At 34.8% G+C, this 72,089-nt stretch overlaps 4 protein-coding genes, 1 long non-coding RNA gene and 1 other non-coding gene across 12 annotated transcripts; 2 read left to right on the top strand and 4 right to left on the bottom strand.

The window, feature by feature from the left end:
• Positions 1-7,001: 7,001 nt before the first annotated feature.
• LOC111914796 (uncharacterized) lies at positions 7,002-8,491 on the bottom strand. The gene is made up of 2 exons (XR_002857947.2): positions 8,217-8,491; positions 7,002-7,656 (listed from the first exon to the last, which is right to left on the bottom strand). It is a non-coding gene; the product is annotated as an uncharacterized LOC111914796 (long non-coding RNA).
• Positions 8,492-8,555: 64 nt separating this feature from the next.
• Positions 8,556-10,415, top strand: LOC111914797 (uncharacterized). Its single transcript, XM_023910503.1, has 2 exons — positions 8,556-8,562; positions 9,484-10,415. The coding sequence occupies exons 1-2, from the start codon at positions 8,556-8,558 to the stop codon at positions 10,413-10,415; spliced, it is 939 nt and encodes a 312-aa protein (XP_023766271.1).
• A 4,451-nt stretch (positions 10,416-14,866) lies between these two features.
• Positions 14,867-26,787, bottom strand: LOC111914798 (uncharacterized). 3 transcript variants are annotated; one of them, XM_052768229.1, is made up of 8 exons: positions 26,597-26,787; positions 23,190-25,917; positions 22,504-23,043; positions 20,992-21,639; positions 17,773-18,477; positions 15,333-16,106; positions 15,151-15,224; positions 14,867-15,055 (listed from the first exon to the last, which is right to left on the bottom strand). In XM_052768229.1, the coding sequence occupies exons 2-7, from the start codon at positions 25,887-25,889 to the stop codon at positions 15,210-15,212; spliced, it is 5,382 nt and encodes a 1,793-aa protein (XP_052624189.1). In that variant the 5' UTR covers positions 25,890-25,917; positions 26,597-26,787; the 3' UTR covers positions 14,867-15,055; positions 15,151-15,209. The 3 variants fall into 3 exon arrangements, with proteins under 3 accessions (XP_052624189.1, XP_052624190.1, XP_023766273.2); XM_052768230.1 differs by having other exon boundaries at positions 15,333-16,103; positions 26,597-26,786; XM_023910505.3 differs by having other exon boundaries at positions 14,867-15,224.
• Positions 26,788-32,140: 5,353 nt separating this feature from the next.
• LOC111914799 (uncharacterized) lies at positions 32,141-45,878 on the bottom strand. Of its 5 annotated transcripts, none has more exons than XR_008230088.1 (8): positions 45,736-45,878; positions 42,338-45,065; positions 41,723-42,262; positions 40,537-41,178; positions 36,625-37,320; positions 34,186-34,965; positions 34,004-34,077; positions 32,141-33,350 (listed from the first exon to the last, which is right to left on the bottom strand). XR_008230088.1 is itself a non-coding variant. In XM_023910507.3 (7 exons), exons 2-7 carry the CDS (start codon positions 45,035-45,037, stop codon positions 34,063-34,065), a joined length of 5,373 nt encoding a protein of 1,790 aa, XP_023766275.3. In that variant the 5' UTR covers positions 45,038-45,065; positions 45,736-45,878; the 3' UTR covers positions 33,720-34,062. The 5 variants fall into 5 exon arrangements, 2 of the variants coding, with proteins under 2 accessions (XP_023766275.3, XP_052624191.1); XR_008230087.1 differs by having other exon boundaries at positions 32,141-33,345; XR_008230086.1 differs by lacking the exon at positions 32,141-33,350 and adding an exon at positions 33,720-33,908.
• A 2,517-nt stretch (positions 45,879-48,395) lies between these two features.
• Positions 48,396-48,498, top strand: LOC111914804 (U6 spliceosomal RNA). The gene has a single exon (XR_002857950.1). It is a non-coding gene; the product is annotated as a U6 spliceosomal RNA (small nuclear RNA).
• Positions 48,499-60,392: 11,894 nt separating this feature from the next.
• Positions 60,393-65,145, bottom strand: LOC128132141 (uncharacterized). The gene is made up of 2 exons (XM_052768205.1): positions 62,616-65,145; positions 60,393-60,935 (listed from the first exon to the last, which is right to left on the bottom strand). The coding sequence occupies exons 1-2, from the start codon at positions 62,619-62,621 to the stop codon at positions 60,393-60,395; spliced, it is 549 nt and encodes a 182-aa protein (XP_052624165.1). The 5' UTR covers positions 62,622-65,145.
• Between the last annotated feature and the right edge of the window lie 6,944 nt (positions 65,146-72,089).

The raw sequence follows: 72,089 nt of genomic DNA, 5'->3' as shown, positions 1-72,089 counted from the left end.
AACAAGTTACAAATTATAATAGCATATTTACGTATTAAAATAAAGTATAAATCATGCATATGTATATATCATTAGAATGGTATTGACGATGCGGTCATTATAAGACTAATGTTGAGTTCTTTCGACATTAGTTTAGTACATATATCATTAAATCCATTTAAAATAGTATTATAGAGGGGTGTTTAGTTGTTTATATAACTAAAAGGTCATTAAGTAATTATGGAGGGTAGTTTTTGTAAATTCAATTACTATAAATAAGAGGCTTGGGCTCTCATATTTCTTGCACCATTCTCTTGATTCAAGATTCTTTCTCTCCTTATCCCCCAAGCATTTCGGTCCCTCGTGATTCGACTTCTCTTTCTGTAGTTTTAGTATAGTAAGGTGAGCGCTGAAGCGCTGCACGAATCTTTCTTAGAAAGATTCAGCGACGAAGTTCTGCCCCTGCAGAGCCCGACTCCTAGCTAAAATCCCCTTGTAAGTAAGTTATGCTTACCCTATTTTAAATATAGTTTATATTTAAAATTAGTATTGTTATTATAAATTTATGATAAATATTTGAGCTATTATTATTACTTATATAAATGTCGTTATAATATCTTTTTAACTACTCACGGTACGGGGAATCTGGTTTAAAGGGCCGCATAGGGTTGTTGGATTTCAGAAGTGTTATACGCCAAAATGGTCATGCCCTCCGGTGTTTTATGTTTGGCCCATGTCTGTACATAGTGGTTGGAAAGTATTGTTTAAATGCTTATATAATAATAATAATAATAATAATAATAATAATAATAATAATAATAATAGTAATAATAATAATAATAATAATAATAATAAGACTAATAATTAGTCACGGTAAATATTAGACTAAAATCTAGTGGTAATAATACTAGGTTTCGTCGAAGGAAATTATTTTAAAGTAAACGAAGCGTTGTCCGAGTACCGAGTCACCACCTTCTCAGGTGAGTGCATAGTTACTTTCATCTTACACATAGATATGAAGTATTTTATGTAAACTACGTGCTATGTGTGCATATTATCTGAATACTTGTTGTCTATGCTTGATGAACGTTTTTTATACATGTTTTAAATGATTTGAACTGTATACGTATTTTGAATATACAAGTATGTTGGGTATGAGATGGGTAGATGAATGATGAGAGATAAAAGATGATGTGAGTAAACATTGGCAGCTATAGACTTAGTGCCTAACAAACAACATCGGCAGCTATGGACTTAGTGCCTATTGGACAAACACTGGTAGCTATGGACTTAGTACCTGTTAGGAATTGGTAGCTATGGACTTAGTACCTATTAGATAAACACTGGTAGCTACGGATTTAGTACCCAAAAGCTATGGAATTAGTGCTTTACGAACGAGCATTGGCAGCTATGGATTTAGTGTCACTCCTATAACCCTGGAAGCAAGGGACTTCAGAATAAACGAATGCAGGATAGATGAATCTTAGGATAGATCCTTAAGAGTAAAGAAGATAATGAGGATGGGTAATTAGGTTGATTGCTTGATTGTTTAAACATAATAATTATATTATTGTGGGTTGAAAACCCTATGTACTCACCAGGTTTCCCAACCTGACCCACTCAGTTTATTTATATCACAGGTGTTGTTACGCTGTCACATTACACTGGGAGATTAAGGAGATGTAAATCACTAGTGATAATGAATGTAAGTTCTGTTTATGCTTACATTTCTGTATTGACGAAGACATCCCAAATGTTTTAAAATGAATAAAAATACTTTTCTTCAGAAATGCTTTGATAACGTATTTATCATGTTTTACTGGGAACAAATTCCGCAACATTTTTATCAAAAGAGGTACTCTGATTTTTATAAAGCATAAACAAAATCGGTCTTTTCTGGCCGTGAAAATGGGGATGTCACATATCACCTTTAGTTTTGAACAATGCGTTAGTGATTCATTGGTATATTTAGATCCTGTAAGTGTTCCATGCTATAGGATCTTAGTATGTTCGGTCTGTTATAGTATCTTAGTATCTTCTTTCTGTTATCGTGTATTGTATCTTCCTCCCTGTTTCAATTTATTGTGTGTTCTCTTATGTTATCATGTATTGTATCTAGTATGAACTGACTCTCTAAACTATACCCTTTATAGTTTACTAATGTTTTACTTGAACTGTTATTGAAAAGACTCATTTTAACACTAAGTTATGCTCGTACTTTAAAACGGGGTTTTGTTAAACTAAAAAGTAACATAACTTTAAAAGAGCTTTTGAAATGTTTTGATTACTTACAAAGGACATAAGTAATCCTTTAAAAGATGCTTAACAAACAATCACACAATTATAAATTGTGTTCAACTTGTATCCCCCCTAAAAACATTTAAAACAGTTTAAAAGATTTATTATGGGGTATGATCTCACCTGATGTGGGTGAATCAAACGAATACGCGTGTAAGGATGAGAAGCTCCACGAATGATGTCCCGAGACTTAACAAGTCCTAAATGACATATATTGGCATGAGTATAGGGTTTAGAAGCAACTATATGAAAGGAAACACCTTCCGGGACTAGGAAACACTTTGACTATGTGTTGGAATCACATGTGATTGACCTAAAGGGTGTGGAATGGCACTAACAAGAGTTTACTACAATGGGTTTACGACCGTAAACTCATGGTCAAACATGCATAAGTGTTTGTTTGAAGGTTAGGGAAGCTTGAGGGACTTTTGCTCAACACAAGGATGAGAAAGACCAACTTATTGGAGAGTGTTGAGGTGTTTACGGCCCAAGGGAGTTTACTCCTGGCTGTAAACTCTCTAAATGCTCATATTTAGGGTCTTAAAGGTAAGGAGTCTCAAGGGTTCAAGTGTTCTACGGTTAAGGAAGAGCATAGATGTGTTTAAGGTCCAAAACTTGCCAAATCATGGAGTTTACGGCCAAGGAAGATCTTGGGCTGTAACTCATGATCTTTATGGGAAAAGGCATGTTTCAAGGTTGTAATTCAAGGCCTCTTACTAGATATGAAGTGGAGGGAAGAGTACTTACGATATAGAGGCTTGAAATGGTCGATCTTGGCCAAGAACACTAGTGTGTGTTCTTGGTGTTCTTGGTGAAACTTGAAGATCTAAGAAAACATGGTTTTCATAGATGAAATCATGTATTGATACTAGATAATGAGGTGTATCAACAAATCAAGGAAGAATATTTACCACTTTTGAAGATCTAAGATGAAATGTTGGATGATACTTGAGAGAGAATGGAGAAAACTCGGCCAAAGAAGGAAAGAATGAGAAAAATGGCCAAGACTTATATATATATATATATATATATATATATATATATATATATATATATATATATATAAGTGTGACTTTTCGGCCTGGGTTGAGTTTACAGCCGTAAAATCCATTTTTACGGCCATAAACTCCACATGTTGGAGTTTAGGGCTTGAATCTTGTACTGTGGATTACTAGATACTTTCTAACACTTATTCCTTAAGTGTACTAGGCTTAGAACGCTCAAACAGGCTCCAAATTGTGCTAAATGATAGCAGGAGTGAGTCTGTCACTGAGTTAAGTTAACTGATTGAGCTTTCAAAGCAAAAAATTTCAGGTTGTCACAGTACCTGTCTACTAGTTTCCTGAGAATACAAGTTATTTTGAAATAGTTGATCAGCAATTAAGCTGGTGAGTTCATAATGTTTTAGTGATGTAAGTAAATTGTAGAAAGCTTAGTAACTTGTAGTAAATTGTAAATTTTGTTTAGAAAAGTTCGTCTGTTCCACCAGAAAATCCTATATTTCCTGCTTTGATGAAAGATAAGTAAAAATGACTCTACAATCCTTTCTATGAGTACTAAATGGATACAAGTTATATAAAACTCAGAGTAAACAAACAATCGATTGTGTGTATATGCCCTAAGCCCACAACTAAACAATGAACAGGAAATGAGGTGGATGACACACATCCCATTGGTTGCTAGATCCTTGTTGTATATAATCTTGGCGTATTCGCTTGGTACTCATGGAGTTAACTGTAATAGTTCCTTTATATTTGATGAAAAGATTCTTTAAGAAAACCCTTATTTATTATAATAAAAATAGTAACCAAAGTGGTTCTTTCTATAATCACTTAGTTTATACTAGCTATATATAATCTAATATCGAATAGATAGTTAATTGTGTGGATCTGCCCTAAGCCCATAACCAAACAAGGAACAGGGAATAAGGCGGAAGCTACACATCTAACTACCTATCGAGTATTAATTATATATAACCCTAATGTATAAACTAAGGTATTATAGAGTTAACCACCTAAGGTCCTTTAAGTTATGTTGGTTTAATAAAATGGATTAAACCCTTTACTGGTAAGTTTCTAGTTTTGTCTACCAATTGTTCTATTTGAAAAGTATGTTTTGTACTAGAAAACGGTGTATAGAATTTGTATCCTATGACCTGACCCATACCTGGTACCCCTTATGATGACTTAATGTATATGGAACATATATATATATATATATATATATATATATATATGTAACTAAGATCGAATGAATAATAGACTGAGTGAATCCGCTCTAAGCCCACAACCAAATAAGGAACAGGAAATGAAGCGGAATGCACACATCCTATTACCTGTCAGATCCTATTAATATATATTCCTTGATGTATACATTAAGGAATCATAAGGTTACCATTATGGTCCCTTTCAACTGAATGTACTAGACCCGACTGTTCTGTTTGTCACTTTGAAAAGATGTGAGTTTTCCCTAGTTTATAACTATCTTAACTCGAAAATAGTTTGGATTAACTTTCAAGTGGAACTGTCACAATATGAAAGTAATGGGAAAATGTAAGTACACAGTTTCCTTTTAAATTGACATTCTGACGTACTGATTTCCTTAAAACATGTTTGTTTTATTAAGGTCATAATGTGAAGGCTAGTACCTATACTATACGCTCTCCCTGTCAAGAGATTCTGGGAACCAAACGCGACTTCAGCAAACCAGTTGCTAGGCCGTGTAATCCACATTAAAGTTATGTGATCATGTATACCCAATTTAACTATCACCTTTTGTTTAGAACAAGAGTTAGTGATTCATTGGTATAATTAGATCCTGTAGTTGTTCCATGCTATAACATCTTAGTATGTTTGTTCTGTTATAGTATCTTAGTATGTTCTTTCTGTTATAGTATCTTTGCATGAACTGAACCCCTAAACTATACCCTTTATAGTTTACTAGTATTTTACTTGAACTGTTATTGAAAAGACTCATTTATATACTAAGTTATGCTTGTACTTTAAAAATGGAGTTTTGGTAAACTAAAAAGTAACATGACTTTAAAAGAGTTTTTGAAAATGTTTTGATCACTTATAAAAGACAAGCAATCTTTTGAAAGATGTTTAAAACAACCATTTACACAAATATCATTGTGTTCAACTTGCATTCCCCCCCCCCCCCCCCCACCCTTAAAAGCATTTAAAACAATTAAAAGATTCATTACGGGGTATGAACTCACCTGATGTAGGTGATTCAAACGAATATGCACCTAAGGATGAGAAGTTCCACGAATGAAGTTCCGAGACTTAACAAGTCCTAAATGACATATAGTGGCATATATTGACATAAATATAGTGTTTAGAAGCAACCAAATGCAAGGAAACACCTCACGGGACTAGGAAACACTTTGACCAAGTGTTGGAATCACATGTGATTCACTAAAAGGAGGTGTACAACCAATATGAAGAGTGTATGGCCATGGGTGTACGGCCAGGGAGTGTACGGTCGTACACTCATGGTAAAAAGTGCACAAAAACCTTTTCCAAGGGTATAAATGCTTGTGGGACAACTGGTCTTCAAGTGTTTATGCTAGGAATGCACTTTGAAGCCCCTTTAAGGGTGTTTTGAGGAGTGTACGGCCACACATGTGTGTACGTCCGTACACACCTCATGTTCATGAATTATGGGCATTTTTAAGGTGTTAATCTAGTGTTCTAAACAAGATTCAAGCACTGGAAAAGATTACTTACGATTTGGAGGATCAAAAGGGTTCACAATCACCAAGAACAAGTGTGTGTTCTTGGTGAGATTTGAAGATCTAGTCAAAAGAGATGTTTTCATGGATGAATCAAGAGATGATTATAATACTAGGAAGCATATAAAGAAATATGGAAGAATCACTTACCACTTTTGAAGATCTAGATGAAAAACGGGATGATAGTTGAGAGAAAACTCGACATTCTTGACTTGGAAACTGAAGAATGGCTTAGAAATGAAGGGATAACATACTTAGGGAGGGGTGTACGGCCCAACATGGGTGTACGGCCGTACACTCATGTGTACGACCATACACTCCCTCAAATGGAGTGTATGGCTTGTTTGTTGGTTTAGAAGTATACACGACCCAATCCTATACTCAAGGCTTGAATGTACTGAGCTTTGAAACTTTGAACAGACTCTAAACAAGGCTAAATGATAGCAGAAACGAGTCTGACACTCAGTTGAGTTGACTGGCTGGGCTTTACAAGGCAAGAAATTTCGGGTTGTCACAGTTCGTTCCATGATGATTCAAGTCACTCTTCCCATCTCCTTCTGGGGGTATAACTTAGAGATAGCCACACAAATCCTCAATCTTGTCCCTACTAAAATGGTTTCCAACACACCTCATTAGATGTGGACAGGGAAAGTTTCCTCTTTAGCACATATCAAAATTGTGAAGCTTTCGTTAGACGAGAGACTCATGACAAGCTAGAAGCTAGAACTCAGAAGTGTATTTTCATTGGCTATCCACAAAAGTCTTTTGGATATTTTTCAAGGTTGCAAAAATCGTTTGACGGTATCTCGGCAGTGGACTAGGGTTAAGTGATTAATTGGCTAGGCGGGAATTAATCGGGGACCATTAATTATTAAGAAAATTATTCAAAAATTAATAAATCTAAATTTAATCCTAATAATATAAGTAAATAATCATAAAAGTTTAATAAGTACAACAAATTATCATCCAAAAGCCCAAAACAAACATAAAAGGTTAATAATAAGTTCAATAAACACACCAAATCTTAATCCAAAAAGTTCATAATAAGTTTAAATAGAACAAAAATAAAACATATTATCTCATAATCCTCTCCACAAACTTCCATTATTTGAACCCCATCCGACTCATATTCGTCTTCTTCTAACACTTACTCTTCACTCTAGGACTTAAAATCTTTATCAGAAATTTCCCTCGTTCTTGGACTTTCTCGAGGTGCTTGATTATCAACAGTTCCTAGATCTTCATTAACCATTTTGGGGTCTACTTCATCTACATCAACAATCCATTCTTGAGCCGAGAGTGAATCATTTGCTAACAACACCTCCATATTTCTATCTTTTCGCTTTTGTTTTCTTTTTCCATTAAATTAGCATTGAATTGAACATAAATAAGATTGTTCAATTTGCTTGCCTCCAATCTATTCCGTTTTTTTGTATGTACCTAGAATTGTAAACACAACAAAGAGTTGAAATGTGCTTAATATTTAAATTTTATAAAATATAAATTTAATACTTTATATTACTAATCCCTTCAAACTTGTTCCAATTCCTTTCACAACCTGATGAACTACTAATCAAAGAAAGAATCCTCATTACAATCTTTCAAATGAGGAGTTGTGGCACCAAATAGTCCCCACCAACTAGCTACAATTTTTTAAACAAAGACACACTATTAATAGATAAATATCAAAATTATAAAATACTAAAATAGATAACTAAAAGTAAAATGAATTACGCGGATCAAAATCGACATCATTCACCCTATAATTTTTAATTGCAAGATCGCAATCAAATCTATCAACTTTTTTCTTGTATTTTGGCAAGCAGTGGCGGACCCTCATAAGGGCCAGAAGAGGCCATCACCCCCCCCTACTTTTGGTTGTCCTAATTTATGTATATACACATTCAAGTTGAAAAAAATACCACAGAATTGCCTCTTTGCCCCCTGGTTTCCAAATCATTAGGAAACTGTTAACTAAATTTTTGGAAGATAATAACAAAATCAAAAGAATCCTTGTTTTTTAGGAATTTATAAAATAAGGATTAAGGAAACTTAATATCTATTAAAAATTATAAAAACCCCAAAATCTAATCAAATTTACAACAATTTAACCTAGGTTTAAGCTTAAGAAATTAAACTGAAAAAGTGAACAAAGAATCCAAAGTTTATCCTGGCCGTCGAAAAGCTACTTCTCAAAACCCACCGGAGAACGCTGCCTGTTAAGACTTAAGATCGTTGTTGTCTTGTACTCTTTTCCGGTGGCCGCCACATTTGTACCGTAGGCTCTCTCACCTCCTTGCTAGTCGTCGGAGCCAAGACTGCTGAAATTTAACCTCCGTCAACCGCCGTTCACTTGAGTGTTTGGACGACTGTTGCTTTCCATAAGGTTTTTCTTCTTCTTCTTCTTCATGACTTCCTTGCTTCCCATTTTCTTAAGTAGTTTTATGTTTCTCTATCTCTACGTTTCTCCATATATTTATTTATTGCTTTTAGTTGGTCAAAAAGTAGAAATTGAATAAAATATAAATAAATTGAATAAAATATGAATGGTACTGTGATTACCACATATACACACTAGCGTCTGACAATAATATTTATATTCATTTATTGATTACTTTATTTGTTGCATTGGAAGAAGATATACATATATAATATTTATCATATATGATATATTTGTATATGTAATTATCTATATTTATTAACCGAATATATACATATATAATATTTATCATACATTTGTATATGTAATTATCTATATTTGTTGTTAACGATTTTGTGTGTTTATATTTCTTGTTATGCTATGATCATATATTCATATGAAACTAATTACATTTATATGCACTTTATATTATTTTTTGAAAATAAAAAACTTCATTTGTTTATTTGCTATTTTATATTGCCATTTATTAATTGTTAGTAAATTTGATTGTGTAGTTTATATGAATATGAAAAAACAATCTACTATTGATGAATTTTTCAAAAGAAAACACTCAAGTTCTACTCAAGATTCCAAAAACCCACTGGAGATTGTTTTGGATGAAGATACCCCTACGCCCAATGTTCCAATTATTGAGAATCGCTTTAAAAAAATCGTGTTGAAAATAATGAAATTGATCTTAGTACACTAGAACGAGATCCTGGTTTGCATAAGCAAATTTATGATTATCCAGTAAATCAACGAGATACTATTATACGAGCATATATTAATTATGGTCCCTTTCAACAAACACTTTCTGTATATCCAAAATCTGGTCCACAAACCCATAAACGTAGTTTTCAAGCTTCTTGGTTTAATTTATATCATTGGCTTGAATATTCAGAGAGCTTAGATGTTGCATTTTGTTTTCCATGTTTTGTATTCAATAAGCCTTCTGGAATGGGACACTACGACCAATGAGCATTTACTATAGATGGATTTCAGAACTGGAAGAAAGTTGGTGGAAAAAATTGTGCCTTTTTGCATCACACAGGGATTGAGTGCACATCTTTTCACAATGTTGCACAAAAATCATGTGATGATTTGTTAAATGAGGCGCATGATATACAAAATGTATTTGAGACATTTACAGAAGAAGAACGTACAAATAATAGATTGAGATTGAAGGCTACTATTTATACAGTCTGTTTGTGTGCCTTTCAAGGAATTGCATATAGAGGTCATGATGAAGGATCAGATTCCATAAACAAAGGAAATTTTCGTGAAATCTTGAAGGGAATTGGCTATTTTAACATAGAGATGGAAGAATTGTTCCGTACTGCTCCTAAACATGCATTATATACATCACCATCAATTCAAAAAGAGATTCTAAACCTTATATCAACTAGGGTGAGGAGGATGATTTGTGAGGAGATTAATGGTGGAAAATTTTGTTTAGTTGTTGATGAAGCACGCGACCAGTCTAATAAAGAACAAATGTCAATTGTTTTGAGATTTTTTAATAAAGATGGCTTTATTATGGAGCATTTCTTTGGGCTTGTTCATGTACCCGACACTACATCACAAACTCTTAAAAATGCAATTTATTCTGTATTATCACGTAATAATCTTGATCTTAAGTCAATCCGTGGTCAAGGGTATGATGGTGCAAGCAATATGCGAGGTCATTTCAAGGGTTTGCAAGCATTGATTTCAACTGACTGTCCATATGCGTATTATGTTCATTGTTTTGCCCATCGATTACAATTAGCCTTAATGGCTGCTTCACAAGGAGTTGTTGCATTAAAAAAGTTTTTTACTCGATTATCTTTTGTTATCAATGTTGTTGGTGCTTCCTCCAAGCGTACCGACCAACTTAGAGATGCACAAGCTGAGGAAATTGCATATAAGACTTATGTTGATGAGTTAGAGACAGGTAAAGGTCTTAATCAAATTGCTACATTACAACGAGCTGGTGATACTTGATGGAGTTCTCACCTCAAATCAGTTTTGAGCTTAATCAAAATGTTTAGTCCAACTTGTGAGGTTTTACTTAAAATTATTAAGGATGGAACTGGTCCAATCAAAGGCGATGCAGATTTAACATATGAGTCTATTACTACATTTGAGTTCATTTTTGTTCTTCATCTCGAGCAAGAAATAATGGAGATCACTGATTTACTTTGTAAAGCTTTACAAAGACAATCTCAAGATATTTGTAATGCATTGAGGCTAGTTGCATCCACCAAATTGTTATTGCAAAAAATGAAAGATGAAAGATGGGATGGTTTTTTGTCTCTTGTTATGTCGTTTTGTCAAGAACGCAACATTGATATCCCTGATATGACTTCTCCATACTTTACTAGAGGCACGTAATGAGCTTAGTGATGATACACTAGAACATCATTACCGAGTGAATATATTTTTTATAAAATTATGTTGACTTGCGTTGACCGATTTGGGCGCCTAGACCCGCCTAGTCCCGTCTTTGACAGACTTTGACTACGTCTGATTATATAGTCCGATTAGCTATAAACATCGATGGTAGTGGACCGCCAAGCGCCTAGGCGTCGATTAATCGGCCGCCTAGGCCGATATTTGCAACACTGATACTTGTTCTACAAACCTAGTGAGAACGTGGTCTTTGAAGCACAAAGATGAGTCTTTTGAGAGAGAGAGAGAGAGAGAGCTCATATGCAAAGAGAACAGTGGGAGCACAACTGACCTTGAAGAGATTCAAGAGTCAACCAATGAAGGAACCTTAGAAGATACTAACACTCAACCAGAGGAAGAAATTCCAGTTGAGCCAACTGACAATTCATTAAATCTTAATCGTTCTACTAGAGTTGGTGTGCCACCAATGTTCTATAGTTTTCATATAATGTCATATGGTGATAAGTTTATTGGTGATCAAACACTAGTAAACTTGGATGAGCCAACTAACTATAAGGAAGTAAACTTGGATGAGCCAACTAACTACAAGGAAGCAATGACAGGCCCTTAGGCTTTAAAGTGAAAATAGGCAATGAACATGGAGATCAAGTCCATGTATGACAACCAAGTTTGGAATTTTGTTGATTAAGAACCTGGTCGAAAAAACAGTTGGTTGCAAATAGATATTCAAGAAGAAGACCGACGTGGATGGAAATGTGCACACATTCAAGGCACGACCGGTTGCGAAGGGCTTTACGCAAACCCTAGGGATTGACTATGATGAGATCTTCCCACCAGTGGCCATGATAAAATCTATTAGGATAATACTCGCTATAGCTGCCTTTCATGATTATGAAATTTGTGAGATGGATATCAAAACAAATTTCCTTAATGAGAAGTTGGCTGAAGATGTTTACATGCGTCAACCAGAGGGTTTTGTTGATGCAAAGTTTCCCAATAGAATGTGTAAGCTTCTATCAATCCATCTATGGATTGAAACAAGCATCTTGCAGTTGAAATCTTTGCTTACATGAGAAAGTCAAAGAGTTTGGTTTCTCTAGAAGTGAGAATGAGTCATGCGTATATGTCAAATCTAGTGGGAGTATAGTAACCTTTCTAGTATTGTATGTTGATAACATACTACTTATAGAAAACAAGATTCCAACATTGCAAGAAGTGAAATCTTGGCTTAGAAAGTGTTTTGCTATGAAGGATCTAGGAGAGTCATCCTATATTCTCGAGATAAGAAATTTGAGAGATATAAAGAAAAGACTAACTGGATTTAGTACATACTTGGACAAGGTACTAAAATGATTTTGATGATATTAGGTCGATTAACATGGCCTAGACAGCTCTGGCGCGCCAGCCTTGCCTGGCGCTCTTGCCAGCCCTGCCTGATGCTCTTGACGCTCGCTTGTCAGCACTACCTGACGCTCCTTTTCCAGCACTGCCTGGCCCTATCCTTCCGGCCATGCCTAGCGCGCCTCAACAACTATAAGGTCATGCCGCTACTTAATGGCGTGGCATACGCCAAGACCAATAAGTAGCCGCTTCGCGACCCACCCAAAAACCCAAACTAACTCAACTTAAAGAAGATCAAGAGACAACTCACAAACCAAAACGGGTGTTACACAAAACTAACAAGTTAACATATGTATTTTGTAAATAATAATAATAATAATAATAATAATAATAATAATAATAATAATAATAAAGAGTAAACATAGACAAATTAAAATTAAGATTACCTTTTTAATTTATTTTTCGTAAAAGTATTATATAAATCACTTTCGCTTATTTTACCTTTTTAATCCATCAAAACAACCATTTTAACCTCAAAGAGTGAACCAAATCATTTGCTAAAAAAACGCCAAATTCCCTTCACCCTTTGGCACTCCCTGACGACGCTCACCTCCCATGACGCCCATCAATATTCACAATCGTGGAACCTTTCATAATTCCCACAGTCACCGACCTCTTCTTGCGCCACTGTAACCACAGGCACCACCCGCGCCCTCAGCACTGTCTCAAGGCTTCGACCATCGACATTGAAACTCTCAAAGAGGATTATCCGAGTTATTATATTATCACAGGTAAACAATATTCGTATATATTTGCAATTCCTTTGAGAAGTTCAAATTTGGTATCATATTTGGTGTTACCCTATTTTGAGGGCACTAGTTGGGTTCTGTGAGGAAGGTGGTCATTTGGGATTGTATAGTTGGCTTAAATTAGTTAGGATTTATAGGGAATCTTAGGGGTTTCTCCTACTGCGTTTGACATCATCTGTGTTGTAGAAAGGCCGAAAAGGAATGCACTCTCCGTGTTCGATGAAATATGTAGTTTGGGATGTATTTTCAAGCCATTTTGAACATTTTTCTGATTTTTAATTCTTTCTTCAGAGTTTACAAGATGCATAATTGGATTTTTAGTGCTGATAAGTTGGGACCTGTTATGGGTATATATAGGTATAAACACTTTTTACTTATGCTACTTAGTAATTAGTTTATAGTTTATACTATCTATTATCATTAATTCTCATCTTATATATAGATGGAGTTCACCAGGCATGTCTGTTACATTTGGACTTTACTCTACACCACAACTTTTCCAATACAACTTTGCTTTCACTATATAACTGTATTCTTGAGAAGTGTTGTTTACTTGTTTTGATGGTTAGGAATATGATTTTATTTTCATCTGTCTATTAGGATTCTATTTGTAATAGGAACCATATGCTTATAAGAAAAGTGAGTGAATTACATTTTTAACCATATGGTTTAACATGTTTAAGCCACGTAAATTGATTGCACATGTTAGTCAATTTATGCAACAAAATAATCTTTTAGACATAATATGCATTATTCAACTATGTTTCATTCTAGGACCAGTTTATGCACCAATTTTTTATTTTTTTTTAAACAAATTCTGCAACAGTGTTTCACTTTCATTACAAATTTATACGACTGACATAAAGTATGCAACATTGATCATTATGCAACTTCAAATAAATGACCAAAGGTTTGAAGATGCTGAAGAAATGGAAATATAATGTGTTTTTCATAAAATATTTCTAACTAAGCCCGCCACCACATAAAATCAACTTAACAGGTAATGTCTTTTAATCCAACTAAACCAGCCACCACATAAAAAAAAAAAAAATCATGTTATCATATGGTACAATGGTATGTCAACAAAAACATGCACAAAGTGATAAATTAAACAATGAATGAAAATATAATGTTTTTTCTTCAAATAATTTCTACTTAAGTGGCATTTTCAAAATCTGAGCGTGATATATTTGGTTTTTTCTCTATTTTTGTTGATTTATACTTTTAACACTGAATTCCATAAACATATGAATTCCACAAACAACCAACCAATATCAAACTAAATTTGATTATAAATGGCAACTCCAATATCAACCTAAATTTGATTATAAAAAAAAATGTTAAACCTCAGATGCATCAAAAATCAGATAATATGCATAAGTGTTCTGTTTCTCAAATAGGTTTAAAATAATCAATGGATGGCTCATAGTCATGGGCATAATTGTAACTTATCTAGGTTTAGTGAACAATTGTTAACTCAAAATCATCATGAGATAGATTCATTGAAGGTGGCGATGGAAACCGGCACTGAACATACGATATTTGTAACCAAATTTTATTCTTTTTATTTCAGAGATTAAAAAACAAAGCTTTTATATGGGTGACACTGATGCACTCAACTTACAAGAGAGAAATGGAGTCGCTTCCTCAAGATTTAAGTGCTCATATACAAAACAAACATTAATACACTTGACTTAAAAGAGGAGCCAAAAATTTATGGGTCTTTTTTCATTGAAGAATTTTATCAAACACTGGGTGTTCATAAAAATTAAGAGCACATATCTGTTGAATTAAGAGAAGTTTTATGTTCTAGCAAATTAGCTTCATTTTTTTTTCTTTCTTACCTGGTGTGAGCTAAGAAAGTTTCATGTATGATGGATTATCATTCTATGCACCTTCAACCACTGAATTTATTTACTATTTAAAATAGTGGAACATGTACAGACCAATTAATAAAAACTTGTGTAATTATTGCTAAGTTGGTCACAGCTTAATTAAATACAAGAAGTGGACACATCATAGATAAGATTACTTGAAAATAGAAGTTCAATAACCCGAATTGAAAGAGTAGTAAGCAAGCAACTGTGACAAAAAGTCAATTCAATGATCAGATAACTAAGGTGGAGAAACATGTACATGATTGGGAAGAAGGAAATAAGTGTACAATGTAATCTTACCTGTGCTATATAGCTAACTTCAAAACGAACCAAACCGCACGTGTGAATTTGATGTTGCTCTAGAACTCCCATCCCTGTAGGAGAGGAGATTACAATAAGTTGTAAATTCGAGAGTAAAGTAAACGTTTTGTTCGATCAAACATATTAATCTGTTAATAATAACCAAAGGAGACACCACGTACCTCTTGTTGTTTGGTCTTTATAAAAGAGTTTGGGTCTTCCGTTGCATGACACAATCCAAAAGTTGTATCTATTAACTTCAGCTCTGGAGTAGTTGATTGCCCATTTGTGAAAACTGTTATTTTTGGACAATCTTTGATTTCCAAAGCATCTAATATTGGCCATAGAAAAGCCTCCTTCCCCAGGCAAAATCCCTTGAGATTTGGAAGTTTGAAAAGTGTTATGGATTTCAGACAAGGGAACACAACCTCAGTAGTCGGTCTGGTTTCGGAATCTTCAACTTGCTTCACAATCACATCCATACTCTCACAGTCGCTTATGTGTAGCTCTTGGAGCTGCAATAGACTACCAACCATGCAACTACTGAAAACCTGTCCAAGAAGTGGACATCTTTTAATTGAGACCTTTGTAACGTTTGGAAAGTTCAACACTATCCACCGATTGCTCTTCCACATATGCTTCAGATTATCTATTCCACTCAAAGTCACCTCTTTTAGCTTCTCAAATACCACAACAGATTGTGTTTCAATATCCACATCTTCATTTGTCCCTTCTGCTACTTCAAATACCTCCTCTATTACAGATCCATAGCCATGGGTAATAGAAAGCTTTTCAAGATTCTTCAGATTAAGCAACTCCTTGTATGGAAAAATTATGCGGCTTTTCAACAATTTGTCACTCCTTTGTGCATCTACTTCAACTAAATTTGAAAAAGACCACGGGCATTGAACTAGCTTTATCAAATCTGGAGTAGAGCACATAGGGAGTTGAGTCTGCTAAGAAAAATCAAACATAGATAGATCATCACAAACACGACAATTACTAAAGAAAAATACATTAATATTACAAACATAATAAGGATTGCAAGTTATGTTATTCTTCAATGAGCCAACATATATTTCCAATCAACAACCTAGTTTATGACACTGCTTACATTATATTTTGTGAAGATGAGCACTATGAAGAAAATTTCAGCTTTATATATTGCATTTGCTCAAATAATTTAGATTGTTATCGATGATTGTCGAGTCTTTTTAAATATAACTAAAAATTATAGTTTGTGGTTGAGTGGGTGGGGGGGGGGGGGGGGGGGGGGGGGGGGGGATAAAATAAAAAGTAAAAGTTAAGTGTTTTGGCTACTTCAAAAAGGGTAATTTTTCATGTACTGAATATTTACATCAAATTTTTGTAGGAAAAAAGATAATTATGTTATTGTATTTTTTATTGCATTGTCAAATACAACAAATGATATATGGATGATATACTTACACCTTTACAATCATCTCAGTTATACTATTTTCGTCAATTTTAGGTAATAAACGCTAAAATAAATGTTTACCTTGTAAAAGATGAGAGAGAAAAGAAGAACTTGATTAAGTAACAACTAGCATTACAATATTTATAAAATATGTTAGATAATTGAATTAAATTGGATGAAAACGATATAAATGATTTAATTACAATATATACTTCCATACAAAAATCTATTTGTTAACAGATAAGAGTGAAAATATGTAAAATAAGGCAATGCTTTAATTTCCATCTATTTTGTGTTTTCTTTTCTTAACCGAATGAAGATGTTAGATCTAAGTTCCTAATTAATGATTTATGTCAGGTACCAAACGATCACATTCTATGAAATTTACAAATGATTTGAATAAGAATGAACTTGCCAAGTATCATTTGTAATACACAAGAAAATAATTTTTTATGTTCATATATTTGATATAAATTCTTAAGTCTTGTATTTTTAAGGAACGTAACTATTTTGTGAATTTTAGAAGCACTTTTTCTTAGGTGCTTATTTTGTTATTCCTTTAATTGAATACTTGCCCAAACTCAGAGCCACTAGTTAGATTGTTTGTTTTTCTACAAACCCATCAATTTTTTTGTCAAATTAAAATACGTTTTAGCGAAAACTGCAAATTTGGTCCCTGTATTTGTTGAGTTTTGTGATTACAATAGGGACAGTGTAAAGAAGAAGGGGTTGTTGATCTGATTCTGATCAAACGGAAACTAGTATTGTATATGTTCAAAAATCTTTCGACATGGAAAAAACCACCCTCAATGAATGCGTCAATTGGCCTTTTGTCTTTACTTCATCTAACTTGATTAAAATATTAAATTGCTAACTTATGAATTAGTGAATATAACATCTTTTATAACATAAGAGACCACTTATAATAAAAAAAATTGCATATTTTCATAACTTTTTATAGATACAAAAGATGGGAAGTGGTTATATATGTATCTTCATTTGGTTTTGTTTTGTGTTTCTTCCGGAATACACATATGAACCGACCTGGAAAAACCCCCCATAGTGTAAGCAAATACTATGTTTTGCATATGAACCATCTAAATTTGTAAGCAAATAATATGTTGAACATCATAAAACAACATGCTGATCATCTGGTTAAATGATGAAGTAAAGTAACAACATACCTCTTGTGTAACATTGGTCAAATTGAAGTTGAGGCCACATTCAAGACTATGCTTGCCTAATCCTGTATGTATGTAGTTGAGCTTCGGAGTCATGGAGTGACCAGATGTGAAATTCATCATTTGTGGGCAGCCATAAATCTCAACCTTTTCCAATGCTTTCCACCTGAACTCATTCGTCCCCAAGAAGAAACCCTTGAGATCTGGTAAATCTACAAGTGTAAGGGACTTGAGACGTGGGAAGACTATAATAGATTTAGATTTTTCTGTGTGCTCTGTGTCTTCCTTCACAATCACTTGCATTGCCTTGCATTCAGCTACCATCAGTTCTTTGAGTTGCTTGAGGCTTTCAAGTGTGGAACTTGTGAAGATATATTCCAATACTTCACAGTCATAGATTTCCAATATCGTTAGGTTGGGCAATTCAAGCAAAGTCATATCTGCGGACCTTGGGATGGTGATTGCAGTACAAGTATCATCACTTCCATCACCAACATTCGTAGTACTATCAACACCATCTTTGTTTATTTCTTTACTTTCAAATATCTCCACCATTGACTTACATTCTAATATTGTCAGCTTTTCAAGCTTATGCAGTTGTCCCACTACATTGGATGGAAACACTCTTGATAGGGCAGGACAATTCCATATATGTATGTGTTTGGAGTATTGGCATAAGAACCAAGAAGCAACACCGACTTGAGAACACTACAACAACACATGAAAAATCAATGGAGCTGATTGAATTAACAAAGCTTAGCTGTTTGCTATGTACATGCACTCTACAATCTAATGCAATATTTGTTTCTAGAAATGTGGTTACAAACAAAAGTCCTTCCCACAACTAAGGTACTTCAGTAACGTCGACAATGTAAGTTGAACTACAAAAGGGCAATATACAGAAAAATCACAATATCTCGGCCATTTTTTGCAGTTTAACAATTCCATTTCAGTTTTAGCTCATCAAACCTACCCAAGTTTGAAATTTCTTTCTATATCGATAAATTTGACCTACTATAGCAGGTTAAAGTGGGTCATAATTGAAAAGGTTGTCAAAGTTTAGTCCACTTAATTTCACTATAGTCACTCAACTTTGACAAAATTTTCTATTGTGACCACTTTAACCTGCTATAGTAGGTCAAAGTGGTCAGCATAGAATATTTCTCCAAACTTGGGTGGATTTCATAAGGCAAGCAAAAGTAGAGTGCCATGATTTATGAAGAGAAAATAAATGGCATTGGACTTTTCACAAATTCCAGGTCAACACAAGTGTGACACCTCAGCAGAAACTTTTATGAGGTTCTGGTGGTGACAGACAGAATCAACAACATGAAGAAAGTGGAAGGATCATAAGAAGCATACTTCTGAAAGACACAGAATTGGCATAAGGATAGAAAACCACCTAGGCCACAAAATCTGGACCTACATGTGAAAGATTCAAACGGTTTACAAGACAAAGTTCATGTTGGATTTTATGGTGAAAAAATGAATTAAGAGAAACCAGATCGTGGTGTTTGGACACTCCATTAAGGAAGAAGGTTTGTCAAATGACCAAAATACCCTTGTTATATATAACCAAATAACTAAAAACAAGAAATCAGTTGTAAGCTATGCTTTATATTGTTGGCAAGAGAGAACAAGTAGATGGTGGATGAAAGAAAAGGTACACTAAATCAATCATAAAAGTGGCCTTATACAGGCTTATACGAGATTATGAACAGCTAGAAAAAAGGAAATAGAAACAAGAAAAAACAAAACTGCCAGGGTGCTGATTAACACAACTAATTAGCAACTAATTATTCAAATTAAAACTCGAAACTGAAGAGACTTTGAAGTACTTTGATTAGCAATTAATCAACATATATATATTTCACACGTGTCTGCAGGAACACATGTATAAAACACATACAAGTATACAAAATATTGTAACTATGAACTTTACTTGTCTGTATTGAAGAAAGGATAAATGCAAGAAATAGCAACGCATTTCCATTTATTCTTTTATTAAAGCATCCTACTTTCATTTCTTTCTATTACAGCAACGGAAATCCTTTGTATTTAGATGACACTGCTATAATTGGGTGGGTTTCTTAATAGAAAAAAGTGAAAGTAGGATGATTTGATAAGCAAATCGATGAAAGTAAATTGTTATTTCTAGCATTTTAGCCTTTAATAAATGACCCAAGACCAGCATATAGGTACTTTCAAAATCCACCCATTTATAGCCACATATAATTGGGTATAGTGGTTTTTTCGTATATGGCCCAATTCAAAATTAGTATAGTGCCATGATTTATGAAGAGAAAACAAATATCATTGGACTCTATAACCCATTACCCCCTCAATGTGAGAAAATGAAAACATAACTTTACTTCTAAATTTATTAATCGGAAATGAGTTTGCAATCAATATGCTTAGGTTTCCGCAGTTGCACTGATTACATGCATCATCTTCTTCATGTTTTAAATAATTTTACTATCATGAACGGTTAATATATTCTACATGCATCATCTTCTTCATGTTAATTTATTATACATCAATGAATTTTCATTAATTGTATATCGTAAAAAAAATCTATCTTAATTCTAATATTTAAATAGACCCAAAGCATTTTTAGAACAAAGATTTTTTCAAGGGAGCCCTTTTCAGTAAAAAGTTGGTTAATTATACTAGATAAATTAAGATCTAGAGATATTTCCAAAATTGACAATACTGACATTTGACTCTATGATAGTTCAATGTATTAAAGTTAATATTTTAAATAGGAAACTTTTCTGGTACAAAAGAAGTTGTAAACAGGACTATTGCCACCTAGATACAATTATGTAAAGTTTCATATTCTTTTGTTCGATGTCAGCAAAATAGATATTTCGTTTAAACAGCAAACCGAATTTTACTAAGCCAAACTAGCATGCTAGGAAACAAAAAAAAAATGCATCAATAAAATCATTTTTTTTTCTATTTTTCATAAGACTTATATACATCCATCAATCAATTTTTTTCCCCCTCACAATCCGGTCTTATTATAAATCAACTTAAGGACCTACGCAAATGAAAAAACTATTAAATACTATGATGTAGTTATTTATTTTTGTCTTTCCAGCTTCAGAAGAATTAGCTTAGGGAGTTATATAAAGCAGCTAATGGAGAATAGAATATTAAAAATAAATAAAACAAATAACTGAATATGTAAAGGATTCGCTTAAAGGAAATCAAATATACCTTGAACTGATCATGGATGGAAGTAGTTGTGATTTTAGTACCGCCATCGATACTCTTTAGGCTTGGGAGATTCCACAGGTTGAGAAGATCAAGAAGAGGGAAGGAGGAGATGGTGTTTGTGTGAGTAGAAGATATTATTTCTTCATTTTCATCATTAATATCTCTATTTGAAACAACTTCTTCAATGCCATCACAAAACCATATCTCCACCCTCTTTAAGTTGGGAAGAAGTTTGCCCATGAGAGGTGAAAATAAGTACTTTATGCTATGGCAGTCACTCATGAATATTTGTGTGAGGTTGTGGAATGAGTAGGATTGTGATTGGTTTTGAGGAATTACAAGTTTCTTCCAATTGCACTTCCACACATCACTCATCCTCTCCATATTTATTAAATATAAAGACTTGAGGTGGGGAAGTAGTAGTGGTGGTGGTTGATGATTATATTTATGCAGACTTGTTGTGAAATCTGTGGTGCTGTTGCTGTTACTGGAACTCTCTATCTCAAACACCACTTCAACATCCTTACAGCCACTTACAACAAGTGTTTGAAGGTGATTAACGTGAAAAGGTTTGGGATGAATTGAGGATTCAATGTCAGGGATATTACCATACACCTTTGAAATCTCTGTCTTTGATATAACATTAATCTGCACATATCTCAACAACAAATATAATTAGAAATAAATATGTAAAATACACACACTTACACAATGATATTTTTCACACTAAATTACAAAATTGGTCCCTGTGTTTATCTGTTTTTTTTTGTTTAGGTCCATTAAATTGTTTACGAATTTTGGTCCCCATTAACTTGCTTATAAATATGCTAATAATAAAAGCGTAGTAGTGATATAGATAATTTGTCCATGTTTTTGAATTCCGAGTTTTAACTTTGTTTTTATCACATGTTGAAGTGTAAAGATTTATAAATAATTTGACAGGATACATATCTTCACGCAGGTTAATAATCGTATTGCACTTTAAAGTGTGAACATGCTAGACCACCACTCATGTTCACATATTCAAGGAGGGGCAAGAAGGGAAATAATAAACCAATTCTTACTTATTCACAAAGAGGCAAGAAAGGATTTAAACCATGAATAAGCAATTGTAGGCAGCAAGGGTAATTATGTAAATTAACTATTTCAGTTATGTCTTTATATTGTAAGAGATCAGTTAGGAGAGATATCTTATCAATTATTTTAGAGATTACTCTCTTTGGGAGATCCTGGCTTCTAAAACTGCCAGATTTCTATCACATGTATGTAAAATTAATCATTAGATCATCAATTTTCTGTGTGAGATCTATAATTTCTTGTATTTCTCCTTTCCATCCTTGTGTGATTGAAATTCAAGAGTGAGAATCTAGCAGAACACATCGAAAGAATTGTGTGGAATTGATTGATTTGTTATAGTGTGATATATTATATACGTGTATGTATGTATAGAGACACATATACATAAGTTATAAACATCAAAATAGAAATTGAAAGCTCAATGACATCACATACCTCCTGGCTGTTCTGAATCAATTCAATGTTGCTCCTGGTTTCTTCAGAAGGTCTCCTTCCATCTATACTCACATTCATAAGTGTCCTCACATCAGAATTGCTCACGGTCGGTGTGAATACGTTTACAAACCTCTCACACTCTCTTATTTCTATACTTTCAACAGCTTGAAAGGTACGGATGAGGATATCAGAGCTACTTTCACCTTTCATCCTCCACAACTCTCTTAGCTTCCCCAAACCATCTACATTAATGAGTCTCAAGTTGCTACTGTATTCTTCAATTTCACCAACACAACTCATGTCGATGTTAAATAACACTTCAATGCTTCCACAATTAGAAACAACAAGCTCTTCCAGACGACCCAGCAAAGACATGGGATTGGTTGGAAACAGATTCACAAGATTATCACATTCCCTCACTCTAATCTCTCTCAACATGCAGGCATTAACTTCGTCACTACTACTAGATTGATAAGGCCATATCTCTTTCAGCTTATTCATCCTCCCAATTTCCAATATCTCCAGCTTAGGAATCAGCACCTGCACAACAATTAAGACTTGTTAATCATCAATAGTGAAACCAAAATCGAAAATAGTTTGCTTGGGGGATCACAATCCAATCAATACAGACTTTCATTACAAGACAATCTATGAAACTGTCAACATAAATCCTAATATAGAATTACCTGTTTGTTAAAGAATGGTTGAATTGCAGAGTCATTACTGGACATAGAAGATGTTGCAGATGTTTTCTTTGGATAAATGCTACCGAAGTTAGGAAGGCCATCAAGTTCCAACTCCACCAGCTGTGGTAGCTCAATTACATTAGTAGTGTTGCAAAGACCTATCAACTTTGGTAGGCTTTTCAAACTTAGAAACTTTAGCTCCTGAAACTTAATTTTCCCAGCTACACCATTCTCACTACGTGCAAGTACTTCAAGAACAGAGCACTCTGAAACTGTGAGGCGCTCAAGCTTCACCAGACCATTTGCAATAGGGACTGTAAAGAGGTATCTTAAGTTTTCACATTTGAACACATCAAGGACTCTTAGATTATTAAACACCGATCGAGGGAGATGAACTGATTCCAATAAAACTTCTTCAAGATCATTCATACCATCCACCTCCAAATAAAGCACCTCAGTTTTCTCAAATAACTCATTCATTCCAGATTCCAATAGCTCATTCTTGTTAGTGACCAACCTCAACGTGTTTTCAAATGAGTGCATATTTTTGTCAGTATTGGCTACTAAACCACATCCCATAGCGATCCTGAACCTTCTAAGTTTAGTAAACAGCATATTCTCGGGTGTATTGTTGTTGTCAAAGAACTCAGCTTCTAATGCAAAAAGGTGCTTTGAAAGCTCTGCTAATTCAGCACGATTGCTGTTTGTGAACCTAATTGCCTTTTCATCAGCAACTCTCATATAAAGCTCTTCAAGATTGACCAAATCTTTCAAGACACCATCATCAATACGAAGATTGATACAGCCCGTCAAATCCAGTAGCATTAGCTTCTTCAACTTTCCGATTGTGGATGGTAACTTTCTGATGCCACAATGTGCAAAACTAAGCACTTCGAGATTTAAGAGTTCACCAATAACAGAGCAATCAAACATCAATAAGCATTTATGGAGAATGAGTGTTCGTAGCTTGGTGGAGCATTCAAGTGATCTGGGAAGCAACGCATACTGCATTTTTTCATATGCTACAACTTCAAGATTTTCCATTTTTTCATAAAAACCTTCAGGAAACTTAAGCGACTTATCTCCATCCATAAGTCTCAAAAGTGATAGGTTTGGGTACTTAGAGTCACCAGGAAACTCAGACATACCTGTGCAAGTAATAGAGATTCTTTTGCAAGACTCTTTCACTTCAGCTCTACTCCACTTTGAAACATCACCATGGTTGATTATCCATGGATGATGACCTTTAGAAACTCTACTTATGACAAAAGCAAGCACAAGATCATGCATTTTGACACACCCAATCCAATCGCTATCCATCAACAAATTTGCATTTCTAAGATTCTGCACACACATTTTTGTCCTGTCTCTAGCCTCTCCCAAAGTGGATACTTCACTTAATAACTGTAGGCCCCATGCATATCTTGTGAGTTCCTCAATTGGGATATTAAAGTCATCAGGAAACAAGCCACACAGAAGAAAAATCACCTTTTCCTCCTCTGTTTTTATATAATTATAGCTTATCTTAATAACTTCTTGCACATTCTCATCAAGATTCTTCTTCTTCAACCGTTGAAAAGTATCTCTCCATACAAAAACTTCATGAAATTGAAGGGTTTTAGCGATGAGTTTAATGGCAAGGGGCAAAAAACCACATCTTCTCACAATTTCACTTCCTATTTGATTGAGCTCCATATCATGTTGTTTTGAAACTCCTGTGATTTGCCAAAAGAAATTTTGTGCTTCGGGCTCCTCCATCACATCCACTCGAACTAGTGTCGACTCCGAATTAGCTTCTACTGCAATTTGTTTGCAAATATTTTCATTCCGTGATGTCAACAACAACTTGAAGCTGTTGGGCAAAGGACTCAGTCCAATATCTTTGAGTTCAATCGTCTCCCATACATCATCTAGTATTAGTAAAACCTTTCTTCTACCTTCTGGAAGGTTTCCAAATGTTATACGAAGACGATCTGCTCTTGCTTCTTTACTCAGTTCAGTGAGGGATTGGCCCATCATATACACTGCCACATCTTGCTGAATAGAAAGCATGTTAATTTGTTGCCCAATAACCACCTTCACAACATAATCAAACATTTTCTTATCTTCTGCAGCCTTTTTCAGTTGCTCCATCATGGTGGTTTTCCCCACACCACCCATTCCACATAGGGCTATCACTTTGCTCTTGTGATCTTGTTGGAGGGACTCCAAGGCGTTCTTAAAAGACTTCTCTCTTGATTTGAAGTGATTTTGGGCATCACCATCCGAAGGTGCAGAACTGGATGCGATTTCTGAGTTCACTTTCCCAAGAGGTCTTTGAGCATTTGTCCAAATTATCTTACTATTTTCATCAATAAGACTTTCCATCTCCTCCGTAGTCTTGAATGCCTTCCTTCCAGCTCGATACCTCATTTTCAAGTTACAACATCCGTTCCCAGTACTTGGAATGCTTTGAGCTTTTTCTTTAGTCTTTTCGACTTCTTTCAACCACCCCAGTACATGAGTAGGTATCTCCAGATTACTTCTATTGTTTGTTTCCATGTGCTTTTTGACATCACGGCTTGTATCATCCAGTAGCTTTATTTTAGTATTCATGTTCCTAACATGTTTCGTGGACGAAAAGAGATATCTCAGTTGTTTCTTGACAGGAGCAATTAAAGATTCAACAATAGGACTAATGATTGTAGATACAAGCTCCATCTTTCAATATTCTAGCTTTTACAAAGACCTGTAACAGATAAAAAAGGCAATGAAATTGTTAAAAGTTGTTAATTATTAGCCTGCGCAGCTATCTTTTTTCAAATATCATATACAATCCATAGATAATTAGTGTTATAAAAAGTTTCCTTCAGGATTCAGGACACATAATAAGTTTGGCTAGAATAGAATTGATAGTTGGTAAATTAATGTGTATGTAAATTCATAGTTAATTTTGCTGTTTGTCTTCCCTTGTCAACTTAACCTTGGTTTTCTTTGAAATGATTGAAAGTGGGAATAGATTGTTAATTTCAACATCTTCATCATCATGTAAAATTGTGAGAGATGAGGAACAAAATACCGTGCCTTTTAATTAGGGTATCTATTAGTTGGAAACAGAGTCCCACAGTGATACTATTAGGGGGTTTATTAGGGCTAGAACTGATCTCTACGTGGAAGCATCTGTCCTAAGAAAACCATTCCTCCAAAACATTGTTCAATAATCAAAAGAGGGAAAATGAGGAGGCATTGTCATTCATTTAAACATTGACTTGATTTTATATGTGGAGCATACACGAACAATCCACAACAAGTAACAAAGCAAAACATTTTTTTCAGATAATTTCGTCAAGGATCGATAGATTGAAAACTAAAAACAACTAAGAAAAATTATTCATAAACAAAGAGAAAAACTTTCAACAAAAACATACCTCTTCTACTATATGCGCCTGTGCTAATGCTTGCTGTTTTTGCTGCTTTGTAAAGTGCGTATGTGTACAACTGGTTGGAATTGTGAAGAAGAAGGCCAATATATTGAAGTATGAACAAGCCTCAATTATTGCTGTTGACCTGCAAATACCATGGTATTGGATGGATGGAAATAATGCAGTCAACAGTCATAATCTAGGTACTAAGAGCATTGCCTAACATACTACAGAGTATAGCACAAGTAATATACTAACAGTCAAAGGTCCCACCGGTTTCTATTGAAGCACGATACAATGTCGGATCCCTACCCCACCTTAATATGTGATATTTCATTTACACCACATATATATCACCCTAATTTTGGGCATCCCTTTGCAAAAAAGAAAAAGAGAATTTGTAAAAAATTTCAAAATAATTGTATTTAGTGGGATGATTATTAGTTGGTCTAATATTTGAAAAAGCTTATGTAATAATTTAATTTAACAACTAAAACATGTGTTTTAAAAAACCATATCATATTAAATTAAATGGTTTAAAATAATGAGAAAAAATAGTTCAAAACTTTTAATAACAAAACGTCCTAACAAAAAATCTTGGACACTCATAGTATTAGATTGAAGTGTTTGAATATATGACTCTAACCGGTACCACTTATCAAAATTAGACTGAGTACGCAATATGTCCACGTGATTGCAAACTTCTTTAATTGTTTCATATTTTATCAATGCAGTCAAAGTAAATTCGATCACAATTTTTTTTATCTAACTGCAAAGAGTTGTACTTTTCCGTTTGAGCCAAATTAATGATAGCAAAAATAATCAAATATCAATAGCAAATACGTTCGAATGACCTTTAACATTTGAACGCACAAATTTACATAAATTTAATCTATGACCTCACTATCAGGAAACCACCATCTACAAAAATCATGAAGCCTAATGAAAAATGAAAAACAAATAGGAAAATGGGAAATGATTAGACAATAAAGAGTGATACAAATTTAAGTAAGATATTTCTTTCATCATTTCAACATCTATCATTTCCGTATTCTCTTTTTCATAGTCCATAATGGTCCCATTGGTTTTCTTGGACGAGGGTTTAAATGGTTGAATTAGTGAAATATAATTTCATGTTTAGCAAAATATTACTTTTATGGTCTTGTTGGCTATTTTATAGTAAAAAATATTTTATTTATCATTAAAAACACTTAACCTACTAAATACTAATCATTTGATCATTCCAACTTTCTACATCAAAATATTATATCTTTAATTAAAACGTATTAGAGTTGATTATTTAACATGTCCAAAAGCAGGAAAATAACATTATAAACAACAAAATTAAAACTATGGCTGGTCATAAAGAATGTTACAACTACAATAGTCACATTTTATTGGTCATACACCTCAAATGTATCATGAAATTAATATAATAACCATAGATCCTAAATTTCCCAAATAGGTTTAAAACCAATTTAGCAATGATTGAGAATTTACATGTAAGGTTAGGCATTAATATTCAGAAGTGGATACTTGGACTTTCTTTGGTAATCTCATCTGCATGATCAACAAACATAGTTTAACTTTAACTAGAATTTAAAATACGTTTAATGAATCTATAAATAACAAGATATTATAGATTTTTGACCTTAGATTTTGTGGTTCTTCAACCTATCAAGTTGGTTTGTGGAGATGTGTAGGCAAATTTCTCAAACGGATTTTGTGAGACGCCTTTACTCAAACTTGTAACACTAGAAGGTGAGACTTCCTACAATTAAAATCCAGTTTGTTACACATGACGGTATATGAAAAAACAGGTTGTACTGCATTTGGTATGTATTGGATTGGGACTGTGTGCCTGATTTCAATAAGACAAAAGTTGCAAATGTTTTAAGGGAGTCACTTTCGATTTGAAACGTATGCAAAATTACGTTATTTGTTGTTGATGTATCGATATGTTGGATTTCTAGTCTTTCAGAATAAAAGAGCACCTGCATATAGAAAAGTTATATAAGTTGGTTGTATATCTCTGAAGGATCAAAGATATTTTGTGATCATATTCATCACATCCCAACTCCCAACTCCCAAAACATAAATCAACAAAATAACCAATATGCCCTCAATAATTATCAGTTGGATATGCGACAAGATATTATAATAGTATGAATTGATATGATACCTTGTTTAAAAGCTACACATTAGAGGAATCAGTTGCCACAACATGTAACCCAAGGCAATTGACTTGATCACTACAGAAAGGGTAGAAAGCCGTATTTAATACACATCCATCTTCTTTGCTCCAAATTCTCCCATCAACACATGTAATATCAGACACCACAACAGCTACACATGTGAGACCCTTTTCTCTCCCTTTCCAACTTGACACCAACTGCACCTTAGATAACGACATCAAAGAACAAGGGACATAATAGTCATTTTCCGCAAGACCCAGTGGGTTTTGCACATAGTGAACACGATATTTTTAGATCATTCTTGGTTTCATCATCAAGATTCATGGTTTCTTTAACTGGAAATTTGGTTTTAGGGTCAGGGGAATCAAAGTGGGCCATCTTGACTGATGCTAAAGCTGAAGACTTTCTTCTTTTATGAAAATGGGAATTGACGCTTGAATCTATATGTGAATTGTTTTGAGGGATTTGTTGTTTTTTAGGCGGTGTTGTTGTGTTCATGCATTCAGAAGCTAATGTGGAACAAGGGGAAGAAAAGGAACGAGTGGGAAACTTTGATTAGATTATGATTGACTCGGAGACAGATTCAAGAGTAGTAGGGTAACTGCTCTTGATTGGTGTTTCCTTCACAATGGGTGGCTCATGATCAAGGGCATTATAGTCATTTCTCAGGGTTTCATGAACAATGGTAAAGTCGAAACCGTCATAATGGTGGCGATGAAAGACTGCACCCATTATAAGGTAGACATTTGTTACCAAGTTTTATTCTTTTTTAGAGTAATTACAAGAATGGTCTCTATGTTATTCCCAACATTTCAGGTTTAGTCCAACTTCTACAATAAAATGAATTTTCTACCCTCATATGTTTCTTTTTAAAGTACATTGCATTTTTGGTCCCTGAGTATAGCTGATGTTTTTAATTTTGGTCCCAAAAGGTTGTCATGCTAATTTGGTCCTTATTTAAGATTTTTATAACGTTTTTTTTTCCCTTGTTCCTAGTAAAATGGCTATTTTTGGGATCGAAATTGCAAAATCACACCCATAGAGAAAAAATTGTCACTTAATTTGGAACCGGGACCAAAAACATTACACGAATGTCAACTAAGGACAAAAAATGCAAAAGAAAACGTTTTAGGACCAAAATTGCAAAAAAGCAGCCATACTTAAGGAACAAAAATGTAAAGTTTTCTATAATTTGTTTATTTTTAAACTATTTTTACATGTCATTTTACAGGACCAGTGATAAATCGGAAACAAAAACCAATGTTAGGGACCAAAATGAAACAGAAAAAACAAAGTTGGATTGAATATGCAACTTTGGGTATAACACAAGGACAATTCTTGTAACTAACTCTTTTTATTTCCATGATTGAAAGAAGTTTAAAATACCTATTTTGTGTCTCCAAATCACCTTTGGAGTCGGTGTAAGTTATACCAGTATTGTTGTCACTCTTTTCACTCGCATTGCTACCTGATGTCTGATGTCTAGATTCTGTTTTGGGGGAGGGGCAGTGAAACTTTTTAGTTGTAATTGGAAACTTTTTTATTATTTTTTTTGTTAATATTTCAGGTGGTGAAATAACAGCATCTGACATAGATCTTTAATAAGATCAAGATCCTTCCCGGAGGTAAGAACCTTAGTCGACCCGCCTGTGATTCGAGAAACAGGGAATTCTCCAAAAAAACAGTCAAAGACTTGTATTCCATGCATAAAGAAAAATGTGTTCCTAAGGTGCTTTATTTATAATGTCCAGCTAAACCTAAACAAATCCTTAATAACAAAAAACCTAATCAATATCCAAAACTAATACATTAATAAAAAGAAACTGTAAAAAAGGAAACTTGAATCCTAAAGGAATCTTAAAACTTATTCCAACATCAATCTTGAACTTATCTCCTGCGTCGGTAGACTTGACCAAATCGACCCATACGGGTCGTATCTGTCACAACTAGCAAATTTGCTAGGAAATTCTATACTTTTGTAAACAATATCAATGACAACAAATTGTAACCATAACTTGATATGCATATGATGTTATTCAATAACAACAAACTTTCATCAAAAATCCAATTATAAAGCCCAAACTTCATGCAAAACATTACAAAGTCAAGTTAGGGTTTGAAAACCCTAAGAATCCCGACCTAAATCCATTATGGACTAGGATTTCCTTATTGGGCCTAATGGACCAATAAGCTTTCAATTTGACTACTTTGGGCTTAGAACCCTTAAATGGGCCCTAATTGGACCCACTTTCATGAAACTTAACCTTTTGGGCCTTATGGGTCTAGAATGGATCATTTTACACTAATGGGCCTTATTGGGCCATAAGTGAATTAAATTCCTTATTGGACCGTAAACCCTCTCCAATTGGATTTCATTGGGCCATGAACTACCCTAAAGGCCCAATGGGCCGAAAACTTGTATAGAGACTTCACACTTTCGAGCAAGACCAAGAATGGGCCAAAGTGATTCCTTTCCTCTTTCTTCAGCCCATTTCGGCCCAATACAAAAACGGAGAAACTAAGAAGATTAATGAGTGCTAGCCACCTCATTATTGTTCAGTGGTCATCTAAGCATATTACACAACATGTGACTATGCATGATCTCATGTTTCCATGCCATTCTTTCTTTCCCTCTTCCCTTTTCCCTCTTCCCTTTTTCTTTCTTTTGTGCAAATGTCAATCGTTAAACAATTTATGCTCTGTGATATTGTAATGTAAACAATGTACTTGATGTGAACAAGGTCAGTTGTAATGTATTACTGCATGGTCATGTTTATGTTATGTTTCTTGTATATTCATTGTGATAATATTTCAATTTAAGTCACACGAACCCCCGGACGTTTCCGTCGTCTGGTTCAGGGGTGTGACAGGTTGGTATCAGAGCTTTGTTTATAGTGAACTAACATATCTAAGCATACATGATATGCAACTATAAACACAATGGGGCTAAATAACTCTGAACAGAGTAAATAAAATACTTACCTATGTGCGTGTTTTAGAATAATAGCATGATACTATACAATAAAAGTTTTTGGGGGATTTGAACATTGCGATTTAATCAGGGCAGTTATGTAATCGTATTGGGGATCAATGTAGCCTAATCAACTACATTCATTCAAAGTAAGATCAACATATGTTTGGGAATAATCGTGATGGTCAATAAACCGAAAGCTTACCATCTAACTATCCAAATAGGTTAGAGGAACTAAACTTAAGAAAAATAAACATTGTAGGAGTATTTTAAGAATACTATCCTTATACACCCCAATGCACACACTTTTCACACCTATACTTCCCACGCGGGCAATATGGCAGGAATGCAGCAAGACGACCCCTACTATCAAGCTCTAGTAGTCTATAGGGAGATTGAGGTGGGTCTAGATGACAATCCTGAAGAAAAGCCTGAAGGAGGCCCTACAATGGGAGGTGGGACCCGGAGTGGAACCGGAAGAGTACGTGGTAACTGATTACGAATATGATGAATCTGACCAGGAGTCAGATGAAGGAAAGGACGTTAAGGATACACCTAGTAAGCCCCACCCATCGGAAGCCCTATCAGACTCACACACTATTAAGGAAAGTGATACAGACTACATACACTCTCTTGAGAAAGAAATAGCCAATCTCAAACGTCAACTCTTTGCGGCCGAAGCTAGAGCCGTTTGAGTCGAGCAAAGGGAAGAAGTAATCACCTAGGAGCCGTTTGATGGTTAGGAATATGATTTTATTTTCATCTATCTATTAGGATTCTATTTGTATTCGGAACCATATGCTTCTAAGAAAAGTGAGTGAATTACATTTTTAACCATATGATTTAACATGTTTAAGCCACGGACATTGATTGCACATGTTAGTCAATTTATGCAACAAAATATTTTTTTAGACATAATATTCATTATTCAACTATGTTTCATTCTAGGACCAGTTTATGCACCAATTTTTTTTATTTTTTTTAGACAAATTCTGCAACAGTGTTTCACTTTCATTACAAATTTATGCAACTGACATAAAGTATGCAACATTGATCATTACGCAACTTTAAATAAATGACCAAAGGTTTGAAGATTGTGAAGAAATGGAAATGTAATGTTTTTTCATCAAATATTTCTAACTAAGCCCGCCACTGCATAAAATCAACTTGACAGGTAACGTCTTTTAATCCAACTAAACCAGCCACCACATAAAAATTTTCATGTCATCATATGGTACAACCGTATGTCGACAAAAACATGCACAAAGTGACAAATTAAACAATGAATGAAAATATAATGTTTTTTTCATCAAATAATTTCTACATAAGTGGCATTTTCAAAATCTGAGCGTGATTATAAATAATGACAACTCCAATATCAAACTAAATTTGATTATAAAAAAAATGTTAAACCTCAGATGCATCAAAAATCAGATAATATGCATAAGTGTTCTGTTTCTCAAATAGGTTTAAAATAATCAATGGATGGCTCATAGTCATGGGCATAATTGTAACTTATCTAGGTTTAGTGAACAATTGTTAACTCAAAATCATCATGAGACAGATTCATTGAAGGTGGCGATGGAAACCTGCACTGAACATAAGATATTTGTAACCAAATTTTATTCTTTTTATTTCAGAGACTGAAAAACAAAGCTTTTATATGGGTGACACTGACACACTCAACTTACAAGAGAGAAATGGAGTCGCTTCCTCAAGATTTAAGTGCTCATATACAAAACAAACATTAATACACTTGACTTAAAAGAGGAGCCAAAAGTTTATGGGTCTTTTTTCATTGAAGAATTTTATCAAACACCGGGTGTTCATAAAAATTAAGAGCACAGATCTGTTGAATTAAGAGAAGTTTTATGTTATAACAAATTAGCTTCATACTTTTTTTTTCTTTCTTACCCGGTGTGAGCTAAGAAAGTTTCATGTACGATGGACTATCATTCTATGCACCTTCAACCACTGAATTTATTTACTATTTAAAATAGTGGAACATGTACAGACCAATTAATAAAAACTTGTGTAATTATTGCTAAGTTGGTCACAGCTTAATTAAATACAAGAAGTGGACACATCATAGATAAGATTACTTGAAAATAGAAGTTCAATAACCCGAATTGAAAGAGTAGTAAGCAAGCAACTGTGACAAAAAGTCAATTCAATGATCAGATAACTAAGGTGGAGAAACATGTACATGATTGGGAAGAAGGAAATAAGTGTACAATGTAATCTTACCTGTGCTATATAGCTAACTTCAAAACGAACCAAACCGCACGTGTGAATTTGATGTTGCTCTAGAACTCCCATCCCTGTAGGAGAGGAGATTACAATAAGTTGTAAATTCGAGAGTAAAGTAAACGTTTTGTTGGATCAAACATATTAATCTGTTACTAATAACCAAAGGAGACACCATATACCTCTTCTTGTTTGGTCTTTATGAAAGAGTTTGGGTCTTCCGTTGCATGACACAATCCAAAAGTTGTATCTATTAGTTTTAGCTTTGGAGTAGTTGATTGCCCATTTGTGAAAACTGTTATTTTTGGACAATCTTTGATTTCCAAAGTATCTAATATTGGCCATTCAAAAGCCTCCTTCCCCAGGCAAAATCCCTTGAGATTTGGAAGCATTTCAAGTGTTATGGATTTTAGACAAGGGAACACAACCTTTGTAGTCGGTCTGGTTTTGGAATCTTCAACTTGCTTCACAATCACATCCATACTCTCGCAGTTACTTATTTGTAGCTCTTGGAGCTGCAATAGACTGCCAACCATGCAACTACTGAAAACGTGTCCAAGAAGCTTACAACTTTCAATTGAGACCTTTGTAAGGTTTGGAAAGTTCAACACTATCCACCGATTGCTCTTCCACATATGCTTCAGATTATTTAATCTACCCAAAGTCACCTCTTTCAGCTTCTCAAATACCACAACAGATTGTGTTTCAATATCCACATCTTCATTTGTCCCTTCTGCTACTTCAAATACCTCCTCTATTTTAGATTCACCATACTTGCTGGTAATAATAGAAAGCTTTTCAAGATTCTTCAAATTCAGCAACTCCTTGCATGGAAAAATTATGTGGCTTTTCAACAATTTGTCACTCCCTTGTGCATCTACTTCAACTAAATTTGAAAAAGACCATGGGAACTGAACTAGCATTATCATATCTGGAATAGAGCACATAGGAAGTTGAGTCTGCTAAGAAAAATCAAACATAGATAGATCATCACAAACACGACAATTATTAAAGAAAAATACATTTAATATTACAAACATAATAAGGATTGCAAGTTATGTTATTCTTCAATGAGCCAACATGTATTTCCAATCAACAACCTAGTTTATGACACTGCTTACATTATATTTTGTGAAGATGAGCACCATGAAGAAAATTTCAGCTTTATATATTGCATTTGCTCAAATAATTTAGATTGTTATCGATGATTGTCGAGTCTTTTTAAATAAAAGTAAAAATGATAGTTTGTGGGTGAGTGGGTGGGTGGGGGGGATAAAATAAAAAGTAAAAGTTAAGTGTTTTGGCTACTTCAAAAAGGGTAATTTTTCATGTACTGAATATTTACATCCAATTTTTTTAGGAAAAAAGATAATTATGTTATTGTATTTTTTATGGCATTGTCAAATACAACAAATGATATATGGATGATATACTTACACTTTTACAATCATCTCAGCTATACTATTTTCGTCAATTTTAGGTAATAAACGCTAAAAAAATGTTTACCTTGTAAAAGATGAGAGAGAAAAGAAGAACTTGATTAAGTAACAACTAGCATCACAATATTTATAAAATATGTTAGATAATTGAATTAAATTGGATGAAAACGATATAAATGATTTAATTACAATATATACTTCCATACAAAAATCTATTTGTTAACAGATATGAGTGAAAATATGTAAAATGAGGCAATGCTTCAATTTCCATCTATTTTGTGTTTTCTTTTCTTAACCGAATGAAGATGTTAGTTCTAAGTTCCTAATAAATGATTTATGTCAGGTACCAAACGATCACATTCTATGAAATTTACAAATGATTTGAATAAGAATGAACTTGCCAAGTATCATTTGTAATACACAAGAAAATAATTTTTTATGTTCATATATTTGATATAAATTCTTAAGTCTTGTATTTTTAAGGAACGTAAATATTTTGTGAATTTTAGAAGCACTTTTTCTTAGGTGCTTATTTTGTTATTCCTTTAATTGAATACTTTGTTTTTCTACAAACCGATCAATTTTTTTGTCAAATTAAAATACGTTTTAGCGAAAACTGCAAATTTGGTCCCTGTATTTGTTGATTTTTGTGGTTACAATAGGGACACTGTAAAGAAGAAGGGGTTGTTGATCTGATTCTGATCAAACGGAAACTAGTATAGTATATGTTCAAAAATCTTTAGACATGGAAAAAACCACCCTCAGTGAATATGTCAATTGGGCCTTTTGTCTTTACTTCATCTAACTTGATTAAAATATTAAATTGCTAACTTATGAATTAGTGAATATAACATCTTTTATAACATAAGAGACCACTTAATATCTTAGGAATGAAATATTAACTTATAATAAAAAAAATTGCATATTTTCGTAACTTTTTATAGATACAAAAGATGGGAAGTGGTTATATATGTATCTTCATTTGGTTTTGTTTTGTGTTTCTTCCGGAATACACATATGAACCGACCTGGAACCCCCCCCCCCCCCCCCCCCCCCCATAGTGTAAGCAAATACTATGTTTTGCATATGAACCATCTAAATTTGTAAGCAAATAATATGTTGAACATCATAAAACGACATGCTGATCACCTGGTTAAATGATGAAGTAAAGTAACAACATACCTCTTGTGTAGCATTGGTCAAATGGAAGTTGAGGCCACATTCAAGACTATGCTTGCCGTAGGCTGTATGTATGTAGTTGAGCTTCGGAGTCATGGAGTGACCAGATGTGAAATTCATCATTTGTGGGCAGCCATAAATCTTAACCTTTTCCAATGCTTTCCACCTGAACTCATTCTTCCCCAAGAAGAAACCCTTCAGATCTGGTAAATCTACAAGTGTAAGGGACTTGAGACGACGGAAGAAACCCTTGAGTTCTGGTAAATCTCCGTCTTCCTTCACAATCACTTTCATTGCCTTGCATTTAACTACCATCAGTTCTTTGAGTTGCTTGAGGCTTTCAAGTGTGGAACTTGTGAATATATATTCCAATACTTCACAGTCATAGATTCTCAATATCGTTAGGTTGGACAATTGAAGCAGAGTCATATTAGCCGACCTTGGGATGGTGATTGCAGTACAAGTATCATCACTTCCATCACCAACATTCGTAGTACTATCAACACCATCTTTGTTTATTTCTTTACTTTCAAATATCTCCACCATTGACTTGCAATCTGATATGCTCAACACTTCAAGCTTATTCAGTTGTCCCACTACATTGGATGGAAACACTCTTGATAGGGCAGGACAATTCCATATATGTATGTGTTTGGAGTATTGGCATAAGAACCAAGAAGCAACACCGACTTGAGAACACTACAACAACACATGAAAAATCAATGGATCTATTTAAATTAACAAAGCTTAGCTGTTTGCTATGTACATGCACAAGTGCTTCCCAAAACTAAGGTAGTTCAGTAACGTCGACAATGTAAGTTGAACTACAAAAGGGCAATATATCTCGGCCATTTTTTTGCAGTTTAACAATTCCATTTCAGTTTTAGCTCATCAAACCTACCCAAGTTTGAAATTTCTTTCTATATCGACAAATTTGACCTACTATAGCAGGTTAAAGTGGTCATAATTGAAAAGGTTGTCAAAGTTTAGTCCACTTAATTTCACTAAAGCCACTCAACTTTGACAAAATTTTCTATTGTGACCACTTTAACCTGCTATAGCAGGTCAAAGTGGTCAGCATAGAACATTTCTCCAAACTTGGGTGGATTTCATAAGGCAAGCTGAAGTAGAGTGCCATGATTTATGAAGAGAAAATAAATGGCATTAGACTTTTCACAAATTCCAGGTCACCACTGGCATGACACCTCAGCAGAAACTTTTATGAGGTTCTGATGGTGACAGACAGAATCAACGACATGAAGAGAGTGGAAGGATCATAAGAAGCATACTTCTGAAAGACACAGAATCAGCATAAACATAGAAGACCACCTAGGCCACAAAATCTGGGCCTACATGTGAAAGATTCAAATGGTTTACAAGACAAAGTTCATGTTAGATTTTATGGTGAAAAAATGAATTAAGAGAAATCAGATCGTGGTTTTTGGACACTCCATTAAGGAAGAAGGTTTGTCAAATGACCAAAATACCCTTGTTATATATAACCGAATAACTAAAAACGAGAAATCAGTTGTATGCTATGCCTTATATTGTTGGCAAGAGAGAACAAGTAGATGGTGGATGAAAGAAAAGGTACACTAAATCAATCATAAAAGTGGCCTTATACAGGCTAATACGAGAATATGAACAGCTAGAAAAAAGGAAATAGAAACAAGAAAAAACAAAACTGCCAGGGTGCTAATTAACACAACTAATTAGCATTTATTCAAATTAAAACTCGAAACTGAAGAGACTTTGAAGTACTTTGATTAGTAATTAATCAACATATATATTTCACACATGTCTGCAGGAACACGTCTATAAACACATAAAAGCATAATATAAACCATAAAATATGCAAAATTTTGTAACTATGAACTTTACTTGTTTGTATTGAAGAAGGGCTAAATGCAAGAAATAGCACCGCATTTCCAATTATTCGTTTATTATAGAAGACCACCTAGGCCACAAAATCTGGGCCTATTTTTGAAGGATTCAAATTGTTTAAAAGACAAAGTTCATGTTGGATTTTATGGTGAAAATTTGAATTAAGAGAAATCAGACTGTGGTGTTTGGACTCCACTCCATTAAGGAAGACGGTTTGTCAAATGACCAAAATACCCTTGTTATATGTATAGCCAAATAACGAAAAACAAGAAAACAGTTGTATGCTATGCTTTATATTGTTGGCAAGAGAGAACAAGTAGATGGTGGATGAAAGAAAAGGTACACTAAATCAATCATAAAAGGGGCCTTAATTATATAGGCTTACAGGAGATTTTGAACAGCTACAAAAAAGAAAATAGAAACAAGAAAAAACAAAACTGCCAGGGTGCTAATTAACACAATTAATTAGCATTTATTCAAATTAAAACTTGAAAATGAACAGACTTTGAAGTACTTTTATTAGCAATTAATCAACATATATATATATATATATATATATATATATATATATATATATATATATATATATATACAGCAACAGAAATCCATTGTATTTAGATGACACTGCTATAATTGGGTGGGTTTCTTAAACTACAATGCTTTAATAGGAAAAAGAGAAAGTATGATGCTCTGATAAGCAAATCGATGAAAGTAAATTGCTATTTCTAGCATTTTAGCCTTTAATAAATGACCCAAGACCAGCATATAGGTACTTTCAAAATCCACCCATTTATAGCATTCTACTTTCAACTTTTCTTATCAAGCCATTGTAGCCATGTGTAATTGGGTATATTTTTCAAAGTATGATGCTATAACTGGAAGAAATGAAAGTATGATGCTATAATAAGAAAGTAAATGAAAATATGTTGAACAGAAAAAAATGACTAAAATATAATGGTTTTCTGTATATGGCCCCATTCAAAATTATTATAGTGCCATGATTTATGAAGAGAAAACAAATATCATTGGACTATATAACCCATTACCCCCTCAATGTGAGAAAATGAAAACATAATTGTACTTCTAAATTTATTTATTATTAGGAAATGAGTTTGCAATCAATATGCTTATATTTCCATACCTGCATTGATTACATGCATCATCTTCTTCATGTTTTAAATAATTTTACTAACATGAACGGTTAAATTATTATACATGCATCATCTTCTTCATGTTAATTTATTATACATCTATAAATTTTCATTAATTGTATTTTTATAAAATCTATCTTAATTCTAATATGCTAAATAGATCGAAAGCATTTTTAGAACAAAGATTTTTTTCAAGGGAGTCCTTTTCAGTAAAAAGTTGGCTAATTATACTTGATAAATTAAGATCTAGAGATATTTCCAAAATTGACAACATTGACATTTGACTCTATAATAGTTCAATGTCTTAAAGTTAATATTTTGAATAGCACACTTTTCTGGTACAAAAGAAATTGTAAACAGGAGCCTATTGTCACATATTGTATTTATATATTTTCAGTTGGCACATTAGATACAGCTACATAAAGTTTCATATTGTTTTGTTCAATGTCAGCAAAAAAGATATTTCTCTTAAACAACAAACCGAATTTTACTAAGCCAAACTAGCATGCTAGGAAACAAAACAAAACAAAACAAAAAAAAAAAAAAAAAAAAAAAAAAAAACAGAAAACAAAAAAAAGCATCAATAAAATCATTTTTTTTCTATTTTTCATATGACTTATATACATCCATCAATCAATTTTTTTCTCTCCCTGACAATCCGGTCTTATCCTAAATCAACTTAATGACCTACGCAAATGAAAAAACTATTAAATACTATGCATGTAGTTATTTATTTTTGTCTTTCCAGCTTCAGAAGAATTAGCTTAGGGAGTTATATAAAGCAGCTAATGGAAAATAGAATATTAAAAATAAATATATATTTAAATAAAACAAATAACTGAAATATGTAAAGGATTCGCTTAAAAGAAATCAAATATACCTGGAACTGATCATGGATGGAAGTAGTTGTGATTGTAGTACCGCCATCGATACTCTTTAGGCTTGGCAGATTAAAAAGGTAGAGAGAATCAAGAAGAGGGAAGGAGGAGATGGTGTTTGTGTGAGTAGAAGATATTATTTCTTCATTTTCATCATTAATATCTCTATTTGAAACAACTTCTTCAATACCATCACACTCATGTATCCAGACATCCTTTAAGTTGGGAAGAAGTTTGCCCATGACAGGTGAAAATAAGTACTTTATGGTATGACACTTTTCCATGTGTATGATTGTGAGGTTGTGGAATGAGTAGGATTGTGATTGGTTTTGATGAATTACAAGTTTCTTCCAATTGCACTTCCACACATCACTCATCCTCTCCATATTTATTAAATATAAAGACTTGAGGTGGGGAAGTAGTAGTGGTGGTGGTTGATGATTATATTTATGCAGACTTGTTGTGAAATCTGTGGTGCTGTTGCTGTTACTGGAACTCTCTATCTCAAACACCACTTCAACATCCTTACAGCCAAGTACTTGAAGGTGATTAACGTTAAAAGGTTTGGGATGAATTGAGGATTCAACGTCAGGAATATTACCATCCACCTCTGAAATGATCTCTTCCTTGGATATTACATTAATCTGCACATATCTCAACAACAAATATAATTACAAATAAATATAACTCATGTTCACATATTCAAGGAGGGGCAAGAAGGGAAATAAACCAATTCTTACTTATTCACAAAGAGGCAAGAAAGGATTTAAACCATGAGTAAGCAATTGTGGGCAGCACGGGTAAATAAGTAAATTAACTATTTCAGTTATGCCTTTATATTGTAAGAGATCAGTTAGGAGAGACATCTTATCAATTATTTTAGAGATTAGTCGCTTTGGGAGATCTTGGCAACTCAAACCGCCAGATTTCTATCACATGTATGTAAAATTGATCATTAGATCATCAATTTCCAGTGTGAGATCTATAATTTCTTGTATTTCTCCTTTCCATCCTTGTGTGATTGAAATTCAAGAGTGAGAATCTAGCAGAACACATCGAAAGAATTGTGTAGAATTGATTGATTTGTTGTAGTGTGATATGTTATATACGTGTATGTATGTATAGAGACACATATACATAAGTTGTTAACATCAAAAGAGAAATTGAAAGCTCAATGACATCACATACCTCCTGGCTGTTCTGAACCAATTCAATGTTGCTCCTGGTTTCTTCAGAAGGTCTCCTTCCATCTATACTCACATTCATAACTGTTTTCACATCAGAATTGGTGACGGTCGGTGTGAATACGTTTACAAACCTCTTGCACTCTTCTATTTCTATACTTTCAACAGCTTGAAAGGTACGGATGAGGATATCAGAGCTACTTTCACCTTTCATCCTCCACAACTCTCTTAGCTTCTCCAAATTAGATACTTCAATTTGTCTCAAGTTGCTACTGTGTTCTTCAATTTCACCAACACAACTCATGTCGATGTTAAATAACACTTCAATGTTTCCACAATTAGAAACATCAAGCACTTCCAGACAACCCAGCAAAGACATGGGATTGGTTGGAAACAGATTCACAAGATTATCACATCCCCTCACTTCAATCTTTCTCAACACGCAGGCATCAACGTCTTTGCTACTTATAACTTGATAAGGCCATATCTCTTTCAGCTTATCCATCCTCCAAATCCTCAATTTCTCCAACTTAGGAATCAGCACCTGCACAACAATTAAGACTTGTTGATTATAAGTCAATCTATGAAACTGTCAACATAAATCCTAATATAGAGGTACCTGTTTGTTAAATAATGGTTGAATTGCAGAGTCATTACTGGACATAGAAGATGTTGCAGATGTTTTCTTTGGATAAATGCTATTGAAGTTAGGAAGGCCATCAAGTTCCAACTCCACCAGCTGTGGTAGCTCAATTACATTAGCAGTGTTGCAAAGACCTATCAGCTTTGGTAGCCTATCCAATCCTAGAAACTTTAGCCCCTGAAACTTAATTTTCTCAGCTCCACCATTTTCACCATGTGCAAGTACTTCAAGAACAGAGCACTCTGAAACTGTGAGGCGCTCAAGCTTCACCAAACCATTTGCAATAGGGACTGTGAAGAGGTACCTCAAGTTTTCACACTTGAACACATCAAGGACTCTTAGATTATTAAACGCTTGCTGAGGGAGATGAACTGATTCCATTAAAACTTCTTCAAGATCGTTCATACCATCCACCTCCAAATAAAGCACCTCGGTTTTCTCAAACAACTCATTCATTGTAGATTCCAACAGCTCATCTTTGTTAGTGACCAACCTCAATGTGTTTTCAAATGAGTGCATATTTTTGTGAGTATTGTCTCCTAAACCACATCCCATAGAGATTCTAAACCTTTTAAGTTCAGTAAACAGCATATTCTTGGGCGTACCATTGTTGTCAAAGAACTCAACTTCTAATGCAGAAAGATGATTTGAAAGCTCTGCTAATTCAACACGATTGCTGTCTGTGAACCTAATTGCCTTTCTATCATCAACTCTCATATAAAGCTCTTCAAGCTTGACCAAATTTAACAATACACCATCATCAATACGAAGATTTACACACCCCGTCAAATCCAATAGCTTTAGCTTCTTCAAATTTCCAATTGTGGATGGTAACTTTCTGATGCCACAATGAGCAAAACTGAGCACTTCCAGATTCATGAGTTCACCAATAACAGAGAAATCAAACATCAATAGGCATTGATGGAGAATGAGTGTTTGGAGCTTGGTGGAGCATTCAAGTGATCTGGGAAGCAACGGATACTGCATTTTTTCATATGCTACAACTTCAAGATTTTCCATTTTTTCATAAAAACCTTCAGGAAACTTAAGTGACTTATCTCCATCCATAAGTCTCAAAAGTGATAGGTTTGGGTACTTAGAGTCACCAGGAAACTCAGACATTCCTGTGCAAGTAATAGAAAGTCTTTTGCAAGACTCTCTCACTTCAGCTCTACTCCACTTTGAAATATCACCATGGTTGATTATCCATGGATGATGACCTTTAGAAACTGTATTTATGACAAAAGCAAGCACAAGATCATGCATTTTGACACACCCAATGCAATCGCTATCCATCAACAAATTTGCATTTCTAAGATTCTGCACACACATTTTTGTCCTGTCTCTAGCCTCTCCCAAAGTGGATACTTCACTTAATAACTGTAGGCCCCATGCATATCTTGTGAGTTCCTCAATTGGGATATTAAAGTCATCAGGAAACAAGCCACACAGAAGAAAAATCACCTTTTCCTCCTCTGTTTTTATATAATCATAGCTTATCTTAATAACTTCTTGCACATTCTCATCAAGATTCTTCTTCTTCAACCGTTGAAAAGTATCTCTCCATACAAAAACTTCTTGAAATTGAAGGGTTTTGGCGATGAGTTTAATGGCAAGGGGCAAAAAACCACATCTTCTCACGATCTCACTTCCTATTTGTTTGAGATCCTTATCATATTGTTTTGAAACACCTATAATTTGCCAAAAGAAACTACATGCTTCAGGCTCTTCCATCACATCCACTCGAACTAGTGTTGACTCCGAATTGGCTTCTACTGCAATTTGTTTGCAAATATTTTCATTTCGTGATGTCAGCAACAACTTGAAGCCGTTGGGCAAAGGACTCAATCCAATATCTTTGAGGTCAATCGTTTCCCATACATCATCTAGTATTAGTAAAACCTTTCTTCTACCTTCTAGAAGGTTTCCAAATGTTATACGAAGACGATCTGCTCTAGCTTCTTTACTCAGTTCAATGAGGGATTGGCCCATCATATACACTGCCACATCTTGCTGAATAGAAAGCATGTTAATTTGTTGCCCAATAACCACCTTCACAACATAATCAAACATTTTCTTATCTTCTGCAGCCTTTTTCAGTTGCTCCATCATGGTGGTTTTCCCCACACCACCCATTCCACATAGGGCTATCACTTTGCTCTTGTGATCTTGTTGGAGGGACTCCAAGGCGTTCTTAAAAGACTTCTCTCTTGATTTGAAGTGATTTTGGGCATCACCATCCGAAGGTGCAGAACTGGATGCGATTTCTGAGTTCACTTTCCCAAGAGGTCTTTGAGCATTTGTCCAAATTATCTTACTATTTTCATCAATAAGACTTTCCATCTCCTCCGTAGTCTTGAATGCCTTCTTTCCAACTAGATACCTCATTTTCAAGTTACAACATCCGCTCCCAATACTTGGAATGCTTTGAGCTTTTTCTTTAGTCTTTTCAACTTCTTCCAACCACCCCGTTACATGAGTAGGTATCTCCAGATTACTTCTATTGTTTGTTTCCATGTGTTTTTTGACATCACGGCTTGTATCATCCAGTAGCTTTATTTTAGTATTCATGTTCCTAACATGATTCGTGGATGAAAAGAGATATCCCAGTTGTTTCTTGACAGGAGCAATTAAAGATTCAACAATAGGACTAATGATTGCAGATACAAGCTCCATCTTTCAATATTCTAGCTTTTACAGAGACCTGTAACAGATAAAAAAGGCAATGAAATTGTTAAAACTTATTACTTATTAACTTGCTTAGCTATCTTTTTTCAATTATCATATACAATCCATAGATAATTAGTGTTATAAAAAGTTTCCTTCAGGATTCAGGACACATAATAAGTTTGGCTAGAATAGAATTGATAGTTGGTAAATTAATGTGTATGTAAATTCATAGTTAATTTTGCTGTTTGTCTTCCCTTGTCAACTTAACCTTGGTTTTCTTTGAAATGATTGAAAGTGGGAATAGATTGTTAATTTCAACATCTTATTGAAAGTGGGAATAGATTGTGAGAGATGAGGAACAAAATACCGTGCCTTTTAATTAGGGGTTTATTAGTTGTAAACAGAGTCCTACAGTGATATTAGGGCTAGAACTGATCTCTACGTGGAAGCATCTGTCCTAAAAAAAACATTCCCCCAAAACATTGTTCAATAATCAAAAGAGGGAAATGAGGAGGCACTGTCATTCATTTAAACGTTTACTTGATTTTATATGTGGAGCATACACGAACAATCCACAAGTAACAACGCAAAACATTTTTTTTCAGATAATTTCGTCAAGGATCGATATTCGATAGATTGAAAACAAAAAACAACTAAGAAAAATTATTCATAAACAAAGAGAAAAACTTTCAACAAAAACATACCTCTTCTACTATATGCGCCTGTGCTAATGCTTGCTGTTTTTGCTTCTTTGTAAAGTGCGTATGTGTACAACTGGTTGGAATTGTGAAGAAGAAGGCCAATATATTGAAGTATGAACAAGCCTCAATTATTGCTGTTGACCTGCAAATACCATGGTATTGGATGGATGGAAATAATGCAGTCAACAGTCATAATCTAGGTACTAAGAGCATTGCCTAACATACTACAGAGTATAGCACAAGTAATACACTAACAGTCAAAGGTCCCACCGGTTTCTATTGAAGCACGATACAATGTCGGATCCCTACCCCACCTTAATATGTTGGGAATATGACTTATCAAGGTAATTAACTTCTCGGTATGTTCACATCTGGGTAACTATCTTTTTTTTGTACATATGTAGGTAACAAACTTTTTGGAAGTGTTCACATATGACCATTATGACCTGTTATAGCAGGTTAAATCCTAGATGTGAACGTTTTCAATAAGTTTGTTACCTAGATGTGTACAAAAAAAAATAGTTACCCAAATATGAACAAACGAAAAGTAAAAATTAAATTACATGAATGGTCCCTGTGGTTTGGGGGAATTTGTGGTTTTGGTCGCTAACTTATTTTTTTTTAACTTAAATGGTCCCTACTGTTTACTTTTGTTGCGTGTTTGATCACCGTTTTACCTAAAAATACTTTTGTGCCCTTATTAATTTATTTTTTTAATTTATTTTCTTATCTATGTATTTATTTTTTACATATTTAAAAAAAAAAAAAAAAAAACCACACATATTTAGATGTGAACGTTTTCAATAAGTTTGTTACCTAGATGTGTACAAAAAAAAATAGTTACCCAAATATGAACAAACGAAAAGTAAAAATTAAATTACATGAATGGTCCCTGTGGTTTGGGGGAATTTGTGGTTTTGGTCGCTAACTTATTTTTTTTTAACTTAAATGGTCCCTACTGTTTACTTTTGTTGCGTGTTTGATCACCGTTTTACCTAAAAATACTTTTGTGCCCTTATTAATTTATTTTTTTAATTTATTTTCTTATCTATGTATTTATTTTTTACATATTTAAAAAAAAAAAAAAAAAACCACACATATTTGTATCTCCTCGGATGATCCCCACTATTTATTTTTTAATTAATTTAATTTTTTAACTCGGATGGTCCCTACTATTTAATTTTGTTATGAACTTGGTCTCTGTCTTACCTAAAAAGACTATTGTTGCCTTGGTATTTTTTTTAATTAATTTTCTTGTTTATGTACTTATGCTTTATATGTTTAAGAAAAATTAGTAGACCTCACATATCTGTATCTCATCACCATCCCATCTTTCATCCTTCTCAACTTCTATTTATTTTTCATCTTTAGTGATATCGACGTCTTCATCATCACTTCTTTTTTCGGTCCTTCAACTCCGTCGAATCAGCACCACAACCCACTAAAGATGAAGAGACAGTAGGTTATGGTGTTGGTTCGCCAGAGTTGAAGTACCAAAAAAAAAGGACGGTGAAGACATCGATGTTACTAAAGATGGAAAAGAAATAGATAATGGGGAGGAGATACAAATATGTGTGGTCTATTAATTTTTTTGAATATGTAAAAAATAAATACATAGATAAGAATATTAATTAAAAAAATAAATTAATAAGGGCACAATAGTATTTTTAGGTAAGATGGGGACCAAACGCGCAACAAAAATAAACAGTAGGGACCATTTCAGTTAAAAAAAAATAAGTTAGCGACCAAAACCACAAATTCCCCAAACCACAGGGACCATTCATGTAATTTAATTTTTACTTTTCGTTTTGTTCATATTTGGGTAACTATTTTTTTTGTACACATCTAGGTAACAAACTTGTTGAAAGCGTTCACATCTAGGATTTAACCTGCTATAGCAGGTCATAATGGTCATATGTGAACACTTCCAAAAAGTTTGTTACCTACATATGTACAAAAAAAAGATAGTTACCCAGATGTGAACATACCGAAAAGTTAATTACCTTGATAAATCATATTCCCTAATATGTGATATTTCATTTACACCACATATATATCACCCCTAATTTTGGGCATCCCTTTGCAAAAAAGAAAAAGAGAATTTGTAAAAAATTTCAAAATAATTGTATTTAGTGGGATGATTATTAGTTGGTCTAATATTTGAAAAAGCTTACGTAATAATTTAATTTAACAACTAAAACATGTGTTTTAAAAAACCATATCATATTAAATTAAATGGTTTAAAATAATGAGAAAAAATAATGAGAAAAAATTTTGGACACTCATGGTAGGGATAATGACTTGGGAGGGTAATAAGGTTTCCAGTTTGTCCGTATTAGGTCACTAAGGTTTTTTTTGTGCGTATTAGACCAATATGGTTGTTATTGCCGTTTACAAATAGTCCTTTTACCGGTTTTAATGGGTAAAAAGGATTATTTCTAAACGGTAATAACAACCATATTGGTCTAATACGCACAAAAAAAAAAGCCTTAGTAACCCAATACGGACAAACTGAAAACCTTATTACCCTCCTAAGTCATTAACACTAATTTTAAAGACATTAAGAATATATGACCATCAATAGTAAACTACTTCGTTTAGAACTCGCGTCGTCCCATATAACCTGCTACTCCTCTATATGGCGAAGCTCTTCATCTATAGTCGTCCCTTTGGGGACATCCAATAAAATTGGAACGATACATGGAAGATTTGCATGGCCCCTGCGCAAGGATGACACACACAAATCAAGAAATGGTCCAATTTTTTTTTAACCCTAATTCCCTTTTCAAATGCTAATAGAGTTGAATTGCAATTCTTACGTTTCAGTAGTTCATCTACTGAATTCATAATCAGACAACATGTGGATTCTATGGTCAGATTGATCTTCTTGTTGATGTCTTCAACCATTTGTGGCAAGTAAGAGTGATCTTTCTTTCTATAAAGTCTCCTTTAAGTTTTTTACTTTTCTTAAGTTTCATGCTTTATAAACTTCTGTTTATGTGTTGTATATAGTCTGTATGTGTTTGTTTATGTGCTGATTTTGATTAATTTTGCAACTTCAATTTCTTAGTTCATGTTGTGGTTTTGCTTTTTATAAAATAATTGATAATAGGCATCATTTGCAAGTCCCTGTTGGTTTTACATTTCCATTCGTTATCAAATGTAGACATTGATGGTAGGTATCAAAGTGATATTTTGTTTTTGTACATATGGATGTGTTCATGTAAACATTTAAATGACAAAAAAGAAGTTATTGATAAAATGTTGCATATTTATGTAATGAAGATCATCAATCATATGAGTTTCTGGACGTAGAAGTTCTGGAAGGGTTGTGAGATAAGTTTAAATGGAAGCAAAATTTTCAGTCAAACAAATCAGTCACATTGATTAGTAAGCATGTTTTCTAAATAATTAGGGTTAATGACTTAGGAGGGCAATAAGGTTTCCAGTTTGTCCGTATTAGGTCACTAAGGTTTTTTTGTGCGTATTAGACCAATATGGTTGCTATTACCGTTTAGAAATTGTCCTTTTTACCCATTAAAACCGGTAAAAGGACTATTTCTAAACGGTAATAACAACCATATTGGTCTAATACGCACAAAAAAAACCTTAGTGACCTAATACGGACAAGCTGGAAACCTTATTACCCTCCCAAGTCATTATCCCCTCATGGTATTAGATTGAAGTGTTTGAATATATGACTCTAACCGGTACCACTTGAGTATGCAATATGTCCACGTGATTGCAAACTTCTTTAATTGTTTCATATTTTACCAATGCAGTCAAAGTAAATTCGATCACAATTTTTTTTTTATCTAACTGCAAAGAGTTGTCCTTTTCCGTTTGAGCCAAATTAATAATAGTAAAAATAATCAAATATCAATAGCAAATACGTTCGAATGACCTTTAACATTTGAACGCACAAATTTACATAAATTTAATCTGTGACCTCACTATCAGAAACCACCATCTACAAAAATCATGAAACCTAATGAAAAATGAAAAACAAATAGGAAAATATGAAATGATTAGACAATAAAGAGTGATACAAATTTAAGTAAGATATTTCTTTCATCATTTCAACATCTATCATTTCCGTATTCTCTTTTTCATAGTCCATAATGGTCTCATTGGTTTTCTTGGAAGAGGGTTTAAATGGTTGAATTAGTGAAATATAATTTCATGTTTAGCAAAATATTACTTTTATGGTCTTGTTGGCTATTTTATAGTAAAAAATATTTTATTTATCATTAAAAACACTTAACCTACTAAATACTAATCATTTGATCATTCCAACTTTCCACATCAAAATATTATCTCTTTAATTAAAACGTATTAGAGTTGATTATTTAACATGTCCAAAATCAGGAAAACAACATTATAAACAACAAAATTAAAACTATGGCTGGTCATAAAGAATGTTACAACTACAATAGTCACATTTTATTGGTCATACACCTCAAATGTATCATGAAGTTAATATAATAACCATAGATCCTAAATTTCCCAAATAGGTTTAAAACCAATTTAGCAATGATTGAGAATTTACATGTAAGGTTAGGCATCAATATTCAGTAGTGGATACTTGGACTTTCTTTGGTAATCTCATATGCATGATCAACAAACATAGTTTAACTTTAACTAGAATTTAAAATACGTTTAATGAATCTATAAATAACAAGATATTAGAGATTTTTGACCTTAGATATTGTGGTTCTCCAGCCCATCGAGTTGGTTTGTGGAGATGTGTAGGCAAATTTCTCAAACGGATTTTGTGAGACGCCTTTACTCAAACTTGTAACACTAGAAGGTGAGACTTCCTTCAATTAAAATCCTTTGTTACACATGACGGTATATGAAAAAACAGGTTGTATTGCATTTGGTATGTATTGGACTGGGACTGTGTGCCTGATTTAATAAGACAAAAGTTGCAAATGTTTTTAGGGAGTCACTTTCGATTTGAAACGTATGCAAAATTAGGTTATTTGTTGTTGATGTATCGATATGTTGGATTTCTAGTCTTTCAGAATAAAAGAGCACCTGCATATAGAAAAGTTATATAAGTTGGTTGTATATCTCTGAAGGATCAAAGATATTTTGTGATCATATTCATCACATCCCAACTCCCAACTCCCAAAACATAAATCAACAAAATGACCAATATGCCCTCAATAATTATCAGTTGGATATGCGACAAGATATTATAATAGTATGAATTGATATGATACCGTGTTTAAAAGCTGCACATTAGAGGAATCAGTTGCCACAACATGTAACCCAAGGCAATTGACTTGATCACTACAGAAAGGGTAGAAAGCCGTACTAAATAAACAACCATCTTCTTTGCTCCAAATTCCTTCATCACCACTTCTTTTCCAAATTCTCCCATCAACACATGCAATGTCAGACACCACAACAACTACACTTGTGAGACCCTTTTCTCTCCCTTTCCAGCTTGACAACAACTGCACCTTTGATAACGACATCAAAGAACAAGGGACATAATAGTCATTTTCCGCAAGACCCAGTGGGTTTTTCACATAGTGAACACGATATTTTTAGATCATTCTTGGTTTCATCACCAAGATTCATGGTTTCTTTCACTGGAAATTTGGTTTTAGGGTCAGGGGAATCAAAGTGGGCCATCTTGACTGATGCAAAAGCTGAAGACTTTCTTCTTTTATGAAAATGGGAATTGACACTTGAATCTATATGTGAATTGTTTTGAGGGATTTGTTGTTATTTAGGCGGTGTTGTTGTGTTCATGCATTCAGAAGCTGATGTGGAACAAGGGGAAGAAAAGGAACGAGTGGGAAACTTTGATTAGATTATGGTTGACTCAGAGACAGATTCAAGAGTAGCAGGGTAACTGCTCTTGATTGGTGTCTCCTTCAGAATGGGTGGCTCATGATCAAGGGCATTATAGTCATTTCTCGGGGTTTCATGAACAATGGTAAAGTCCAAAACGTCATAATGGTGGCGATGAAAGATTGCACCCATCATAAGGCAGACATTTGTTACCAACTTCTATTCTTTTTAGAGTAATTACAAGAATGGTCTCTATGTTATTCCCAACATTTCAGGTTTAGTTCAACTTCTACAATAAAATGAATTTTCTACCCTCATATGTTTCTTTTTAAAGTACATTGCATTTTTGGTCCCTGAGTATAGTTGATGTTTTTAATTTTGGTCCCAAAAGGGTGTCATGCTAATTTGGTCCTTATTTAAGATTTTTATAACGTTTTTTGCCCTTGTTCCTAGTAAAATGGCTATTTTTGGGATCGAAATTGCAAAATCACACCCATAGAGAAAAAATTGTCACTTAATTTGGAACCGGGACCAAAACCATTACACGAATGTCAAATAAGGACCAAAAATGCAAAAGAAAACATTTTAGGACCAAAATTGCAAAAAGCAGCCATACTCGAGGAACAAAAATGTAAAATTTTCTATAATTTGTTTATTTTTAAACTATTGTTACATGTCATTTTACAGGACCAGTGATAAATCAGAAACAAAAACCAATGTTAGGGACCAAAATGAAACAGAAAAAAAAAAAAAAAAAAAAAAAAGTTGGATTGAATATGCAACTTTGGGTATAACACAAGGACAATTCTTGTGACTAACTCTTTTTAATTCAATGATTGAAAGAAGTTTAAAATACCTATTTTGTGTCTCCAAATCACCTTTGGAGTCGGTGTAAGTTATACTAGTATTGTTGTCACTCTTTTCACTCGCATTGCTACCTGAGGTCTAGATTCTGTTTTGGGAGAGGGGCAGTGAAACTTTTTAGTTGTAATTGGAAACTTTTTTATTATTTTTTTTGTTAATATTTCAGGTGGTGAAATAACAGCATCTGACATAGATCTTTAATAAGATTAAGATACTTCCCAAAGGTAAGAACCTTAGTCGACCCGCCTGTGATTCGAGAAACAAGGAATTCTACGAAAAAAACAGTCAAAGACTTTTATTCCATGCATAAAGAAAAATGTGTTCCTAAGGTGCTTTATTTATAATGTCCAGCTAAACCTAAAAAAATCCTTAATAACAAAAAACCTAATCAATATCCAAAACTAATACATTAATAAAAAGAAACTGTAAAAAAGGAAACTTGAATCCTAAAGGAATATTAAAACTTATTCCCACATCAATCTAGAACTTATCTCCTGCGTCGGTAGACTTGACCAAATCGACCCATACGGGTCGTATCTGTCACAACTAGCAAATTTGCTAGGAAATTCTATACTTTTGTAAACAATATCAATGACAACAAATTGTAACCATAACTTGATATGCATATGATGTTATTCAATAACAACAAACTTTCATAAAAATCCAACTATAAAGCCCAAACATCATGCAAAACATTACAAAGTCAAGTTAGGGTTTGAAAACCCTAAGAATCACGACCTAAGTCCATTATGGACTAGGATTTCCTTATTGGGCCTAATGGACCAATAAGCTTCCAATTTGACTACTTTGGGCTTGGAACCCTTAAATAGGCCCTAATTGGACCCACTTTCATGAAACTTAACCTTTTGGGCCTTATGGGTCTAAAATGGATCATTTTACACTAATGGGCCTTATTGGGCCATAAGTGAATTAAATTCCTTATTGGACCGTAAACCCTCTCTAATTGGATTTCATTGGGCCATGAACTACCCTAAAGGCCCAATGGGCCGAAAACTTGTATAGAGACTTCACACTTTCGAGCAAGACCAAGAATGGGCCAAAGTGATTCCTTTCCTCTTTCTTTAGCCCATTTCGGCCCAATACAAAAAAGGAGAAACTAAGAAGATTAATGAGTGCTAGCCACCTCATTATTGTTTAGTGGTCATCTAAGCATATTACACAACATGTAACTATGCATGATCTCATGTTTCCATGCCATTCTTTCTTTCCCTCTTCCCTTTTTCTTTCCTTCGGCCGAGAGACAAGAAAAACACACACACACCTCACTTGAATTTTCTCTCAAACACTCAAAACAACAACCCCTCATTTCCTCTCAAAAATTTCGAGATCTAGGGCATTTCAAGAAGGTTTTTCCATAAAAATCATCATCCTTGCTAAGTTGTTACTTAGATCCATGGCTTAGTTTCTTTATTACATCAAAATATCTCCTCCTAATTCATGCAAAATTCGTGATCTACTCCTTAGAATCCATCTAAACCAAAGTCCTCTCAAGAAGCTTACTAGGGCCGAAAATCACATCAACCTCTTCCATTTCTTCTTCAAAACCGTGAGAAACTAAGCAAGGTGAGTTCATACCCCATTGTTTTCAGTTTTTACTTGTTTTTGGGGGGAGACTACAAGTGTTATGTGTTGATCTATGTGTGTTTGCATGTTATATTTGATTTCTTTGGTTTTTGTTGTGATAATGTGTTAATACTTAAGATATTTTGGGATCTATAGCTAAAATGTGAAATATTCATAAACAAAAAATAATAAACAACATACATCATAGATCTAAGAGTCCTTAAGTTTAATAAGTGAAAAACAAAGCCAAAGATCTTTACAAGTGTCATTTTTGCAAAAATAATAAAGATTGGGTTGAAAGTTGATAATTTTTGGTTTTATGAGGGTTATAAAGTATTTATTTATTTAAAAGCTGATTTTTATGAAAATAATACTTTTCAAAGGACCAAAAATATAAAATTCTACTTAATGGGCTTATATTTGGGCCTCACGGATCTTTGGGCCCAAACTTGCGAAAATGAAGAGTTTTAGGGACTGAAATTGTAAATTCATAAAAGTATGAGTCTAAAACATAAATAACTAAATTTCAGGGGGTTGAAAATGATTTTATTGCCAAATTGGACTAAAAATGCAAAGTTTTTGGATTTTGGGCCAAGATTGTGAAATTTGCGGAAATTTGGACCATAAATGCAAAATTTTCCAAATAAGGGGCTGAAACTGCCCAGTGATTATATTCTGGTCTGAAATTACTATTTAATTAGTTTTTGGGTCGAAAATGTCAAGAAAAATAATTTAAGAACCTAAAATGTCATTTTTCATTAAAAATGACTAAAAATGTCATTTTTGTTAAAAAGGGCTGAAATCGTAATATTATGTGAAAATTGAGCTGAATTGGTCAAACAAATATTTTCGGGTCAAATATGCTCTTATTAAAACAATTGAGCCAAAAATATAAAATTTTATATCTTATGGATTTAAAAATGCATGCTTTTATAAATTTAGAATATTGTTATAAAACGATTGACGAATGTTATAACTTTACGATTAAAAGCTTCGTGTGAAACAAATCTTACGACACTATTAACATACAAAATGGGTAAACAACATAAATAATACATGTTTATTGGGATTCCAGTGACCCAATTACATGCCTAATGGACCATCAATGGCTTTTACATGTTATTGGGCCTTAATGGCCCAGTTGCATTGCTAGTATGGTCCAAATCAATCATATGCATGATGAGCTAACATGTCCGTCGCATACTCGACAACCTATAATAACATACATGATTAGTGGGCCACCGTTGTCCTCTTTCATGACTGTTAGGCTTACTTCATATTCACGTAAACATCATTCGGATTGTAAAACAAGGTTATTCAATTTCATGGGATTTAGTGAGAAATAACGGGTTGCACCAATAAGAGTCGGTCGTAGCCTGTAATCAGAGTCTTCTGGAGGGAGAGCGAGAGTTTGTCTATAGATCTATACAGGGGTGACTCCTCCACACCTAAGTTGTTCGCTACAGTTAGACTCGGCCAGTCTAGGGTGACAAAATCTTGATCAAACCCGGCGTTAGGAAAAATGCCAAGACAGACGAATTAGTCACTATTATGTATGGTTATAACGACTCACATAGAGATCCATTACCATTTAAGTACTCATGGGAAATCATATTCATACACTGTGACGATGCAAAGTGATTTATACAATAATACAAAACTATCATACTATTTAAATTGGGAAACATCGGGTTTTCCGGGGAACGACATTATTCACTTCTACATACAAGTACAATACAAGGAACAATTATGAAAGACATTCATTTTTACATGTTTTGAAATCACATACATATACACTTATGAGATCATCACATCTTTTTCGTAAACAGTTTTGTTACAGGAAATATCAGATTTTCTGGGTTTTACAAAAAATACAAACTATTTTTATATCAAACATGTTTATGAACTCACCAACATTATATATGTTGACCGTTTTCAAAATAACTTGTATTCTCAGGTAACCGTTAGAATGAAGAATCATCAAGCGTGTTTCTGAAATTTCTTTTGTGCAAATGTCAATCGTTAAACAATTTATGCTCTGTGATATTGTAATGTAAACAATGTACTTGATGTGAACAAGGTCAGTTGTAATGTATTACTGCATGGTCATGTTTATGTTATGTTTCTTGTATATTCATTGTGATAATATTTCAATTCAAGTCACACGACCCCCGGACGTTTCCGTCGTCTGGTTCAGGGGTGTGACAGGTTGGTATCAGAGCTTTGTTTATAGTGAACTAACATATCTAAGCATACATGATATGCAACTATAAACATAATGGGGCTAAATAACTCTGAACAGAGTAAATAAAATACTTACCTATGTGCGTGTTTTAGAATAATAGCATGATACTAAACAATAAAAGTCTTTGGGGGATTTGAACATTGCGATTTAACATGGGCAGTTATGTAATCGCATTGGGGATCAATGTAGCCTGATTAACTACATTCATTCAAAGTACGATCAACATATGTTTGGGAATAATCGTGATGGTCAATAAACCGAAAGCTTACCATCTAACTATCCAAATAGGTTAGAGGAACTAAACTTAAGAAAAATAAACATTGTAGGAATATTTTAAGAATATTATCCTTATACACCCCAATGCACACACTTTTCACACCTATACTTCCCACGCGGGCAATATGGCAGGAATGCAGCAAGACGACCCCTACTATCAAGCTCTAGTAGTCTATAGGGAGATTGATGTGGGTCTAGATGACAATCCTGAAGAAAACCCTGAAGGAGGCCCTGCAATGGGAGGTGGGACCCAGAGTGGAACCGGAAGAGTACGTGGTAACTGATTACAAATATGACGAATCTAACCAGGAGTCAGATGAAGGAAAGGACGTTAAGGATACACCTAGTAAGCCCCACCCATCGGAAGCCCTATCAGACTCATACACTATTGAGGAAAGTGATACAGACTACATACACTCTCTTGAGAAAGAAATAGCCAATCTCAAACGTCAACTCTTTGCGGCCGAAGCTAGAGCCGTTTGAGTCGAGCAAAGGGAAGAAGTAATCACCTAGGAGCCGTTTGATGGTTAGGAATATGATTTTATTTTCATCTGTCTATTAGGATTCTATTTGTACTAGGAACCATATGCTTCTAAGAAAAGTGAATGAATTACATTTTTAACCATATGGTTTAACATGTTTAAGCCACGTACATTGATTGCACATGTTAGTCAATTTATGCAACAAAATATTTTTTTAGACATAATATGCATTATTCAACTATGTTTCATTCTAGGACCAGTTTATGCACCAATTTTTTTTTTAGACAAATTCTGCAACAGTGTTTCACTTTCAATACAAATTTATACGACTGACATAAAGTATGCAACATTGATCATTATGCAACTTCAAAGAAATGACCAAAGGTTTGAAGATGCTGAAGAAATGGAAATATAATGTGTTTTTCATAAAATATTTCTAACTAAGCCCGCCACCACATAAAATCAACTTAACAGGTAATGTCTTTTAATCCAACTAAACCAGCCACCACATAAAAAAAAATTCATGTTATCATATGGTACAATGGTATGTCAACAAAAACATGCACAAAGAGATAAATTAAACAATGAATGAAAATATAATGTTTTTTCTTCAAATAATTTCTACTTAAGTGGCATTTTCAGAATCTGAGCGTGATTTTCTCTATTTTTGTTGATTTATACTTTTAACACTGAATTCCATAAACATATGAATTCCACAAACAACCAACCAATATCAAACTAAATTTGATTATAAATGGCAACTCCAATATCAACCTAAATTTGATTATAAAAAAAAATGTTAAACCTCAGATGCATCAAAAATCAGATAATATGCATAAGTGTTCTGTTTCTCAATAGGTTTAAAATAATCAATGGATGGCTCATAGTCATGGGCATAATTGTAACTTATCTAGGTTTAGTGAACAATTGTTAATTCAAAATCATCATGAGATAGATTCATTGAAGCTGGCGATGGAAACCGGCACTGAACATAAGATATTTGTAACCAAATTTTATTCTTTTTATTTCAGAGATTGAAAAACAAAGCTTTTATATGGGTGACACTGACACACTCAACTTACAAGAGAGAAATGGAGTCGCTTCCTCAAAATTTAAGTGCTCATATACAAAACAAACATTAATACACTTGACTTAAAAAAGGAGCCAAAAGTTTATGGGTCTTTTTTCATTGAAGAATTTTATCAAACACCGGGCGTTCATAAAAATTAAGAGCACAGATCTGTCGAATTAAGAGAAGTTTTATGTTCTAGCAAATTAGCTTCATTTTTTTTTCTTTCTTACCTGGTGTGAGCTAAGAAAGTTTCATGTATGATGGATTATCATTCTATGCACCTTCAACCACTGAATTTATTTACTATTTAAAATAGTGGAACATGTACAGACCAATTAATAAAAACTAGTGTAATTATTGCTAAGTTGGTCACAGCTTAATTAAATACAAGAAGTGGACACATCACAGATAAGATTACTTGAAAATAGAAGTTCAATAACCCGAAATGAAAGAGTAGTAAGCAAGCAACTGTGACAAAAAGTCAATTCAATGATCAGATAACTAAGGTGGAGAAACATGTACATGATTGGGAAGAAGGAAATAAGTGTACGATGTAATCTTACCTGTGCTATATAGCTAACTTCAAAACGAACCAAACCACACGTGTAAATTTGATGTTGCTCTAGAACTCCCATCCCTTTAGGAGATTACAACAAGTTGTAAATTCGAGAGTAAAGTAAACGTTTTGTTCGATCAAACATATTAATCTGTTAATAATAACCAAAGGAGACACCACGTACCTCTTGTTGTTTGGTCTTTATAAAAGAGTTTGGGTCTTCCGTTGCATGACACAATCCAAAAGTTGTATCTATTAACTTCAGCTCTGGAGTAGTTGATTGCCCATTTGTGAAAACTGTTATTTTTGGACAATTTTTGATTTCCAAAGTATCTAATAATGGCCATTTAAAAGCCTCCTTCCCCAGGAAAAATGCCATGAGATTTGGAAGGTTGTGAAGTCTTATGGATTTCAGACAAGGGAACACAACCTCAGTAGTCGGTCTGGTCTCGGAATCTTCAACTTGCTTCACAATCACATTCATACTCTGGCAGTAACTTATTTTTAGCTCTTGGAGATGCAATAGACTACCAACCATGCAACAAGTGAACACGTGCCCAAGAAGGTCACATCTAAAAATCGACACCTTTGTAAGGTTTGGAAAGTTCAACACTATCCACCGATTGCTCTTCCACATATGCTTCAAATTATTTAATCCACCCAAAGTCACCTCTTTTAAGTGTTTTGGCTACTTCAAAAAGGGTAATTTTTCATGTACCGGATATTTACATCCAATTTTTTTAGGAAAAAAGATAATTATGTTATTGTATTTTTTATTGCATTGTCAAATACAACAAATGATATACTTACACTTTTAGAATCATCTTAGTTATACTATTTTCGTCAATTTTAGGAAATAAACGCTAAAAAAATGTTTAGCTTGTAAAAGATGAGAGAGAAAAGAACTTGATTAAGTAACAACTAACATCACAATATTTGTAAAATATGTTAGATAACTGAATTAAATTGGATGAAACGATATAAATGATTTAATTACAATATATACTTCCATACAAAAATCTATTTGTTAACAGATATGAGTGAAAATATGTAAAATAAGGCAATGCTTTAATTTCCATCTATTTTGTGTTTTCTTTTCTTAACCGAATGAAGATGTTAGTTCTAAGTTCCTAATTAATGATTTATGTCAGGTACCAAACGATCACATTCTATGAAATTTACAAATGATTTGAATAAGAATGAACTTGAAAAGTATCATTTGTAATACACAAGAAAATAATTTTTTATGTTCATATATTTGATATAAATTCTTAAGTCTTGTATTTTTAAGGAACGTAAATATTTTGTAAATTTTAGAAGCACTTTTTCTTAGGTGCTTATTTTGTTATTCCTTTAATTGAATACTTTGTTTTTCTACAAACCGATCAATTTTTTTGTCAAATTAAAATACGTTTTAGCGAAAACTGCAAATTTGGTCCCTGTATTTGTTGATTTTTGTGGTTACAATAGGGACACTGTAAAGAAGAAGGGGTTGTTGATCTGATTCTGATCAAACGGAAACTAGTATAGTATATGTTCAAAAATCTTTGGACATGGAAAAAACCACCCTCAATGAATGCGTCAATTGGGCCTTTTGTCTTTACTTCATCTAACTTGATTAAAATATTAAATTGCTAACTTATGAATTAGTGAATATAACATCTTTTATAACATAAGAGACCACTTAATATCTTAGGAATGAAATATTAACTTATATTAAAAAAAAATTGCATATTTTCGTAACTTTTTATACATACAAAAAATGGGAAGTGGTTATATATGAACCGACCTGAAACCCCCCAAGAAGAAACCCTTGAGATCTGGTAAATCAGCCAGCAAAAGGGACATGAGACGAGGGAAGAAACCCTTGAGTTCTGGTAAATCTCCGTCTTCCTTCACAATCACTTTCATTGCCTTGCATTGTTTTACAGTCAGTTCTTTGAGTTGCTTGAGGCTTTCAAGTGTGGAACTTGTGAATATATATTCCAATACTTCACATTTATATATATACAATATTGTTAGGTTGGGCAATTGAAGCAGAGTCATATTGGTCGACCTTGGGAGGGTGATTGCAGTACAAGTATCATCACTTCCATCACCAACATTCGTAGTACTATCAACACCATCTTTGTTTATTTCTTTACTTTCAAATATCTCCACCATTGACTTACATTCTTCTATTATCAACTCTTCAAGCTTATTCAGTTGTCCCACTACATTGGATGGAAACACTCTTGATAGGGCAGGACACTCAATTATATAAATCATTTTGGAGTATTGGCATAAGAACCAAGAAGCAACGCCTACTTGAGAACACTACAACAACAGATGAAAAATCAATGGATCTATTTAAATTAACAAAGCTTAGCTATTTGCTATGTACATGCACAAGTGCTTCCCAAAACTAAGGTAGTTCAGTAACGTCGACAATGTAAGTTGAACTACAAAAGGGCAATATATAGAAAAATCACAATATCTCGGCCATTTTTTTGCAGTTTAACAATTCCATTTCAGTTTTAGCTCATCAAACCTACCCAAGTTTGAAATTTCTTTCTATATCGACAAATTTGACCTACTATAGCAGGTTAAAGTGGGTCATAATTGAAAAGGTTGTCAAAGTTTAGTCCTCTTAATTTCACTAAAGTCACTCAACTTTGACAAAATTTTCTATTGTGACCACTTTAACCTGCTATAGTAGGTCAAAGTGGTCAGCATAGAATATTTCTCCAAACTTGGGTGGATTTCATAAGGCAAGCAGAAGTAGAGTGCCATGATTTATGAAGAGAAAATATATGGCATTGGACTTTTCACAAATTCCAGGTCAACACTAGTGTGACACGTCAGCAGAAACTTTTATGAGGTTCTGGTGGTGACAGACAGAATCAACGACATGAAGCGAGTGGAAGGATCATAAGAAGCATACTTCTGAAAGACACAGAATCAGCATAAGGATAGAAGACTACCTAGGCCAAAAAATCTGGGCCTACATGTGAAAGATTCAAAGTTAATGTTGGATTTTATGGTGAAAAAATGAATTAAGAGAAATCAGATCATGGTGTTTGACACTCCATTAAGGAAGAAGGTTTGTCAAATGACCAAAATACCCTTGTTATATATAACCAAATAACTAAAAACAAGAAATCAGTTGTATGCTATGCTTTATATTGTTGGCAAGAGAGAACAAGTAGATGGTGGATGAAAGAAAAGGTATACTAAATCAATCATGAACAGCTGGGAAAAAAAGGAAATAGAAACAAGAAAAAACAAAACTGCCAAGGTGCTAATTAACACAACTAATTAGCATTTATTCAAATTAAAACTTGAAAATGAACAGACTTTGATGTACTTTTATTAGCAATTAATCAACATATATATATATATATATATATATATATATATATATATATATATATATATCCACGTGTCCTACTTTCATTCTTTCTATTACAGCAACAGAAATCCATTGTATTTAGATGACACTACTATAATTGGGTGGGTTTCTTAAACTACAATGCTTTAATAGGAAAAAGAGAAAGTATGATGCTCTGATAAGCAAATCGATGAAAGTAAATTGCTATTTCTAGCATTTTAGCCTTTAATAAATGACCCAAGACCAGCATATAGGTACTTTCAAAATCCACCCATTTATAGCATTCTACTTTCAACTTTTCTTATCAAGCCATTGTAGCCATGTGTAATTGGGTATATTTTTCAAAGTATGATGCTATAACTGGAAGAAATGAAAGTATGATGCTATAATAAGAAAGTAAAGGAAAATATGTTGAACAGAAAAAAATGACTAAAATATAATGGTTTTCTGTATATGGCCCCATTCAAAATTATTATAGTGCCATGATTTATGAAGAGAAAACAAATATCATTGGACTATATAACCCATTACCCCCTCAATGTGAGAAAATGAAAACATAATTGTACTTCTAAATTTATTTATTATTAGGAAATGAGTTTGCAATCAATATGCTTATATTTCCGTACCTGCATTGATTACATGCATCATCTTCTTCTTCATGTTTTAAATAATTTTTTCTAACATGAACGGTTAAATTATTATACATGCCCTGTGATAGTCTGGAGCCCCACATGCCCGTAACTCCTTGAACGTATGTGTGCGCGACCCCATCATGGCCGCCACCTCAGCACGAATGTGCTTAGTTTCTCCTCCATCAACTCTAGTATACCCTCCTTGATCGAACAGAAGATCACTGGAGTCTGCTCGAGAATGATACAAGTAACTTCTGAAGTGAAGAACTCTCTAGTCTGCTCATCCAACTGCTCGGCCCCCGAGCTTGATGTTGATCCCTCCCCGGCACCTGAACTGCCGCCTGCTGGTCTAAGGCGTAAAACCACCATTCTAAAAACACATCATGATAAACGTTAGAAATACTGATTTATCTCGAGGGATCACTACTACTACAGGCTTTCCGGTCTCATCTCAGCCTTCCTCGATTCAAGTACAGATCCTCTGCTTCCAGTAGTATGGGGCCCTACTACCTTCCACATCTACCTGTACCTTCCTCAAGGACCGCCTTGATTCCACCAAGCCACTAACATTGCTACTAATCTCTGCTACTCTCATCCTAGGCTTGCACTAGGGAAATCTCTGACTCAACCAAAACCAGTCATCAGTCGCTGCAGGCCTCCTTGTAATGCCAATTAGTCATCACCTGAATACCATCACATGTGATGAGGCTCGGATAATCCTTCGAGTAAAAGAGTCATCCCTATAACGGTTAGACTCAAACGAGAGCTGTGCAGTAGGGCCAAATCCAACACTCTGAGATTATTCAACCCTGATCACATGTGATGTGACGTATTCACCTAATGGCTAACTCCCATTACTCAGAGTCCCACAAAGCACAAAGCAAGTAGCATTCGGACACAGGAAACTACTCAAACAATTCTATCCTCATAATGAGAAATTGTACTAGCATACAATGCTAAGCTCATATTACCAGGCATAACCTAATCAGGCTATCCTACTGCTGTCTACTCAAATACTAGCATGCAATTCTCATAAAGCTGAAACACATAAAGTAGGCACATAAGACATCCTCATAGATCCTTAGTCCTATACTAGCATGTTGTTCTACTGAAACTGAAGCAGATAATCATAATATAAACTTGTATGGGTAATTTGGGAGTACTTACTTGAGCTCGGCTGATCACATGCACCACACCCTTTTCTCTTATCAAAACTCTTTTATTTCTAAGTTCTTTTTCAAAAATGTTTTTCTTTTAAAAATCTTTTACCATTTCCTTAGTTTGAGTTCAGACATGTTGGAATAGTGTCTAAGGCTGCAACTATATTATGCAAGTATTTGACCCGATTGTGCATGGTCCTTTTGGGTTGCCTTCACCATAGCAACTTGACAGGATGATTTATTATGAGAGAATAGATATTATTAATATATTATGAGAATAATATAAGGAATAATAATATAGTTATTTAATTAATATAAGTCATAGATTGATTAGTATTAATTTGGTGACTTAAAGAGATTAATTAAATAAGAGGGTATAAACTGTCAATTGTCTGATAGTTACACTTTGGGCTGTAAATCCTTATGGGATAGGGTATGGACGATTTCTAGGGCTAGGATAAGCCTAAAATCGTCCAAGGCTATCTTAGATAGGGATTAGGATTACTTAAAGTTTAAGTTATCCAATTAGGGTTTAAGGGTGAAACCCTAAGAGCCTTACAAGTATAAATAGACCCCTTGGGTAAGGGAAATCGGCACCTCCAACATAGTAAAGATACTCTGGCCGATTTCTTCCTCCAACCTCTCTCTCAAATCATCCTCCTTGCTAGTTGGTGTTTGTAAGCCATTAGAGGAGTGACAATTGTGACTCTAGAGCTCCAAGACAACAAGATCAAACAAGAGATTCAAAGGTATGTTTCTAGATCTGTTTTGTATTGTTCTTATACCTAATTAGTCATTAGAAGTCTTGGATAGAAAGCATGTTTAATTAGAGAAACCTAGATCCAAGCATTAGGGTTTGCATGTGCACATAGGAATGTTCATATGGCCAAAACCCATCAAGACACACCCGAAAGTGTATCCGAATCCCTCAAACCAAGGCTCTGATACCAACTTGTAACGACCCAAAAATACGTCCCAAAAATTTTTGTTTAATAATACTAAAATCATATACTGAATGTCATAATATAAAACCCATACGTTAAATATTTCAAACCATAATAAAATGTCGTATCACAAACTGTATCGGAACTGTATCACATCATAACTAAGAAAAACTCCCAGGAATAAAACTGAAGTTGTAGTGTGTGCAATGCGGAAGTACCTGAAACCAAAACTGAAAACTGTAAGCACGAAGCTTAGTGAGTTCCCCCAAACTATCACATACCATACAATAACATATAAACACATCTTGGGCCTTGCCCACTGCATCGGACCGAAGTCCGGAAACGGCATTGGACTGAAGTCCGGAACTAACCAGGGCCTTGCCCTCTCCATCGGACCAAAGTCCGGAAACTGCATCGGACTGAAGCTGTCACAACTGTAAATTTTAAGCTATGTAATCTATACATTCAAGTTAATGTGAATCAGAAACTTTAATCAAATACAAGATACAAGTACTATAGATAGTCATCAAACAATTGGAGACCCTAGAAGTTTTGGTTAAGTCCACTTTGGACTAAGACTTCCTTATTGGATCCAAATGAACCAATAAGCTTCCAATTAGACTATCATGGGCTTAGAACCCTAATTGGGCTCTAATTGGACCCACATTCGTTTATTTCAATATTTTGGGCTAGGTAGAACCTAGAAGGAAATAAAACACAAGTTTTGATCCATAATTAAACCTAACCTAGCTTAATAAAGCACAAAAATCACAATTTTATTTTATAAGTCCAATAAATACCCTAAACTACCTCTAATGTTGGGCTTAGGGGCAAAAGCCCAAATTTTTCCTCTTTCCCCTTCATATTCTCGGCCCAAGGCCCAAATCCAAGGGAGGTTGACTTTGGTTGCCACCTCACTATTACCTAATGGATTTCTAGGCACAAATCACATACCTCCATGCATGTATCACTTCAAGAGTCACTTCTTTCTCTCCTCCCTTCTTGCTCTCGGCCAAGCATCATCACACACACCAAAATATCTCAACTTTTTCTCTAGAACACTCAAAGAACTCTCCTTCCCTCCCCTCTCCAAAAATCTCGAAATTTAGGGACTTTCCAAGAGGATTTTGCAAGAAAATCATCATCTAAGGTAAGATTATGCATAGATCCATGGTTTAAATTCTTTTGTTATCAAAATCTCTTCCTAATCCATGTAAAAACCGTGATCTTACACTCTAGAAACCCCATAATCTCGAAAAGTTCATCAAGGAGTGCAAGGGCCAAAAATCACTTCATTTCTTCCAATTTTTCTTCAAGAACCGAAACTACCCACTCAAGGTGAGATTCATACCCCTATTTTCTGTTTTTAAGAGTTTTTGTGGGGGGGAATACAAGTGAAAGTGTAGATCTATATGTGTTTGTATGCCTTGTATGATTTCCATGCTTATATGTATGCTTATATGTGTTTTAATGTTGGATCTAGCCATTAAACCCCTCAAAACCGAGATACAACTCATGTTTTATGATATTAGCTTCAAATATGTTCCTACATAATAAGTGGTACTAGATAAATAGCCAAGTGGTTAGCAACAATTTTCTTTAAGCTAAAAACACATATTTTGGGCCAAAAATGTGAAAAATACAAAATTAAGGGCCCAAAATGACATTTTACAGATTCTGATGGTTGAAATGTGTCAAAACAGTTTCAATAAAGCTATTGCTGGAATTCTATTCAATTGGTGGATTAAAAACATAAATTTCAAGCCTATTGGGCTAAATATGCAAATTTCGGCCCAATAAGGCCCATTATGCGAATTTTTCTGTTTTGGAGGGCCAAAACTGTAACTTTCTGTAAAACAGTGGACTATAAGTGTCCCAAACCCTTTTCAAAGGTTTAAAATGCTTTTTAAATTTAAAAAGGACCAAAGTTGCAAAAATTTTCCATTTTGGGCCAAAATTGTCAAAATTGCGAAAAGATGGGCTAAAACCGAGAAAAACTGCATTTTCAGGGACTTAAACTGTTTTCTTTGAAAAATATGCTGGAAAATATTAATTTCAATAATTTTTGGTGTTAAAATGTCAAGAAAAATAGTTTAAGGACCAAACCGGGAAATACTTAAATAAAAGGGTTGAAAATGTAAATTTTACAAATAATGAGGGGCTGAAAACAAAAATATTTCAAGGCTGATACATTATGTACAATTTGATCAAATAACGATACCTCGACTACCAACGAAATACAACTCATTACAATACCACAAGTCGTTGCTAAACGAATTGGCTCGGTCTCGAGCCAATGGAAATCTACAACTACTAACTCTTTGATACATACAAATAACGATTGGTAATACACATACATACGAGTGTGCACAGACGTCTACGCACCATCTTCGGGCCCCAAAAGTGTAAAATCTTGTTTGTTGGGCCTAGCTAGCCCAATGACCTGATCTTAAGGCCCGAAGACATTTTTTTTACTACGAAGTGTTGAGTTTTACCGACTTGGCACAACGTAGGGTGACTTTCAATGGCTTGTACCATTGGACCCCAAGGGCCATGGTGTTGCTAGAAAAGTCTACACATTTTACGAGGCGGGTCGGGGACCCCTCGCACACATATTTCCCCAGCCGGTTAATAGAGTTACCGGGGTCTTCGTGACCTCTTTCTCTTCGGATGTGGGACTACTCATAGTCCGGGCGATTGGATAACGTGATTAGTACTGACGACGCCTTCGGGAATCGTTGGTATATCTATAAACCGGGCATTTGTGTAATGCGGGTTTGTAGTAAATAATCAATGCTCGAGAACCTTCCAACGTCGCTTGGGACCGATACTACTATTTTTGTAATGGTTTCAACGCAACTCAATGGATTTCAAAAGAACTAGGGGAACATCGGGTTTCCCTAGGGTTTTTATCACATACAGATTTTAAACGCATACATCTTAAATGAATAATTTTTGCAAGTATAGAAACAAACAAGCATACCTATGGATCTTCACAAACGTTTTGAAAGCTTTTCTTTTCAGAAAATATCGGATTTTCTGGTGTTTTTCAAACAATATAAACATTCGATTTCAAACACTACTTATGAACTCACCAACATTTCATATGTTGACGTTTTTCAAAATACTTGTATTCTCAGGAAACCAGTGAGTCAAGGGAAATCATGCTCAGTGACGGTTGCAGTTTATTTTTGAATGAACCAAACAATATTAATTTTTGGAAATGTAATATCTCACACAATGTATGACATGTAAACACTACTGGTTGTATCATGTTGATGAATGGTGACGAATGTTGTTTTGTTTCATATATATTCAATGTTATGGTATTCAATTGAGTCACGACAGCCCCCGGACGTTTCCGCCGTCTGGTTCGGGGGTGTGACAGGTTGGTATCAGAGCTTTGTTTATAGTGAACTAGCATGTCGAGCCATACATTGATATGCAACTATAAACCAAAAAGAGGGACTAACATAACTCTGAACAAAACAAATGAACAAAATACACTTGCTTGCATTAGAGATAAGAAGCTAACGCCGAATCAAACACAATAACGCTGGTATCTCGGTTAATTCGGGACTGTTCTTAGTGATACCAAGGAGTGAATGTAGCCTGATCAACTACATTCTCTCCAAAGTAAAACTAACACACGTCTTGATGAGATCGGGATAGCTAGGGAACCTAAAACTATACCCCTTTATCACCAAAAAGAGAACGTATGTTTAGTCTGCAATAGTGAAAGAGACATAGGATAATATTAGTGAACTTTTACGTGTTTGCTATATGTTGCGAATCTAGGATTGTGTGCTAAATGATAGAAGTACTTAAGTCCGTACCATACCCCTAGTTAGTAGGATCACAACCTCACCGAAACCACGTACACTCAACACCTTTCCGTTTCGTGACAAGAAGATGCCTCTCCGACCTACCCGCGGAAACCCAGGACCAACCCCGCCCGAAGTTGACTCCACTGCTTTCCAGGCAGCTGTGTCTGCTGCGGTCACGACAGCTATGGCACAACTTCACCGAGGAAACAATGGAGGAGGCAATGGTCAAGGCTCCGGAAGTTCGAACAACGGGACGAACCAAGGACTCACTAAAACGTGCACCTACAAGGATTTTGCGAACGCTAAACCCCGAACTTTCAACGGTACCGGAGGAGTGATCGCCCTAAAGCGATGGATCGAGAAGGTAGAGTCGGTATTCGAGATATACGAGTGCCCCGAGCAGATGAAAGTGAAGTTCGCGGCCTGCACTTTCGTGGACCAAGCACTCACTTGGTGGAATGGTCATGTGGAGGCTATGACACTCCCTGTTGCCAACTCTATTCCCTGGGCAGAGATGAAAGAGATGTTGACGGCTGAGTACTGCCCCCGAGGCGAAATACAGAAGATGGAGCAGGAACTATGGAATCTCACGGTGCAGAATGGGAACATCGATGCTTACATATCGAGATTCAGCGAACTATCTCTGTTGTGCCCGGGTATGATCACATCAGAGGGGAAGAAGATTGAACGATTCATTTGGGGACTGACATCCCCCATTCAAGGGAACGTGATAGCTGCTAACCCTGAAACATTTGACAGCGCGAAGAGATTGGCAAAGAGGCTCTATGATCATAACCACAAAAAGGGCGAGAAACCGGTAGAGACTGAGAAGAAGAAGGAGGGGGATGGTAAGAAGGGATGGAACCACAAAAGGAAGGGACGTCAGGGCCCCGAGACCTCAAAAAGGCAACAAACAGTGGCAGTTAATGCTGTTACGGCGCCGGTTCCAGTCACCTCACATGCTCCAGCCTCAGCTGCTTCAAATGCTTCAAGACCCTATTCCGGCACTCATCCCAAATGCAACAAGTGCGGTTTCCATCACCAAGGAGAATGTAGGGAGTTCCATTGCACCAGTTGCAATCGAAGGGGACACACTGCAAAGTTCTGCAGGACTTACCCTTCTCAGAACCAGAGTCAGGGAAACAACCAGAACAACAACAACAACCACCGCAATACCAACAACACCAATGCCGGCGGCAACAACGCAGGGCCTAGCCACACCTGTTTCGGGTGTGGAAGGACGGGACATTTCCGTCGAGATTGCCCTAACAACAACAACAACTCCGGAAACAGAGGAGCAGGAAGAATGCTGACTATGGGTCAGAGTGATGCAGTTCAAGATCCCGCAGTTGTGACCGGTACGTTTCTCCTAAACCACACTTATGCATGCATCTTATTTGATACCGGAGCGGAGCGAAGTTTCGTAAGCGAGAAGTTTAAACATTTACTAAAACAACAACCCCAGAAGCTAAATGAAACCTATACGGTGGAAATGGCCAATGGGAAAACCGAATCCACTAGGGAAATCTACACTGGATGTACCCTAACCCTTAACCAGCACGTCTTTCGAATAGATCTGATGCCAGTGTCAATTAGGAGTTTCGATGTGATTATCGGCATGGATTGGTTAAGCCCCCACCATGCTGAGATTTTGTGCCACGAGAAGGCCGTTCGCCTTCGTCTCCCAAATCACGAAACCCTAGTAATTTACGGAGACAAACCCAGTACGAATCTCCGCCTCATCTCGTGCATCAAAGCGCAAAAACACTTGCGAAAGAACAATTTAGCGTTCTTGGCCCACATAGTGGACAAGACCAAAGAAGAAACTAACATCCAAGACATTCCGGTAGCGTGTGAATATCCGGACGTGTTTCCCGAAGATCTTCCAGGAGTACCCCCAGAGAGACAGGTTGAATTCCGAATCGACCTCGTTCCAGGAGCAACTCCCCTCGCTAAATCACCATATCGACTGGCTCCTGCTGAAATGCAGGAATTGTCCAGCCAACTCAGTGAGCTTCTGGACAAGGGATTTATCCGACCTAGCTACTCGCCATGGGGAGCTCCGGTGCTCTTTGTCAAAAAGAAGGACGGATCTTTCAGAATGTGCATTGATTACAGAGAGTTGAACAAACTCACTGTCAAAAACCGCTACCCACTCCCGCGAATCGATGATCTATTCGACCAGCTCCAAGGAGCTAGCTATTTTTCTAAAATAGATCTACGGTCCGGATACCATCAACTCAAGGTCCGAGAAGAAGATATTCCTAAAACCGCTTTCCGAACCCGCTATGGACATTACGAATTCGTCGTAATGCCCTTCGGTCTAACAAATGCACCTGCCGCATTTATGGACCTAATGAATCGAATCTGCCGACCGTTCTTGGACAACTTCGTCATTGTGTTTATCGATGACATCCTCGTCTATTCCCGAAGCAAAGAGGAGCATGGCCAACATCTTCGACAAGTCCTAGAAACGCTGCGATCGGAAAAGCTTTACGCCAAACTCTCCAAGTGCGAGTTCTGGCTTCGGAATGTGAATTTCTTAGGCCACGTAGTTAGCCAAGACGGGATTCATGTGGATCCCTCTAAGGTCAAAGCTGTGGAAGGATGGGCAACTCCGACTACTCCCACGGAAATTCGTCAGTTCTTAGGCCTAGCAGGCTACTATAGAAGATTCATCCAAAACTTCTCGAAAATCGCAAAACCACTTACCTTGCTTACGCAAAAGAGTGTGCCATTCAAGTGGACAGACCGACAAGAGATTGCGTTTCGAACCTTGAAGCAAGCTCTTTGCAGCGCCCCTGTACTATCTCTACCTGAAGGGACGGAAGATTTTGTAGTTTACTGTGACGCGTCAAATCAAGGCTTAGGTTGCGTTCTCATGCAACGTGGAAAAGTGATAGCGTATGCGTCCCGGCAACTAAAGGCGCACGAAGTAAATTACACAACCCATGACCTAGAACTGGGAGCTGTGGTCTTCGCCCTAAAAATTTGGAGGCACTACCTGTACGGTACAAAGTGCACCATCTTTACGGACCACAAGAGCCTCCAGCACATCTTGAATCAGAAGGAGCTGAACATGAGACAACGAAGATGGGTGGAATTGTTAAACGACTACGAATGCGAGATCAAGTACCATCCAGGCAAGGCCAACGTGGTAGCTGACGCATTAAGTCGGAAGGAATACACAAATCGACGTACGAAAACGCACGCGATAACGATTCAGTCTCATCTGACCACTCAAATTGCATCAGCCCAGGCAGAGGCTATGAAAACGGAAAACAGAACTAGCGAGGCATTACGCGGAATGGAGAAGAACCTGGAAGTCAAAGAGAATGGGGTATACTACTTCATGAACCGTATTTGGGTTCCAAAAATCGGAGGATTCAGGGAGATCGTTATGAAGGAAGCCCACAAGACACGATACTCCATTCATCCTGGTTCGGACAAGATGTATTTGGACATTAAGCAGCACTATTGGTGGCCTAACATGAAGGCGGAAATCGCAACTTATGTTAGTAAGTGCCTTACATGTGC

Source organism: Lactuca sativa, chromosome 2 (assembly GCF_002870075.4).
Source record: "Lactuca sativa cultivar Salinas chromosome 2, Lsat_Salinas_v11, whole genome shotgun sequence".
NCBI lineage: Eukaryota > Viridiplantae > Streptophyta > Magnoliopsida > Asterales > Asteraceae > Lactuca > Lactuca sativa.
The sequence above is the reverse complement of the archived record's forward strand: the minus strand, read 5'-3'. Positions and strand labels throughout refer to the sequence as shown.

What these genes read in the sequence shown, in the direction of transcription:
- LOC111914798 (XM_023910505.3), bottom strand. Translation starts at nt 25,889, where the DNA reads ATGGAGCTTGTATCTACAATCATTAGTCCTATTGTTGAATCTTTAATT. An exon ending in AACCATTCTTTAACAAACAG is followed by an intron (nt 23,044 to 23,189) that starts GTAATTCTATAT and finishes ATTGTTGTGCAG; the next exon opens with GTGCTGATTCCTAAGCTGGA. An exon ending in CCATCCATGATCAGTTCAAG is followed by an intron (nt 18,478 to 20,991) that starts GTATATTTGATT and finishes GTGTTGTTGTAG; the next exon opens with TGTTCTCAAGTCGGTGTTGC.
- LOC111914799 (XM_023910507.3), bottom strand. Translation starts at nt 45,037, where the DNA reads ATGGAGCTTGTATCTGCAATCATTAGTCCTATTGTTGAATCTTTAATT. An exon ending in AACCATTATTTAACAAACAG is followed by an intron (nt 42,263 to 42,337) that starts GTACCTCTATAT and finishes ATTGTTGTGCAG; the next exon opens with GTGCTGATTCCTAAGTTGGA. An exon ending in TGGTTCAGAACAGCCAGGAG is followed by an intron (nt 41,179 to 41,722) that starts GTATGTGATGTC and finishes AGATATGTGCAG; the next exon opens with ATTAATGTAATATCCAAGGA.